At 36.6% G+C, this 72,089-nt stretch overlaps 2 protein-coding genes and 2 pseudogenes across 2 annotated transcripts; all 4 read left to right on the forward strand.

The window, feature by feature from the left end:
- The window catches only part of LOC105862748 (taste receptor type 2 member 50-like), a 3,631-nt pseudogene extending 2,510 nt beyond the window's left edge, over positions 1–1,121 (forward strand).
- A 5,142-nt stretch (positions 1,122–6,263) lies between these two features.
- Positions 6,264–8,600, forward strand: LOC105862755 (taste receptor type 2 member 14). The gene has a single exon (XM_012749255.2). It carries the CDS (start codon positions 7,435–7,437, stop codon positions 8,392–8,394), a length of 960 nt encoding a protein of 319 aa, XP_012604709.2. The 5' UTR covers positions 6,264–7,434; the 3' UTR covers positions 8,395–8,600.
- A 5,507-nt stretch (positions 8,601–14,107) lies between these two features.
- On the forward strand, positions 14,108–18,233 carry LOC105862747 (taste receptor type 2 member 50-like; annotated as a pseudogene).
- Positions 18,234–25,460: 7,227 nt separating this feature from the next.
- Positions 25,461–26,372, forward strand: LOC105862746 (taste receptor type 2 member 13). Its single transcript, XM_012749247.3, has one exon. It carries the CDS (start codon positions 25,461–25,463, stop codon positions 26,370–26,372), a length of 912 nt encoding a protein of 303 aa, XP_012604701.3.
- Positions 26,373–72,089: the final 45,717 nt, after the last annotated feature.

Here is a 72,089-nt window from a genome sequence, read left to right on the forward strand (position 1 = left end):
TGCACACAATAAAATTCAAGAGTAAAAAAATACTTAGAGTAAATTTTGTTATGTGTACCATAAAAAGTATTGAGGAATATTAGATTTAATACAAGTATGTGAATAGTTTAGAAAAAGATAATTCCTGCAATAGGAATAAAGAACAGATCGGGCCTGTTTTCAATGCTGTTATAAGTTCCATGTGCAGTTATAAAAATCATTTGCTCCAGTTTTTGCATTAAAGAACACATTTTTTTGAAGTTGAGATCTAACGTCAAATATTTCGGTTTTTTTCTAAACCACCTCTGAATTTCTGAATTGCCAATCATCTTCTTTATCTTCCATCCATGAAATTCTTTTTAAACTTCAGATAAGGCAATTCAAATCTTCCCTATCTTAAAAAATGCTCAATATTATAAAACTAATATAGAAATTATAAAACATAATTCAATGAACCTTTCTGCAAATGTTAAATGGCATCTATGAAACCTATAAATTAATTATAGAAAATGTCTAAAAGATCTGTTTTATCATATTACTAATATTTATTATATTAATTCTTGGTATTACAAAATATTAACAATATCACCTAAACTTTAAGATAAATCAGATCTATATCTGATTTATTTTTTGTTTATCACGTATCTCCCCCAGTGCAATGTAAGTACCATAAAAGTAGAAATCAGTCTGTCTTATTGTTGACTTCTAGGACCTAAAAGCCAGCTCATAGACTAGTTGGTCAAAAGTGATATTTTGACGAACAATTAAATTGGTGGATGAATGAATAAATGAACTATATTAAGGCTGATAAACCAATATAAATGAAATCCATCACAAAATCTGAAGTTGCATGAATTTTCTTTTCTGGTTTCATGTTGCGGTTATAGGCTTATTCAAGTGGAAGCACTTCTCAGAGTAAATATTTGGCTATTTCACAGTTCTAGGGGAAATATCACTATAATATAGCCTCGATGCATCTATATCAGGTGTGTTAAGTGAAGACAAGGTGTAACATCAAAACTAGACTGTAGCTCTTACAAGAGTTTTTGAAAAACATATAAAAGATTTTGATATGTTTGCATTTTTTATATTGTGAATGATGTTTTTATTGTGATATCTTCTAGCTGGCTATTGTGTACAAATGCAGCATTTGGTTTTTTAAAAAATTGACTTATGAACTATCTTCTGTTAATAAAATACTATTAATAAATAAAAATATTAATAAGTATAATAAAATAATTAATAAAAATTAATAAAATAATATTTTCAGCATTCTTTCTAAATGAACTTTTTCATTGCTATATTATAAACTCATAGAAAAGTGAATAAATAATAACTGCACAACTGAATAGCCTCAAGCTTTGAAAACCAGAGCCAATATCTGAGAGCAAAGTGATGACAGTTACTTGGGAAGGCAAGTACAGGGCAGCAATGGGCGAGACATGGAAATTAAGGCAAGAGAAGATGGGAAACAACGTGATGTGATGGATGGCTCTCCTGGTGGCCACTTCACAATGAGGTAACAGCATGGTGACCGTGGTATGTGTGTACTTGCTCCCTGGGGCTTTTCCAGAAGGGCTGCAAGGGGGAACCACATCTAGCATTAGTCCATGGAAGAGAAGAGCAAGGATGTATCTTATTGGCTCTCTTCTGTCTTCTATTTCCCATTGGCCAGGGTTTACCTGAAGTAGAACTAACAACTTTGCTTTTCTGCCTCACATCATCCAGCTCCTCAGTGGCCATTTAGCAAGTCAGGTCTCATGCCCACAGTGTGGCATTCCATTCGGTCCAAAATGGAAAGGTGATCTGGACCAGGCAAGGTGCTGACCAGCAGACTAGGAAATGGTCAATGGAAGTGGTCCAATACAGTCCACTCCATGTGCCACTCAGGTATACTCGTGCCACTCCAACAGTGGCTGGATTTATAAGTATATAACTTGTGCAGTTGCACAGGGCCTTGTGCTTAGAGGGGCTCTATGCTTGCTTTAATCCTCTGTACTTGCTGCTTTGTTTGTCAAACCGAGGGTACTCTCTGCTGAAGAAGGGATGGTCTTGCACTAAATCACTAGGGGTTTGCTTTCTTCCTCTCCTATGGGCTTGTCAGAGACATGAACAGCACCCTGTAATGCCCACTATCCATGCCTCCAGCAGCTTCGAATCTGCTGAATCATCTGGCACAGTGGGCAGAGCAGCTTGGACCACACCCTGTATCTGCTATAGAGCCCTCGCTTGTTCTGGGTTCCACCTGAAACCAGTAACTTTTAGGGAAACTCTCTAAATGAGTCAGAGCAATGTCCTCAAACATGGTACATGTTAGTTCCAAAATCCAAAGAGGCCCAACAAATACAGTGCCTCTTTTTTTAGTGGTAGGAAATATAAGATAGGGCACCATGCCATTTACTTTAAAAAGGATGCTTCAACATGTAGACCAGACCACTGGACCCCTAAAAATGTCACCAATGTTATAGGTCCTGAATCTTCTCAGGTTTATTTCTCTTCTTCTGATATTTTACTGTTGTTTAATGTTATAGTGTTTTATGATATTTAAGGACCTTGCTCCTTCCTATTTATGGGTACCAATTAATGTAACATTATTATATTACATTGAATTAGCATGTTGTTAATTAGCATGTTGTTAATTATTATATTGAATTAGCATGTTGTTCAATATTGATTATATTGAATTAGCATGTTGTTTTGCAAACTGTCAATTAAACTGAGCATAAGTGACAGCCCTGCCATAAAACAGTATAGGAATGCTATTATTCTTAGCACACAAGAAGCATATTGTTTTGATTTTCCCTCATGATGGGTGTAGATTAAAAAGAATTCCCCAAATCAAAAGCCACATACAAAGTGCCACAGGCTATGTTCTTCTCAGAAATGATACCACATCCTGGAGATGCAAGTCCCATTTAAGTTTATGGCAATCTGCGTTCATCCTATAATCCATCTGGTTTTGGCAGAGGCCAGATAGGCTAACTTAATAAGGCTATACAAAGGATTACCATACACTCCCCATATATTTCAAGTTTTTTATGGTGGCAGTAATCAGTCCTATTCCTTGGAGAATGTAGTTATTACTTTTTATTCATTGTCTTGACAGGAGGGGAAAGTTTCAGAGGTTTCCTCTTATTCTTGCTTACAGAAATGTCCCTTACTCTACTGGTCAGGCAGTAATGTGAGAGTTCTGCCAAACCTGTCCATTTCAATTATATATTCAAGAAGAGATAAATAACTACAAATGCATTTGGTCTGCTGTCCCGACCTGCGGGACCTTCTGTTACTCGCGGGGTCAAGGGGGATCTTGCCTGAAAGAGATGAGCGAGAGAAAGAAACGAGACCAAGCAAATGGTTGTCAAGGTCTACTTTTCTTGGATTTTTAGTAGGTTTTATAAGCATACAGAAACAAGGAAGTAGAAACAAAAAAATAGAGTGGCGACGATGAGGCTTGGGTCTGGGTTAATCAGCCCCAATCAGCGTCTTATCGGTATCCTGTTTTTGACTGGTTACTCATTTCCAACCTGGCAGATGGTCGGGAACAATTGCAGTCAGCACTCCCTGGAGCATCCCGTGGTCAGCACGTCATGGACTGCATTCTTCTCAGAGCTATAGCTGGAATTTTCCAGGGCAAAGTCCGTGCGTAGGACGAGTCATAGGGGACTTGAGGGTCTTTGAGGGTCCTTGCCTCTAACAGTCTGCCCTGGGATAGACGTGAGACCAAGCTCTAGGTAACATCTGATATTCAATATTTTTGAATATCACTCCATCCAATGCACTGCAGTGTGTTTTGGGGTACCTAGTTATTAGTGCTAGTTGAGGTCCCACACCTCAAAGTCCCAGAGAAAATGAATGCATGCCCTTTCCTCTGGACACTGTTATCTGGTAAATGGCTACAGGTTTTGGAGAAAGCACAATATGAATACACCCTGAATACTCTTGTGAATTATCAAGGGGACTTAAACTTCCCATCAGTCTCTGAACTCTCCTTGTCTGAATTGGCTCAGTCCTAAGAACTGGCTGAGGGACTTTGATTTACCACTTCATAGACTGACTTCAGGAGTTAACTTTTCAGCTCTTATTTTCTGCTTGGTTTATAGTGTTGATCAAACTATGAAGCCCCTTCAGCTATTGGATTATGAACTCACTCCAGTGAGGATGTTGCCTCATTGAATCTGATCTTTGCAAGATCCCCAGTAAGTCTGTGTTGCTAATGGTCAGCATTCATCTCGCCTGAGCCATCAGCAGTATTGAGCAAAGTTTATTTGCTTTCCAGGATGCGGCCCTCTCCTGGTTTTTATCCTTATTCCCTGGGCACCAGTTCTCAGTCTCCCTTGCTACTTTTTCCTCTTCTTCCTAAACTGAAAATATCAGACTGAGGTCTCAGTTCTTCAGTTTCTAACCAGTTATGCTTATTTTGTTGGTGATCTCATACAGTCTCCTTACTGATAATGTAGCCAAACAATTTGACTAAGATAAATAAGGCTTAGTATTCATAGATTTAGTCATACTTATGTATACTATTTATTTATTCACATATATCACATTACTATTTTTCCTTTAAATGTCAAAATTACATTCAAAAATAATACTGCCAAAAAACTAGGGAGAAGAAGGGAGCTTCAATAATATCTCACATTGAAGTTCTGCTAAATCAGAGTCGACCCAGTATCTAATTTAGTTTGATTTAAAATAGCAATGTAAGTATTGATAAATTGATGGGCAGCAGATTATCATTATAGATATAATGATCCAAGTAGAGAAATGCTTAGATAGAATTATCATTGATTAATCCATTATTGATTAGTTGCATTTGGTATAGTAGTATATAAAACTTTTCACAAATGCCAAAAATTAAAATGAAATAAAATAACCTGTCCCACATACTCCTAAACATAATTTTGACACTGAAATGGATAAAGGTGCTGCTCATTCAGAAACGAATTTCTGGATATAATGTGTGGATTTATTCTTGTTGCCATTGTCAACTTGTCTGAAAACGGTTGTCACTCCCTAAGAACTGTAGTTTAAATGAAAACCTGGTGCTTTCAACCTAAACTGCAAATGTGCAGTGGATGGAGGAGGCTCAGGGCCAGCCCCTTTATCTTCTTTCCTGAGATCATCTTTGTTACCTGGACATACCCAAACCAGGGAGACCTTCTTGCCTCTCCATTGATTTCATATTTGTGCTTTTATTCTTAGGACTTTTTTCCTTAAAATTTGCCCATACTAGCCAATTTTGCCTTTTCAGTATGTCTCTTCTTTAAATGTAGGGTATTTGTGAGAATTTTCAAGATATTTTGGTTTTATTTTCTTTGCTCAATGTCACTTCTGGGGACTGAGAGTGAGGGTTAGCTCTTCACACTGGAATACCCCACATCTTTCTCTGTCAACTTTGAAGTTTATGATACATGTTTTTTTTTTTTTTGCTTTCTTTGGTAGCTGTTGCTGAATTTGTTTCATCAGCCCCTTGCTTACTTTTTTAGCTGTGAAAGAAGAATAATCATGTCATGATACTTGGTCCCTTATCTTGTGACAACCTGAAATTAAGTGACTGAAGCAAAGATCTCAATCAATAGAGGTTTGTTAAGCCAAAGTTTGATGATTCACCTGGGAAAAGCAAAAGCCACAGATGCATCTGTGACTGTTTTTTTTTGAAGAGGAATTTGGGAACTCATTACTTAATGAGAGAGAGTGTACGAAAAGGAAAAGGAGGACAGGGGTGGGCAGTGGGCAGCAAATGGTTACATTCTTGTGAGACTTTAGTTAATGCCCAGGAAATCTACATTTTACATTAGATAAGGTGAGTGTCTGAAAAAAAAGGGAGTGAAGGAAGAATCAACATGTAGATATCTCAAGAATGATAGACTTTTCTACTCCTGGAAAGAAAGACTTTTCTATCCTTTTCTACTCCTGGAAAGATAAACTTACAATCAACATTATTAGTATGAAATTTAACAGACTTTAGTTTTAGAAGCTGGCCTTGTGCTGTAGAACTAAAGTTACAATTTGCCATGTCCTTGTTTAAGGAAGGCCAGTAAGAAATTTCCTTATAAATGATCTGTGAGGGAAGTCCTTGTAGATGCCTGATGCATTTTACTTTTACTTGGGGATCTGGCTCATGAATAATGTTAATAACACCTATTCATTTGGAACTGGGTGTTGTGTGATTCAGCCTCCAGGGTTGACCTTTCCTTTTGCATAAGGAGTTGTTGAGGGGCAGGGGGTGGTCCTGAGATTTTTATTTTCCATTACACTTGGCCTGGCAGTATGTTTTCCTTCATCTACATTGGTGCCTGTTGTGGAGGTCTTGGAGATGTGTTGCTGGGAGGGTGGGTGGATGTGGATAAAATCAGAAGGTATTTGGTACTGATTGAGGAATATGCCCTACTAGGTAGGGAGATGCACAGAATGCCGGGAATTCTTGCTTTTTGGATGAACTCAATCAAACCAAGTGACCGACTGCTATATGGGACAACAGAAAGATTCCTATCTCTTTTCAAATGCATAGAAAAAATATTCCCAAAGTCTACTGAATATTTACATTTAATACTATGTATAATAAATTCAGAAGCCTTTTTTAAAACAATGTCTTAGCTATCACAGTACTAAGCATGAACAAGATGTGTAATAAATGTTGAAGAAGTAAAAAGCCTGAATTACTGGAAAGAGAAGGGGATTTGGATCCAAATAAATAAATAAATGTGTGTGTATGTATGCACTTGTAAAAAGTAAAACGATAAATAAATATTATGCGTGGTACCCAACATTCTAGGAATGATGACTTCTATGAGATTAGTAAAGTGTTACTTTGTAGAATGTCCAATACACTATTATTAACTATTTTAACCATACTGGGTAACAGATCTCAAACAAAACAAGACTTATTCCTGTCTGAGGCTTTAGACCCTTTAACCATCATCTTCCCATTTTCCCCACCCTTAACTTTAAAGTGTTTACAAAACCTTAGTGCTTAGGAAGCCACGTATAACAATTTAGATTCTTGTTGCCTGCTATACAGGTTCGAATTTTGTAATAGTACTTGCCCTAACTCAAGTTGACAGACTCAAATATGTAGATCAGGCAAAAAAAAAAAAAAAAGAAAAAGAAAAAGAAAGCAAAACAAGGAAAATAAATCTTTATTTGCATGTTAGCAAATGAGAATTCAGCATTTCCTTCATCACCAACTACAAGAGACTTCAGCCTACTGTGTGTAAGGCACGCAGTATCTGGATGAAGCTCAGCTGAGCTGTCTGGGGAACTACAAAGATTTTTATGAAGAAAGCTGTCAATCCAGTCATTACCTAATCTTGAGGGTTGCTGATTTAATATTCTGTACACAGGTTTTTATAAAGGGAATATATTATTCAATTTTCAAGAATCAGATAAACATAATATTTTGAGATGAATGCATTAAGAAATCTTCAGCAGTGATATTAGACATTGGAGCAAACTATGAGTAGGGTCATAAATAGCACATTTATATTCATTTTAATTGTGGAATTCATAATTGGAAATTTAGGAAATGGATTCATAGCACTGGTGAACTGTGTTGACTGGGTGAAGAGAAGAAAGATCTCTTTGGCTGATCAAATCCTCACTGCTTTGGCAATCTCCAGAATTGTTCTGCTCTGCTTAATATTCTTTAATTGGTATGTATCTGTGTTTAATCCAGCTTTATTAATGTATGAAAAAATCTCTAGAACACTTCTTGTCTTCTGGACAGTGGTCAATCATTTTAGCATCTGGCTTGCTACAAGCCTCAGCGTCTTTTATTTTCTCAAGATAGCCAATTTTTCCAACTTGATTTTTTTCTACCTAAAGCGGAGAGTTAAAAAGGTGGTTTCAGTGATACTTCTGGTGACCTTGGTCCTCTTGTTTTTGAATATTGCACTGGTAAACATCCGCCTTAATGCCTGGATTAATGGATATGAAAGAAACAGGACTTGCATTTCCATTTCTAGTAACTTTATACAATTTTCCAGTTTTCTTTTATTCACCAACATCATGTTCATTGCCATACCCTTTACTTTGTCCCTGACAACTTTCATCCTGCTAATCTCTTCCCTGTGGAAACATGTTAAGAAGATGCAGCATGGTGCCAAAGGGTCTGGAGATGTCAGCACCACGGTCCACATAAAAGCCATGCAAGCTGTGATCACTTTTCTTCTACTATATGCCCTTTTCTTTCTGTCTTATTTCATGCCAATTTGGAGCCCTGACTTGCTGGAGAAAAATGCGATCATCACGTTTTGGGTGATGCTTGGAACTGCTTATCCTTCAGTCCACTCTTGTGTCCTGATTCTACACAACAGTAAGCTGAGACAGGCCTCTCTTTCGGTGCTGTGGTGGCTGAGGTGTATGTTCAAAGATGGGGAGCCCTTAGGCCATACACCATTTAGGGAATCCTCTTGAATATTATAGAGGAAAATCAGTTTATAAGAAATTCTTGTATGTTATATAAATTTATACTTTCCTAATATTTTCCTATTGTGTATGCATTATGAATTGCACAAAAGTATGCTTGAAATAACACTGTCCAAACATATTACAACTTAGAAGAATATATACAAAGATGTACATTAACATACATAGAAGGATATAAATATGGACCACTTAAATATAAGAAGCCTTTATAGTAATAATATGTAATATTATAATATTTATGTAATATGTAATAATATGTAATAGTAATAATATCAATTTTGTATCAATTATTAACCTTTTTAAGACTTTTAAATAAGAAACCTATAATGTATAAGATAAAGTATGTATGTGACACATAGTTACTGAAAATACCAAATTCCTAATCTAGAATATGTGCCTAAAATTTTGGATAATAAATGAAGAATACAATATAAACTATTCGAGCTTATGTATACTAAATCCATTGTTTCAAATATAGGAGCCAATTACCAATGTTTTTTAGAACCTCCTCAGAATCATGAGGCTGCTTTATTCTAATTACCATATCTATATTATTAGTTTCACATTCAAGAATTGTTTAAGTATATTTATTATTATTAGGAATATGCAATTTACATTTAGAAATACATTCTATTTTCTAATTAGTTTTTATATATGTATCACAACACATTTCAATTTTAGTAAATCTTGGTTGATGATAATTTTAATTGTATATAACTCTGGGAGATAGCTGTTTTTCTTATATTCGATTTCACCACATACCCCTATTTTATTTATGGGTGAAAAACAACAAGGTTTTCATAGGGACAGAAATTTAGAGTAACTCATGAGTGATCAACAAATGCACTATTAGCAGGGATTTGATTATATGCATGTGTTATTAATATTGATTTTATGGCAGAAATAAAACTAATAGGTGAAAACTATAAAATAATTTAAAGGTGTGAGATAAAGGGGAGGGAATCATGGTCATGTGCCCTGTGTTTAATATTGTTAAATCTTCAAAATGAGAGAATCCTATATATTTTTAGAAATGAAGAATTCTTCATTCCTAGTCTATGTTCACAAAGAAATCCCTTCAAATGCAGGCTCTGTCTTTGGAATGGATTTTCTTGTTCTCCTAATGTAGTTCATCTATTCATTTATTCATTGAACATATCTATGTTGAACATCTTTTGTATGTATTTTTTAAAGATATTTTAAGAAGACACATATGCTATAAAGTAAAAAGTGGGCATATATCATAGGTAGCCACTAAAAAGGGGAAGATATAATATGTATGAGGCAAATAAATCTGTAATCTGTATACTTCATAACTTTCTAACATTCACATATGAGTAATAACATTTTTCACATGAAGAGACTGAGGTTCTGTGTTACCCAGTAGTGCATGGAGACACAAGCTCAGAGCAGAATAACAGTCCCCAGCAGAGTGAGGCTGTCCCCCAAATTCAGATGACACATCAACAGGAACAGGCTGCTCACAGCCATATCACAATTTGGTGGAAAAAGCACATAAAAGAATACATAATTTTGGTGCTTATATTAAATGTTCTTAATTTTTTTTCTATAATATTTGGTACCCAGTTCAAGTAACTTTGTACAATTTTTCAATCTTCTTTTATTCACCAACACTACAAACAAAAGTGATTGTTTTTGTTTGTTTATTGAATTAGAAGCCAGTTTCTTCACTGAATCATTACATGAGCTTAGTGTTTTCAGCTCATTCTCTTTGTCTTTTGCAGATAGAAAATTATGTCATTTGCATATACCAATTTATGATGATTATTTTACTTCTTCCTTTTAATTATTTATATTTTAATTTTTTGGTACTGGCTTGTATAATGAACTGACTTGAACATTTAAAATGTTAAGTAATTGTGGTGATAACTGATATCTTTGTAGATGGAGTGTTTCCTAGTGTTTCAACAATAGACATACTGACTTTGGCTTTGAGATAAATACTTTTAGAAATCTTCCTCAGAGAGAATCTTGTCTTATTTTTCTGCATGTGGCACTCTAATAAAATCTGTGCTAAAAAGCATCAAATGTATTTTGTTATTTATTAAGGTGATCTCTGAGTAATTAAAATAATGATACTTGTTAATAGCGGTACCTAAAGCAAAGGTATATTTTTCTACTCTATGCATTTTTCACGCTTGATCTTAGCCAAAAGGCGGAGAAGCGATTATGCATTCTTGATTTAATGAAACATCATATACACATTCACATTTAGATATATTGTAACAAAATTGCACCCTCAGAGGCAAACTGGAATTCAGAAAGTAAATGCCAAGTAATAAGAGATAATTCTCTAAAGGAAGAGGAAAATCCAATTTGAATAACAAAAGAAATCTTATCAAAAAATTATGTGCCAGAAGACAACTGATTCATATTTTCAATGTGCTAAGGAATGTAGTATAATTCTGAATTCCTGGCTAAAATTTGTTCTTGGGGTTGAATTAGATAATATTTCTAAATAAATTCAGACTTGTGGGGGGAGGGAGGGAAAGGGCATTTTTTGAAACCTTAAAATTTGTACCCCCATAATGTGCTGAAAAAAAAAAAAAGAAAAAAAGACTGGGGCTATTTACTGCAAATACCTCCTCATTGAAATGGATCTACTTCAGACAGACTATTATGTGCTGAATTACATGCCCCCCAAATCTATATGTATTTTGTTTTAGTTTGGTGGAAAAAGCACATAAAGAATATATAATTTTGGTGCTTATAGTAAATGTTCTTAATTTTACATTTTGTAAGCCCTCACCCCCAATGTGACTATATCTGGAGATAAGTTCTTTAAGGAGGTATTCAAAGGTTAAATGAGGTCATGATGGGCCCTTAATACAACGGGACTAGAAGGCATCGGGAGTCTGTGGGCACAGAGGAAAGACCACGTGAGGACACAGTGAGAAGGTGGTCTGCCTACAAGCCAGCCAGAGAGGAGTCATCAGAAGCCAACCCTGTAGCCCTTCGTTAACTAAAAATATAATGAGGGTTATACTTTGGAAAAAGGACAGCATTATTTCCCATAAAAAGATCTTGTTAACAGCTCTCAGCAGCCTTTCTGGCAAGCCTGGAAACACAGCTCTCAGCCACAAGCCAGGTACACATGCTTCAAGGGAGAGAAAAAAGGAACAAGATTTTTATACTGAGCAGAGTGGCTAAATATACATATTTAACAAGCTACAGGAGGAGTCGTATTTGTGAAAAGAGAAATTATGTGCATGTGTAATTGTGCTTTAAACCTCCCATCCTATCATGGCTAGGAACTCAGTTTCAAGGTGTTTCTGGGATTCCTAGGGCTAAGAGGGGTCCATTTAGTTAACACAGGGCTTAGGATTTTATTTTTAGCTCATATCCTTCATCTTGGATTTCCAGCTCCAGAACTATAAGAAAATAACTTTCTGTTTTTTAAGTCATCCAGTGTGTGTGATGTTTTGTTATGGCAGCCTGAGTAGACTAAGACAAAGCAAAAAATAAATTAAGAGAGAAAGATTGGGATGCAAGAAGTGATGTAGAGCAAATAAAATGTTAAATATGATGACAAAATAAGTAAGCATTGGCTGCATGTAAGTTGCAATAAAATTGATATTTTATAGTTTAAAGCAAGCTGGTGTTATAATTCAATATATAAACTGCATACTCAAAATTGCTAAATTTTATTTTACAAAAATTGCACAGTTATACTTCAATAAAGATGGTTAATAAAACAAAAAATCTGCATAGCACATATTGGAAGGGATTGATAGTGCAAAGAAATATTAAAACATGTCAAGAAGTTTGCCTGGATTGAAAGAAGACAGTGATTTAATTTAAACATGATTTTAAAAAGAAACATGTTATATATATCAACAAATGTGTGCTATGCAATAAAAAAGTAGAAAAAGTAAGTAAATACCTAAATAGATGGCTTGGAAAAAAGCAATAGCAACAATTCCATCAATTGAAGACAAAGCAGACAAAGACAATTAGGAAGGAAAAAGCATGATGAAAACCACAAGTAGGACATTAGAAATGAGTTCAGAGTTATCCAAAATTGCTACATGAATTAAGTTAATCATTAAAGGGCAGAAACTCAAATTTTAGATTAGTAAATATATATGTATATATAACATTAATATAAAATTTTATGTATTTTACATGTTTTATACATTTATAAATTTTATATATTTTAATTTTGTGTATTATATCTTATATACAAGAGTCACATCTAAAAGAAATAAATAAAAAATGGTAGAAAATATGTGGATAAAGATGTAAGAATACAAATGGTCAAAGGACTGCTAGGGGCTTTCCAACATTCATTCTTCCCTTCCTCATTCATGCCAGGCCCCCAGTCTTATCATGTGCATTTTGGCATCCAAACTTTGGATCCTTTTGTTAGATGAGAGATAGATAAACTTCCACCTAATTAAATCACTAGTATGTTTGTACTCATTTCTTTAGCTTTGTAATATGGAGCTAAACCTTGAACTAATATATCAACCAAACAAAAGCTGATGGAGCAATATCAATATCAAATGAAATGTTTTTTAAGGTGAAATATCAGTAAAGACAGATATTTAAGTTAATAAAACAACAATAAATAAGACACAATAATTGGGGCCATGAATGCTTTTAAAAATATAGTACCAAAATAAATAAATCACAATTTTAAAACTGGACAAAATGTTGAATCAATGTACAATAAAAATTCAAGTATTTCACAAGCTGACAGATCAAGCAAAATTAGTAATTATGAAAAGGATGTGAATAGCAACTAATAAGTTTCATTTAGTAGATAAATATAGACTGCTTCACTAATCGAGAACACACAATTATTTGAGTGAAACATTTAACTTTTTCAAACACAGACCATGTAATAAGCCAAAAAATTCTCACTAAATGTCAAAGAATGGCTATTACACAAAATATATTCTCAGATTACCATAATATAATACTTTAATGAAATAAGATTAATAATATGCCACAAATTGGGAAAGTAAATTACTCTCTAATTCAGTCATAGCTATAAAATCTTTTTTTAAAAAGCCACAAATTTAAAACTGAATAATAACAAAAGTGCTACCTAAATTGAAGTTTGAAAATTTCAGCCAAAGCTGAAAAATTCATATCTATCAATGTATTTATTTTAAAAAAAGTTAAAAGATGAATGGGCCAATATTTAACTCAAGAAGATAGAAATGAATGACAAAGTCATCTTAAAAAAGTAGAATGAAGTTAGAAACAAAATAATGGTAATAATAATGTTAGTATTAACTTAGTTTATTATATACAGACAGCTATACATCAGTTTTCTACATCTATTATCATGATTAGGCCTGAAAACAATCATACTATATTTAATACATAAGGAAACTGAAGAATAAAAGAAGTTAAGTACCTTGCACAAGGTTACACAGCTAGGAAATGGGAAGAATTGAAATGTTAGCATAAGTAATTTGGTTTCCAAGCTTTTATTTTTAACTATTTTATAATTTGCCTATAATAAGGAAGAAATTGATGACATAGAAAACTAAAATAAAGTACAGATAAGGGCAGACTAAAGGATTCTTTGTAAAAAAATCAATAAACAGACAAAAGCAGATATATTAATAGACAATATTATAAACATAATACTAGTACATAGTAAAAATAAATATATAAATACACTTTTTAAATAAATCAGACATCTTTTATATCTTGGCTTGGTAGCATGGGCACTTTCTCAGGTACCAGGCTCCTGAGATGGATGGTGGTCAGCAGTACCCAGTGGTTAGTAGCTTTTCCCAGCATGTCTCTTGGATAGTTTTACAGCAAAATACCACTGGCAAGAATTTCCTTAGTGAATGGCTTTTCCAACACCTTAGAGGTAGCTTTCTGGCAAGGTCTAGACAGTGAATTTCTAGTAATTTCTGGTGGCTCAGCTCAGTGAGCCATGGCTACATTGTCTTCACCAAGGTCTTGTTCTTAGCTCTGGATGGTCTCTCTCTCTCTCTCTCTAGGTTCTTTTTTGAGTGCCATATCTATCTTAGCCCTGTGGATAATGGCTGTTTTTAATATTTGCTGTTTTTATTTTCTGTAGCATCATCTTTACTTCTTTCTAATCAATCCCCTATCACTCCAGTTCTCTAATATAGTTAATAATTATTTATGCTAAACTTTTCCTGATCAAATTTCTATGTGGTCTTCTCCTGAGTGAACCCTATTGATAGATGTTAAAATATTATTTGATCAAATTTTTCACTAGACCAAATATATGTGGAAGGATATTATAATAACCCACAAAAAGATGTATACTAAAATGCAGGAACATTATGCTTAAAGGTATAGTGAAGAATATTTTATATTAGTGCCATGATTAAGAAAAGCTTTCAAAAAGATCATGAAGATGCATATTATGAAAAAACTATGCACAGACTTCAATTTTTTTGCACCAAAATAAACTTGTACTAATTTGTTACAACATATCTGAACAGGATGTAGTTTGAGGTAGTAAGAAGGATAAGACAGCAGTTTGAAAAGAGCCCCCATTAAAGCAATGTGAATTTCTGCTAAAATTGAAACAAGAAAACCCAGGAAATTTATGGTAAAGTTTCAGTGGAAGAATGCTGAAATCACTGATGTTTTATGAAAAGTTTATGAGGACAATGCCCCAAAGATATCAGGAGTTTACAATTGTAAACTCATTTGAAGAAAGGATGAGAAAATGTTGAAGATGAAGCCTGTAGCAGAAGATCATCCACATCAATTTTTGAGAGAAAAAAATCAATCTTGTTCATATCCTTATTGAAGACCTGTGATTAATAGCACAAAAATAGCCAGCATCATAGGCATCTCAATTAGTTCAGCTTACACAATTATAACTGAAAAATTAAAGTTAAGCAAACTTTCTACTCAACAAGTGTCAAGACTTTTGTGCCCAGATCAGCTGTAGACAAAAGCAGAGTTTTCAGTGGAAATTTTAAACAAGTGTGATTAACATCAAAGAACTGTAACAGGAGATAAAACATGGCTTCATCAGTATGATCCTGAAGACAAAGCACAACCAAAGCAATGGCTACCAAGAGATAGAAGTGGACCAGTCAAGAGCAAAGGTCATGGTGACAATGTTTTTGGATGCTAAAGGTATTTTGCTGTTGACTTTTGAAGGGCCAAAGAACAATAATAGCTGCTATTATGCGAATGTTTTCAGAAAGTTAGCCAAAGCTTTGTCAGAAAAACATCCAGGAATACTTCACCAGAGAGTCCTTTTCCATCACAGCAATATTCCTACTCATTCCTCTCATCAAACAAGGAGAATTTTGTGAGAGCTGCGATGGAAAATTATTAGGCATCTACATTACAGTCCTGATGTGGCTCCTTTAGACTTCTTTTTGATTCTAAATCTTAAATAATCTTTATAGGGGTCATTTTTTTTCAGTTAATAATGTGAAAAATATTGCATTGACTTGTTTAAATTCCCAGGACACTCAATTCTTTAGAAATGTGCTAAATGCATGATATCATCACTTATAAAACTGTCTTGATCTTCATGGAGCCTATGTTGAAAAATAAAGTTTACATTTTTAAAATTTTTATCTTTTAATTCCATATTTCAATGAACTTTTTGAAGTCCTTTCATATTAGAGGTGGTAGCCAATGCAATAAGAAAATATAAAGAGATAACTTATGAGAATTTGAATGAAGGTGACGAAGATTTGTTTTTCCTACAGACAATGTGTTTTCCTATGGATTATCCAAAGTAATACACAAAGAAATAATTAGTAGTCTTATCAAATAGAATAAGTAAATTTAGAAATATTACCAAATAAGATATTAATGTATCCATTTACCAGTAATAACTAATTAAAATATGACATTTAAAACTAAACTTTTCACAGTAGCAACAAAACTTGATTGAAGGCACCTGGAAATAAGTCTCATACATCATACTCTATTGAAGTGTTTATTAAATTGTAGTGAAGAATATAAAAGAAGATCTGAATGAATATATCCATATTCTATGTTCTTGGGTAGATAGAATAGCAATTGCATCCAAATACTTGTGTCCAATTCCAATCAAAAGTGCAATGAAATATTTATATCTATAAAGTTACTGAATTTTTTAATTAAATAAATGATAGTTAAATATTAAATAGACTCAGCAGAGAAATAATTGTAAAATATCTAAGCATTAGAGACATGCTTAATAAATATTAATAATGGACTAAAAATCTGGGTGTGAAAGAAAAGAATTGAAGTCTAAATGAGCCCTCTGAGACTCATGTTGTTTATTTTGGAAATTACGAGAAAATAATTTATGTCTTATACCTCCTTAGAATTTCCTGTAAACTACATAAAATGTATGGGTGGTCACATAAAATGTATGTGTGTGTTGGTGTGTGTCTATGAGCTTGTAAACAATAAAGATAAATATAAGGAGTAGTTATCAGCTTTCAATGTGAGGGAGTGTTAGTTTTCATGGGGGTTCCCAGGGAAACTGTGAAATTTTTGATTGGAAACATTTGAAAACCTATAGGTAAGTTCCTTTTAAGTGTTTCTACATGGATCTAATGCTTTTGTTAAAATAAACCCTTAATGGCAATGAGCCATTAAGGTCATCTCCAGATGACTAATCTCTATCTACCAATTTAGCCATTTCCTACACATTCTATGTATTAAGTTTAAAAATTTTAATGGCTAACATCTAAACTTCATGAACCCAAATTATGTAGAGGTTAGACAGGGCAAAAAACTGCAAAACAATGAAAGAGAATATGCCTTTATTTGCATGCTAACAAATGAGAATTTAGCTTTCACTCCAACATCGCTATGAAAGATTCCAGTCTATGGAAAGGACATAAAGTATATGAATAGGAATTATTTTGAGCTGTTTTGGGAATAAGAATGTTTTCCATAAAGATAGCATTGAATGTAGCTAATAGTATACTCTGGTGCTTTCCTGCTTGAGATAGAATTTAAAAGAAAACAAAAACTTTACTGCACAATGAAAACCAGGTGCCAGTAGAACTTAAGGTCATTATATTAAGGAATCACAACCAGTGATAACAGGTTTGTCTTTTTTTTTGCTTCCAGACACAATAAGTTTACTACTGAGCAACAATTCCACTGAGGTAATGCAAAATTCGTTCTTGGACATTTCCCAGTGGCTTCATAGCACTGGTGAACTTCATTACTGGGTCAAGAGACAAAAGATCTTCTGAGCTAATCAAATTCTCATTGCTCTGGTGGTCTCCATATTTGGTTTTCTCTTAGTAATATTATTAAATTGGTATTCAACTGTGTTTAACCAGCATTAGATAGTCTAGAAGTAAGAATTATTACTTATATCACTTGGGTAGTAACCAACTATTTAAGCATCTATCTTGCAATTAGCCTTAGTGTACTTTATTTGCTCAAGATTGCCAATTTCTCCAACATTATTTTACTTTACCTAAAAAGGAGAGTTAATAGTGTAGTTGTCACGATGCTGTTGTGGACTTTGGTCTTTTTGGCTTGTCATCTTGCTGTGGTAAATATGGATGAGAGTATGCAGAAAAAAGAATATGAAGGAAACGTGACTTAGAAGATCAAATTGAGGAGCACTGTACACCTTTCAAATAGGACTGTATTTACCCTAGAAAATTTTATTTGCTTTACAATGTCCGTGATAGGTTTCTGCTGTTAATCTGTTCCCTACGCGAACATCTCAAGAAGATGCAGATTTATGGCAAAGGATTGCAAGGTCCCAGCACCAAGGTCCACATAAAAGCCGTGCAAACTATCATCTCCTTCTCCAGCTATTTGCCATTTCCATTCTGACTCTCATCATATCAACTTGGGAACCTAACGGACTGTAGAACAAGTCAGTCCTCATGCTTCACTTGGGTGTTAGAATCATCTATCCTTCAAGCCACTCATTCATCCTGATTTTAGGAAACGAAGTTAAAATGAGTCTGTCATTTCTGTGGCCATGAGGTTCTCAATGAAATACAGGAAATTAGGAGGACATGTGTGTGGGCCTGCTTTGGGAGGGGCAACCTTGAAGAGGTTGGAAAGGCCTTCCAGGCCTTTTCCCCATTGTTCTGACTGTTAGCACCCGGCTCCCTTTTATCCTGCTAATCTCTTTATCAAAAGGTCTGTCTTTGCATGCTAGGAGGCCTCTCCTGAAAATGTTCTTTCTTTCTATTCCACACAGCCAGATGGTGAATTTTCCAAGTTTTTACACTCTTCTTCCCTTTTAATTATAAATTTGGCTTTTAGGTATTTCCTTTGCTATAATAAATAACTGGGCAAAAGCTGTTAAAAGTAACCAAGTCATTTCTTGATCACTTTGCTGCTTAGAAATTTCTTCCACCAGACTCTCCACGTCATCACTCCTAAGTTTGGCCTTCCACAAAGCCCCAGGGCATGGACACATAGAAACTTTTTCCCCTCATAAAAGAACCTTACATACCTTAATGTTTATGATTTATTGATATGGAATGATAAGGTTTTTATAGGCTTTATAGCATATCTGTGGGTGTTTGTGTACACACACTCATATGAACATGCATTTAAGCTTTGTTTAGATGGAATAAAATATATTAAAATGGCCCGAAACACTGGAATAAATATTCATGGTATTTATTTTTGTCTTTTAGCCTATCAATATGGTTTCTGAGTATGAATATAGTACCTCTGTGAGAATTAAAAATTAATTGCTACATAAGCATTTATGACTAATGGTATAAGGGGTCTTATTTTGAATCCAAAGTGCTGATTTTGAGTTCATTCCTGCTAGCAAATGATTTGAAATCTAACAAATGATGATTCTGATAGTGACGGTGATGCTGTCTTAATTGCCATCTCTTAATTGAGAAATCTGTCAGTTTCATTCTTCAATCTCCTGCTAGTCTCCTAATTGAGGACTGAAATGTGTTCATAAGTTGCATTTAAGGGTGAACCAAACAGTGAAAACAGTGAAAGAAAAACTGTCCATATTTGTATCTGAGAACACTGGACTTCATTTTTGGGTACTATTTTGAATATGGAAAATTATCACCTGTGGCTCTTATATAAGAAAGACAATATGTGTTAGTATGCAAATTGCTAGCTAAATCATTTGAATAATGATAGTTATGATTTCATAAAGACCAATTTGGCCCTGCCGTGCAGTAGAACTGATTTCTTAATGGCATTAGAAGAAATAGTAACAGAGAAGTACTAAAACAATAAAAATTATTAATTCCTTAATTATAATATCAGTCCTGGAATTAAAAATGAGAAATTATGATAAAAATCTTGGATTTACTATCTGAAGAGAAGCCTAGTACAGAGGAGGATGTTTTCATGGTAGTACTGACTGTGGGATTCACCACTGCCTTGGCTGAGGAAAGAACAGGGCATCTACTTCCATCACCTCAGTCATTATCCCCAGTTTATCTCCCAAATGCGTTTCTGGATGGTGACACTAATCCATTGCTATGGGAGTTCTTTTAAGGTCTTTATAGAACTGGTAAAATGGTAAATGATAGTTTACTCAGATATCTGACTGGTGCCTTCACACATTTGTTAGGTTTGTCACATGCCTCGGTTTTTCTCTTTCTTGGTGATGGCTCTTTTCTCCCACGAACACTTCTCACAGCTAACATAAGTGTTATGTAGTTGGCACTTATCTTTCTAGGATCCTGTAGCCATGGCAGGTTTCTTTTAGGGCCAGATATAGTTGAAGATGTCCTGAGAGGGAAGAACAAAGTAACTGTTATATAAATAAAAGATGTACCTTTAGAACTAGGAAAAAAAGTGTCATCTTCAAAAGAGTCTCATATCTTCTGTGGTCTCCTTATTATCTTCATAATATATTAAACCATATCTCTAGAATGGGGTTTTAGCTCAACATGTATTAAAAGGTAAACTGAGGCACGCTAAATTTTTATTTTAAAAAGTTTATTTGAGCAAATGATGATTCATAAATTGGGCAGTTCCAAACAAGAAGTGGTTCAGGAGCTTAGCCGAGGGAATGCAAAGGGGAGGATTTATAGGAGATACACAGAAATAAAGCAAGTACAGTTATACAGATGCCTTATTTTGTCTACCCTGTTGGAAAGACAACTTTGTTGGCTGCCTCTGATTGGCTGAGCTTAAGTTCTGGTTTTCTTTAAAATAGGTATTTATAAGAAACAGCTTAAGTTAAGTTTTGCTTATGCTTGTAAATAAAGCAAAGTTAAGGTCACTTATGAAGCCTAACTGGCTTTGTCTGCTCAGGAATTCTTCAAGCCTGGTCTCCCTTTTAATTTACTTTGACACATGCATCTTAGTTTTGGCTAGCAGTTCTTTCAGAAGTATAACCTTTCAAAAACTCAGTTTTTTATTTATTGTATTCCAGTCAACTTTACATGCCAGGGAATGACTCGTAGTTCTTTCCTAGTCATCCTTGTATTTGCTATATTTCATTGCTTTTTCACCCTGCACCTTTCTCAGCTTTCTCACCTAATATCAGTTGATTTGAGCATTCTGAGGCTATATCAGGAAAATCAGATATTTAACCTCTGTGCCTTGAGTCACTTCACCAAACTGAAAGGATAATAACTGTTAGTTTGGCCTTTATCTGTATATGAAATACAATCAGAAGTTTTAACAACCATACCCTTGAGATAATCTTAGCCTGAAGTTTAGTTATATCCAGGCTTTAAAACTCAATCACTATTTGGTGTTGAGAAACAACACCAAATCACGCAAGATCCCAAGTATCTAGACTCTGGTAATTCTTGTTCCTGCTTGCAAAGTATTGTAAAAGTTGTCAGAATCAAAATGGAGTCGCTTGTGCTAAAATCCTGACATGCAGCCTGGGAAGGCCATGAAGGAGGGGTTCTCCTGCACTTATGACCGATCACAAGAGCTAACACAGAAAACTACAAAAACCACAACATTGCACAAAGGCCACCTGCAGCCTTTATAACAAAAATACTTCTGCAAGGACATCTGCCCAGCAACTGCTTGTCCAACCTTGGGCTGACACCACCCTTGTTAGTGATTCTTGTAGTCAAGAGTAATCATCTCAAAACAATTATGTAATCCCCCTCACTTTTTCTTTAAAAACTCTTTCTTTATCTCTCTGGATACACACATAGTTTACTATGGCACATGTATTCCCATTGCAGTGTTAGTCACAAATAAATGTCACTTTTTTTTAGAGAGTCTCCCTCTCTATTTGCTATTTAGTTTGACGGTAAGCAATTATTTTCAGACACCAATTAAAAATATGTTGTCAAATGCACTATTAATATTATTCAATTGTAATTTTCTTTTCCTAAAGTTACAAAATCATCAGCTGTATGATCTACCTTCCAGGTGATCATAGGTGGCAGTTTGCCAAGTGTTTTGATACTTTGTAACTTGCTTTTTAGTAACCGATAATGTTTTTGTAGCCACTCATTGCCAATGAAGCAAATATCAGGCCAATGTCACATATATTAGGTATTTTATTTTATCAGCACCCCATTTCAAGAGGACAGATATCTTAGGCTATGCTTAGTGAACAAGACTGCCAAATCTCAGGGACTTCACGTAGGAAAAGTTTTTGTTGTTTGTTTCTAGTTTCTGTTACATGTCTAGTACTCACAGTAGTCACATAGGAATTCAGGCTGACAGACACTTTCTTGACCTTGTCTATGTGAATGAAAACTTAGATATTTAAAAATAGTCCACAGTTGAAGAAACATCACAATAAAATTAGAAAATATTTAAATTTAAGTATAATGAAATAGAATAAAACCTTATAAGAAATTGTTACAGATTCTTAGAGAAATACCTTTAGAAGAAATATGTTAGAAAAAGAGAAAGAATGAAAATTGATGTTCTAAGTGTCCATTTCAGAAAATTTACCAAAAAAAAGCAAACATACTCAAAGGAAGTAAAAATAAGTAAACAGTATATATAAGATAAGAAATTAATGAATGGTAATACATTTGATAAGATCAATCAAGGCAGATTTGGTTATTTGAATAGACTGACAAAATTGATAAGCTTCTAGTGAGATAAATTGTGGAAAAAAGCAAATAACAATATGAAGAATTGAAAGGAGATATTCTGTGGATATTAAGTATATAATAGAATAACCAAAGGTACATAAAAATTTTATTTGCTGAAATTGACAAATATCTATAAAGCTATATCAAAAACAAGATAAGGAGAAATAGGCAAAAGCACAGTTCTAGATCAAGATCATAGAAATGTGTGCTTATGTGCTTAAGAATAAGTTACATGTTAAAGAATGTTCATAGCATCATGATCATAATAGTTTCCAAACTCAATACAATCCAAATATGTGTTTCCATTAGAATAGATAAATCATGAATACTTATTCAATTAATAATATTCAGCAATAAAATGAATAATCTATCTCTATATGCAATGTAATTAATTTTAAAAATATAATATTGGTCAAAATTAGTTGAATGCAAAAAGAATATGCACAGTGTTATTACATTCATATGCATTTCAAAACCAGGCAAAACTAAGCTAATGTTTAGGGATGCATATTCAAATATAAAAAAAAAAATAAAGTAAAACAAGACAATGATTTCAATTGCAGGGTAGGTATTACTTCCGGAACAAACAGAGAGGTTATGATTAGAAAAGTGCAAAGTGTTTTAGATTTTACAAAGTTCCCTTTCTTGACACGGGAGGTGTTTACATTAGTGTGAACTTAATAATAAAGCATTTAGACTTCATAAAATGTTCTATACATTTGTTACATATAACCATAATATGGAATAAAAAGAAAGAAAAACAGAAAAAGAACATTTGTCAACAAACATTATGAGTCTAGCAAAATCTTAGCACCAAACACTGATAGGATATCTGAAATGAATGAGAGTAAGGGAAGGAAAACATTAAAACCATATTTCATATGATTCCACAATCCAAGGAAAATAGTTTACATAGTCACACCTTTTATAGTCTTCTCTCTTTACCTGTTGTCCCCTTTTCCTTTCCAGTTCAGACTTCTGAAAAAGTCTTTCTGTGATTTTTCCCTGGCATCTATCCTCTTTCTCCCATAGAAGTGGGAGATCACTTTTTTTAAATCTAATTTGTCTTTTTAATATTTTCTCTTATGGAAACATACCACCGACATGCAGCTTAAAATCACAACTCTGCTACCCATTCTCTACCTCTCTCTCATATATTATGTTACAAATTCTAAAGGACTATGGTATTCTTTTTAATATGCAAGTATTGTCCTATAAGTCAGATTACCTATGTATGCAAATTGTAGCTATTAACAAGTTGTGGCCAACATTCTCAAAGTCTTTTTTCTGAACAGATAGGAACACTATCCTTAATTTACTCTTAAAGTGAAAAGGTATAGAGGCTTTCATCAGGCCTGTGTCAAGAGTACAAATGGAAGCCCACATGGCACATATCTAAATATTTAATGGTTGTAAATAACTAAAGCTAACAAACTATTAAAGGAAATATGTCCTATTCTACCTTGATAAATATATCACAGCAGCAGAATAAAAAATATCTATGTGGTTATTTTATAACTAAAATTTGCAAATCAATGATGACACAATTAAATTATTTTGTGAGTATCTGTTCTATAGACAACCCAGCAAAGTTTGCATTAGTAATAAAATACACACGTTTGTAATTCATAAACTATATATTTCTTAAATAAAAACAGCTTTTTTCTTTATCCAACAAAATAGCTATTTATTAGGCTATAATCAAGGTTAAAAGAGTATTTTATTTACATTAACATTGAATTAGACAATTTTTCTTGAGTCTTCACTGTTTTAGAATTTTGCTAATTCGCTCTCCTTTGTATTGAGCGGGTGAGGTGGGATGAGGAGCAGTTGCTGCTTCACAAAGAATACAGTAGTTCCACCTTATCCACTTCTGCCTTCTGTGGTTTCAGTTACCTGAGGTCAACCACGGTTTGAAAATAGGTGAGTATGATACAGTAAGACATTGAAAGAGAGAGAGACCACATTCACATAACTTTTATTACTGTATGTGTTATATTAATAATTGCTCCATTTTATTATTAGTTATTAATAATCTTTTACTGAGCCTAATTTGTAAATTAAACTTTGTCACAGGATTGCATGTGTAGCAAGAACATCGTGTACCCAGAGCTGGGGGCTATCTGCAGTCTGAGGCCCCACGGGGCTGTGGAGTCCAGCCCCAGGAACAAGGCGGGACTGTCCCCGGGGAAGGGAGGGCTGCCGCCGTCTGTTTCTTTGCTCGCCTGTCAGGTTTGAAATCCATGACATCAGGTAGAACTGCTTTCTTTGGTAGCTGTTGCTGATCTTTTAAAATTGATTTTTTGTGCACTTTGAAGTTTGGAGAGGAAATATGGAGGGGAGGTGGACACAGGCTGCAGCATCCGGTGCCCACGGGGGAGACGCGGCGCTGCGGCGCCGGGCAGAGGCCGGGCAGGAGAGAGGCGAGCTTTGCAGACGCTTCCCTCCGCTCACAGGTGGACTGGAAACTGAGGACTCTTTTGAAATGACATAGATCTGTCTTTGCGCGTTTTATTAGTCCTCAAGGTGGACTGGAAACTGAGGACTCTTTTGAAATGATATAGATCTGTCTTTGCGTGTTTTATAAGTCCTCAGTGGCAATGCTTCATTCAGCTTCATATTTATGAATCATATTTTTACAAACTTTGTAACTCAGAACTCAAGCTGGTGGAACCAATTTTTTTGCAGGAGAGACGAGGGAAAAAGCACAAAACAACGAAAGAGAATATATCCTTATTTGCATGGTTGCAAATGTGAGCTCAGCTTTGCTTCATAATCATCTATGGACTATTTATTTCTGCCTGTGGTGAGGACATACATATCTTAACTAGGGCTCAGCAAAGAAATTAAAGAAAAATAAAGACTTCACAGGAACAGCTATATGCAGCATACTGATTAACAAACCTTGGAGATTTCGAACTTGACATTGGGCCAACAATTAAAGAAGGAGCAGAAGGAGCAGAAGGAGGAGAAGGTTGAAGAAGACTGTCACTGTACATTCAAGGATATACATAGCATTTTACAACAGCAAATAACCAGCAGCAGTGTCAGATTTTGAGCTTTCTCTGCTCTGATATGGAAATTACACTGCAGCACATCTTCAATCTCATAATAATCGCAGAGTTCATGCTTGGGAATTTGAGCAATGGATTCATAGTACTGATAAACTGCATTGACTGGGTCAACAAAAGAAAGTTGTCCTTAGTCGATAAAATCCTCATTATCTTGGCAATCTCCAGAATTGGTCTGATCTGGGAAATGTTAATAAATTGGTTTGCAACTCTGTATCGTCCAGCCTTAGTTGTGGCTGCAACAGAATTAAGACTGGTTATTTTTACCTGGGTAGTTTCCAATCACTTCAGTCTCTGGCTTGCTACAATCCTCAGCGTCTTTTATTTGCTCAAAATAGCCACCTTCTCCAGCCCCACTTTTCTCTATCTGCAGTGGAGAGTAAAAAATGTGATTCTGATGATACTGCTAGGAAGCTTAATTTTCTTGATTTTAAATCTGATACAAATGAACATGCATATTAAGGACTGGGTAGATAAATATGAAAGGAACACAACTTGGAATTTCAACACGAGTGACTTTGTAACATTTACACTGCTGGTTAGATTCACTATGACTGTGTTCACTCTAATACCATTTACTGTGGCCCTGATCGCTTTTCTGCTGTTAATTTTCTCCCTGTGGAAACATCTCCAGAAGATGCAGCTCTCTTTCAAAGGACACAGAGAACCCAGGACCAGGGCCCACATAAATGCCTTGAAAACTGTGATCTTGTTCCTCCTACTCTATGCTACTTCCTTTCTGTCATTTCTCATATCATGGCTTTCTGTGACGAATCAGGCCAAACTGGTCCACATGCTCTGTCAGACTATTGGAATCGTCTATCCTTCAATCCACTCCTTTGTCCTGATTCTGGGAAACTCTAAGTTAAGGCAGGCCTGTCTTGGGGTGGCAGCTAAGGTGTGGGCTATAAGATGAAAAACTCGTAATACCATAAGTCATTCCAACCATAGACTATTGTATGTACATTCTAGATAAAAACAGCAGTCTATGAGAAGTTTAAAGATATTTTATATTTCTCCCAGTTTCTTCCATTGTGAAGATAATTGTAAAATTTTCAAGTGAATACCTATAATAGCTTCTTACCTAAGAATATTACATATTTATGATGTGTATTTTTGTATTATCAAGAATTTGAAACTTATTTGGAGAAATCATTAATAAATTCCATTGTAATCTAAAAATGTGTACCACGATACCTTCAGATATTAATTATGCAACCCCCAACCTTTTGGCTAACAATGGCCCTTCAATTCTAAATAACTTACTGAGTATGGGTGTTTTAGGTACTTCTATTTAATTGGTGAATTGAAGACAACTAGCTATTTGGAACAGAGTATGCAGAAAATTTGGACTTGCAACTATTACTAGTACTGATGGAATGGGAAATTCAGATTAATAAGTGTAATATGAATAACTGCCACATAAAACAATGACCTTCTTTTTCAGTAATTATATTATACATTTGTATACCTGCATATTTGACTTGATGCTTTTGAAATAAACATTATTGAAGTATACAATATATACTATACTATATATATATTGAACTATACATTATTGAAGTATATATAACAAAATGCAACATTTTTAGTGCACTTTTCAGTTAGAGTTTGGCAATGTGTGACTTCTTGTGTGACTACAACATCAGTGTCCTTTGCAGTCCAATCTGCCAGGGAACTACTTATCTACTTTTGGTAACTATTAATGTAACAGAGTTCTTTGGTTTCTAGAATTTCATAAATATATAGTCATAGAGTATGTACTGTTATAGATAGGTAAGGCTTCTTTAACTCAGCATGCTTTTGAGGTTCATCTATTTTGTTGTAAAGATCAGATGTTTGTTCCTGAGTAGTATTCTTGAATAGTATTCCTAAACAGAGCTGGATATACATCTTTTTAAAAAAATTCTTTTACCTGTTAATCATTTGAATGGTTCTTAATTATTGATTATTATAAATAAAATTGACATCAACATTCATATCTGTGTCTTTTTCTGAATATATGATTCCATTATTCTTGAGTAAATACCTAGGAGTATGTCAAATCATATGGTAAATATATGCTTAACTTTTTAAAAAATGGCCAAATGTTCTCCAAAGTGGTTGTATCATTTTATATTTTAGCCAGCAATGTGTGAGGATTTGGGTTTCTCCACATCCTGGCTAATAGTTAGTGCTCTGTTCTGTTTTTTTTTTTTTTTTTTATTTTTGTCATTCTAGTCTAGTGTGTAATGGCTTCTCATTGTGGTTTTAATTCATATTTTTCTGATGACTAATGATATTGAGAGTTTTTTATGGGTGTTTGGTCATTCACTGAACTTATTTTATGAAGTGCGATTTTAAACATTTTGCCCATTATTTAATTTGGTTCATTGTTTTATCTTTTTATCATTGAGTTGTAAAAGTTCTTTATACAGTCTAGACATAGTTTCTTTATCAGACATGTTTGTTTTGTAAATATTCTCTCCCAGCTATTGGCTTGTCATTTCATTTTCTTTATGGCACCTTTCAAAGGGAATACATTTAAAAATTTTTTAATAAAGTCTAATAATCATTTTCTTTTAAGCTGGTGCTTTTTGTGTTCTGTTTAAGAAGTCCTACATACTGCAATATTATGAAGATTATCTCTTACAGTTTCTTTTAGAAGTTTTATGTTTTCAGGTTTTGTTTAAGTATATGACCCATTTCAAATTAAATTATATCTGCAGTATATGGTTAGAACTGGAATTCATTTTTAAAATACAGAAATCATTTATTTCAGTACCATTTGTTAAAAAAAGATTATCTTCTCCCATTGTGTCAACTTGGCATTTTGTTGAAAACCAGTTGATCATATGTATGGGGGTCTCTTTCTGGCCTGTGTTTTCTGTTCTATCCTTAAGTCAATAAAATACTTTCTTAATACCTACAGTTCAATACTACATCTTAAAATGTAATAGTAAGTCCTCCAACATTGTTCTTTTTCAAAATTGTTTCAGTTTTTCTAGCTCCTTTGCTCTTGCATATACATTTTAGATTTAGTTTATCAATTTCTTCAATAGAGCTTTATGAAATACTGATTGAAATGGTACTGAATATATAGATTCATGTTTGGAATAATTGACACCTTAACAACATTGCATTTTCCAGTACATGAGCATGGTAAACCTTTTAATTGGTTTTAGTCCATTGTTGTTTTCAATGCATAATTTTTGGACATAGTTTATTAAATTTATCCCTAAGTTTTTTATTTCTGTGGCTATTGAAAATAGCAGGTATTTTTGTATTCCAACTTCTTTTTTTTATTTCAACATAATATGGGGGTACAAATGTTAAGGTTACATACATTGCTCTTGCCTTCTAATTGTTTGTTGCTAATATATAGAAATACAATGAACTTTTGTGTAATATTAACTTTATGTACTGTGAACTTGTTAAATTCACTTTTTAGTTCTAGTAACATGTTTTGTAGATTATTTGAGGTTTTCTATGTATGTGATAATGCTTTGTGTAGATAAAAGAGTTTTGTTTTCCCCTTTGCCATCTTTATAGCTTTTATTTCATTTTTTTGCATTATTCCACTGGCTGGACCCTCCAAGACAATGTTGAATGTAAGTGATGAGTCCCCCATCTTAGGTAAAGCATCTAGTTTTTCACCATCAGCATGATGTTGTCTGTAGGTTTTTCATAAATGTCCTTTATCAGTGTGAGGAAGCTTCCTTGTACTCCTAGTTTGCTGAAAGCTTTTATTTTGAATGGGTGCTGAGTTTTGTCAGATGATTTTTATGCATCTATTGGAATGATAATATAATTTTCTCACCTCATTCTGTGAATATTATGATTATACTAATTCCATTTTCAATATCCACCAGCATTACATTGCTAGGATAAACTCTATTTGGCCCTCATTCCTGAGGAGTATTGGTCCATACTTTTAATTTCCTATAATGTTTTCATCTGATTTTGCTCTCAGGATATTTCTACTTTCATAAAATAAATTTGAGGGGGAGTTCCCCTTTTCTTCTCTTTTCTGAAAGATTGGTGTAAGATTGGTATTTTCCTCTTAAATATTTGATAGAATTCATCATTTAGGTCATTCCTTGCTTCGTGGGAAGGTTTTTAATGAAGAATTTGCAATTTTTAAAAAATAGTTATAAAGTTATTAAGATTTTTATGTTTCTTTTTGCTCCTGATTCAGTAATATTTATCTTTCAAGGATTTTGTCCATTTTATCTAAGCTGTCTAATTCATTGAAATAACCTTGTAAATAATATTCCCCAATGTCTTAGTCCATTTTGTGTTGCCATAGAGGAATACCTGAGGCTGGGTCATTTGTAAGAAAAGAGGGTTATTTTGCTCATAGTTCTGCAGGCTGTACAAGAAGCACAGCACCGGCATCTGTTCAGTTCCTGCTAAGGACATCTGTGCTGAGTCAAAATATGGCAGAGGAAGTCAAAGGGGGAGTGGCCATGTGTGAAGAGGGACCAAACCAAAGGGATACCCTGGCTTTGTAACAACCTACTCTCTTGGGAATAAATTCATTCCTCCTCCCATCTCAGAACCAATTCAGTCTTAGGAGAGCAAAAACTCACTACCTCAAGAACAGCAGCAAGCCACTCATGAGGGGATCCCCCTCATGACCCAGACACCTCCCGCTAGGCCCCACTTTCCAACACTGCCACACTGTGTTGGGGATTAAATTTAAAAATAAGATTTGGTGGGGAAAAACAAACCACATCCGGACCGTAGCATTCTGACCCTGGCCCCCCAAATCTCATGTTTTTCTCACTTTGCAAAATACAATTATCCCTTCCCAGTAGCCCCAAAAGTGTTAACTTATTCCAGAATTGATTCAAAAGCCCAAAGTCTCTTCTGAGACTCAAGGAAAGTTCCTTATAGCTATGAGCCTGTGAAACAAAAAACAAGTTATTTACTTCCAAGATACAATGGTTGTACAGGCACTGGATAAACATTCTCATTTCAAAAAGGAGAAATCAGCCCAAAAAAGGGGCAACAGGTACCATGCAAGTCTGAAACTCAACAAGGCAGACATTAAAATTTAAAACTCCAAAATAATATCTTTTCACTTTATGTGCTGCCTCCTGGGCACACTGGTGCGAAGGTGGGTTTGCAAGGCCTTGGAGGCTTTGCTGGGCACAGCCCACGTGGCTGCTCTCATACCTGTCCCACTCTCTGCACCAACTGCACTGGTTTCCTTGTTCTTCCTCAGACACGCTAGGCAGCTCCAATGTCAGCACACTCACGCTGCTATTCCCTCTGTTTGGAAGGCACTCTATCCAGACAAAACGTGGGTCATTCCTTTACCTATTTTACGTCTTTCCTCAAACAGCACCTTCTCAGAGAGGCCTTCCCTCATCACCTTATTTAAAATTCCAAACTCTCTCCTCACACACTTTCGATTTTCCTTCTCTACTTACATTTGCAGCTTCTTAGACACTACATTTATGTCAGTACACTGTATTTCTACTTATTTGTTTAGAGTCCATCTTCTCCTACTAGAATGTAAGCTTCTTAAAGGCATTTAAAGAAATAGTTTTGTTCATTGCTGTATCCCACTTCCTAGAGAGCTGACACAAAGAAGATATGCAATAAGTATTTGTTGCCTGAGTAAATAAAACGATCCTTTTCCAGCATATTATTATTTTTCTGGATTTTTCTCCATATATTTCAGTTTTAGTTGTGTTTACATTTTTCATTTGCCTATTACAATTAATCTTTGTTTGGGTCATGGACTTTTCTTTATGAATTCCCTAGGATGTATCTATCTCTTGGTGGGTTATCCAACTCATTTACTTCTTTAACTCTGTTAGGCCCACATTATGTCTCTCATTGCTTTTTGAGTATCACTGAATTTTAGACTAACTACTTTGGGCGGGAAAGGCAGAAGTTGCATTACACAAAGAACGTGACTAATTGAGCTTCCCTGGTTTGCCATCATCAGAATTAAGATTAAATAAGTTCAGCTCAATGTATGGGAAAGTTTTGAAAAATGGACCCAAGTCTCACTTAAACTCTGTGAGGAAAACAAACATGCCATGCATATCTCTACTGGGAGTAGAAGAGAGACAGCAGGAGATGAAAATTTGAAATAACAAAATATTATTACCATTCATGTGACAAATAATTCTATTCTGATAATCTATTGTTGCATAATAAAATCATTCCAAAACTTCATGGTGTAAAACAACAACCATTTTTTATGCTTGTAGATTCTATAGGTCAGAACTTTGGAAAGGACATAGCAGAGATGGCTTCTTTTTGTTCCACACTATCTGGGGCTTTAGCCAGAAAGATTTGAATAAGTGAGGGGAATTCACAGGACTGCGGGCTGAACCTATCTACAGCAGAGCTAAGAAATAGATCGTTCAGCAATGATGGCAATGCTCACTGTACAGTAGCTGATAGCTACACGTGGCTACTGAACACCTGTAATGTGGCTGGTGACATTGAGAAACTATACTTTTAATCTTATTTAATTTTAATTAATCTTAATTTTAAAAGTTGTATGTGACATGTGGCTAGTAGCTATCATATTGGACAGTGCAAATATAAAGTCTTCTTGGCTTGTAGATTTGATACTTGGGGTAAAAATACTTTAAAGCTGGGCTCAGAAGGAACTGTTGACCAGAGGACCTACCTGTGGCGTCTCCATGAGGTTTGGGCATTGTGGCCTGAAAATAGTTGGACTACTTACATGTGGTTTAGGGCTCCAAGAGTAAATGTTCCAGTGATTAAGAACAAAACTGCATGGCTTCAGAACTCCTATAGCATCCTCTCTGCCATTTTTAGTGAGTTACTTTAGTCAGAAACCATCCTAGATTCAAGGAGAGGGTACACAAATTCCAGATGTCAATAGAATGAATGCCGAAGAATTTGTGGCATGTTTTAGAACTTCCATAGACTCTAAAAGATTTTGATATTATATCAGAGAGCAGAGTTTCTCTGTTTTCTTAAACTTTAAGTATTTGAGAAATAATCTTCTTCGATGAGGTTGGTAATGAAGAAATATGCTGATCATAAACTCTAGATATATGTTGCATTTCTAGATTGAGGCTTACAGTTCCTTGCTCCAGAATGATGAATGAATCAAATGGATACATCATCCAAATGAATATACTTTAAGGAAAGGATGACATTGTAAAACTACAAAATAAAACCTATCTCAATTTTGCATGTTAACAAATGGAGACTCAAATTCTTATCCAATGCAAAGCTTTACATGTAAAATATAACCAAATGCCAATAGCAGCAGGGAATATATTATTTGTGTTAAAATTCACTAGCTGATATCCTTGAGAAAAATAGGTGTAGATTTTGCAATTTAATTGGGACCTAATTTTGGAGCCCACCTTGGGGATTTCCAGACTCCACCAGTGGCCATCAACAAAATGGAGAAAAGATGCTCATTGGACATCACAGCTTTGGATACATAAATCTATAACAGTGCAGCTAGAATCAGTCAATGCTGTATTGAAGGAAGAGACTCCCTATGAACAGACATGTCAAACACACTGGAGATCTTGTTCATGATCATTTCTGTCGTAGAATTCATAATGGGGATTTTTGGAAATGGATTCATTGTGTTGGTAAACAGCATTGACTGGATCAGGAATGGGAAAGTCTCCCTTATTGATTTTATTCTCATTGGCTTGGCCACCTCCCGGATATGTTTTCTGTGGGTAACAATTTTAGCTATATCTTTAAATGTAGCCTATGAGAAAATACTTTACTCTGAGAATCTAGTGAGAAGCTTTGACATCCTCTGGACAGGATCCAACTACTTTTGCACAGCCTGTGCCACCTGCCTGAGTGTCTTCTATTTCTTCATGATAGCCAACTTCTCCGATCCCATGTTCCTCTGGATAAAACGGAGAATTCGCAAGGTGCTTCTCTTAGTTATACTAGCTGCAATGCTCTTTTTCTGTGTAAGTCTCGCTGTGAAGGAAATAATAACTAATAAACTGGTCCAAGAATGGGCAAAAATGGAAAGAAACTTGACATTTAACTCTATGGAGACTTTACATGATTTCTTAACTTCTCAGATTCTCCTTCAAATGGTGTACATCGCCCCCTTTGTGGTGTCGCTGGCCTCCTTCCTCCTCTTACTCCTCTTCTTATGGAGCCACATCAGATATATGAAGCTACAGGGCATGTATTCTAGGAATTCTAGCTCAGAGGCCCACGCCAGAGCTATGAAAGTTATCATTTCATTTCTAATTGTCATTTGTATACATTATTTCAGCAGCATCTTGCTAGTGCTGACCTATTCTATTCTAGACAACGTTGTGGCAAAAGGTTTTTCTAACATACTGATATTTGTCCATCCGTCTGGTCATCCGTTTCTTTTGATTGTATGGGACAGCAAACTGAAGCAGGCTTCCCTTTGTGTCCTGAGGAGGCTGCAGCGTGTCAGAGAGGAGATAATCTCTCAGCCTTAAAAACACGCCTGACTTGAGTGATGATGTTCTGAAGAAGAAAAAAAAAGGAAGAAGAAAAGGGACTCCGCATCTGGCCCTTTCACATACCTTTTCTCTCATTGTGCTTTATGATGTATTCAGCATTATGGAGAATACTTGCTGGTTTAAATTAAAAGGAAAGATTGCTACTTTGTGCTACATAGAGAGATTATGTATTTAATGGTAAAATTATACCAATAACGCATTTTATATTAGGCACTATGAAAGATATCATAGACTTCTCCATTTTTTAATTTTATGAATATGTTGCATAAACATAATAATAGAATAGAAATGCATGAAGGGCTGCAATATACACTTACTTGTACCTACTGTATATTGAAAAGATTAATATGTAGAAACATGTACAAGTTTAGTTCCTATCCTAAAAATGCTGACTATTTAAAACTAGGAAGGAAAACCCAGATGAAAATAGTCAATAGAATCTACAGTATAGAAAAATTAATTTGAGGATATAAAAATAGTATCAAATTGAAAGGCACGTATCATTGAGTTATTTCCAAATACAAGCCCTGTTCTACAAATATTTTCAGTAAAAAGCGCTAAGCAACTTTCATCATCAAAAAGTGTAACAACCAGCAGACTTAGACTCTAAAATCTGAATCTTTGGAGGAAAAAATTAAATTTTACTCTATTGATTAGCTGTATAAGAAAGGCAAGAGTATGTATCAGAAAATCAGTAGGATTCTAAGAAATCATAGTAACAAATACATTTGAGGAAAGTAACTGCATAAAGAAACAAAGAAAATTAAATGTGTCAAAGGAAAAGCAAATCAGGAACAACAACTCAGATTACAAAATTAAATTTAATAAGACTGACTCTTCTTAAAAAATACAACTAGGAAGCATGTAAAAAAAATTAGGTCACAGAAAAAGTAAACAATGGTAAATTTAAGAGAAACAATAAATTTTTTAAATGAAATAATGAGCAGAATTTGGATAATAATTATATTTTCTCTGAGAAAGGAAAGAAGATATTGCAAGGATATAGTATTATTCTCAGCAATGAAGTCAAAAGACAAATTTTCAACATTGCAGAAAGCAATTAAAAAGTCATATAGTAATCAGTAGAATGAAAGATAAAGCCTAGAAAAATTACCTGGATATTTCAGGCCTAAAAGAGAGATTTAAAATGGGTGAGTATAAATAAAATATCTAGAGACTAGACCATAAGATTCCCATGTGTAAAGGACATAATCCCTCAGGACAGTGGTTCTCAACACAGGGCGATTTTGCCCCCTAGGGGATATTTAATAATGTTTGGAGACAATTTTGGTTGTCAAATTGGGGAGATACTACTGACATCTAGCATAGGGTTACCAGATTTAGCAAATAAAAATACCGGAGGCCCAGTTAAATCTGAATTTCAGATAAAAAACAAGAAAGAATAATTTTTTCTATAAGTATGTCTTGTAATTAGAATAATATAAGTACACCAAAATATAAGTATGCTATTGAGGACCAATTTTAGACCTAAAGACCTTGAAAATTGGATAGACAATGACAACTATTTGTTGCTTATCTGAAGTTCAATCTGAACTGACACCCTGTGTTTTATCTGGTATCTAAACATCCTACAATGCACAGGACAGCCCTCGGCAACAAAGAGCTCGCTGCACAAAATGTCAATGGTGCCAAGATTGAAAAACCCTGCTTTAGGAAGATATCAGAGTAAGAAGCATAGAGTCAGTAATGGTGGTTACCACTGAAAAAATAGAACAAATTTTTGATATAAGACCTCACACGGACCAGCTGCCTTCCTCATCTCTGAATTGTACAACCTGCCAGCCTAAGGCTTTTTTAAAATTTAGAGTAAAAGAAATCCTTAAAGCTGTATTTCTTCTGTTCATTGGGTCCTCTGAATTTCTAAGTCCCCGTAATCTTGTAGGTAGCTTGTTCTTGGCAGTCTCCTCTTAGGAATAGAGACCTTGTTTGAAAGCTCAGGCATGTGCTATTGTCTCTCTGAAGCTCTCAGCATGAGTTTCCGAGTATTTTATGTCATTCCATAATGATTTTATATTTTGCTTCTCTTCTTCTCTTCTATCATGATATGGGATATTCTCATAATTTATTCTGGCATTTTTGCTAAATGATAAACATGGATTTAAACCAGAAAAATAATATAACCCTTATAAAATAAGATTACTGACTTTCTTTGCAATCCTTTATAAAGTGTGTTCCATGATGCCACAGTTCTCCTGTCTCACTCACTTCTTTGGACTCATCTCTTAATCTAAATTCAAAAGAGATTTTAATGCAAGAAAAAGAAGCAGTTTTGAAAGCTACTTCTGATACATTTAGTTCCTTCCAGAAAGAAATGCTACATATGTTTTTTTCTTGTCTCCTTTTAATCATCAGTAAAATTTGTGTCGGCTGGGTTGGATGATTTGCACGAATGTGCTTTGACAGTTAAATCCTGTGTGTTAACACAGACTGATGGCAGCATTGTCTTTCAGATCCATAAATCATAACCATGAAGGTACTTTTAGAAAATGAAAAGAAAAAAAATGAGAAAATATAGTAAGAATTTAATGCTGGGATGAAAACCTCTGCATCCTTGCTATAAAATGGTTAAAGCTTTGCAGCAATCTTAACAATAGATTTTGGAGGAAGTCGATTTAGAAACCAGATAATTGCATAGCCAAGAAGAAGGAAAGTTAACCAAAAATACTATTCCCTACCTGTAATTAGTAGCCCTGGTGAAAACCAGACTTCTGAAGGAGAAAACCAGAATATTGAAAGAGAAAAGAAGTTTTTCTAGTTACCATACTTCCTTGATCGCCTGGGAAGAGTTTATGCTTAACCTCAAAGTGACTCACTTATGACCACTGACTGCCCAAAGGATTATATAGGTAATAATGGGCAGTGGCCAGGTGACCTTGGAACCAGGGGCTATTCTAATGAAGAGCTGTGACAGTTTATGGAGAAGTCAGCAGAAGCTTGACAAATTCCTGCTAGGTATGGATCCTCAGAATAAATCATCTCTAATTCTAAATACTAAATGGGAAGATTAGGTTGATGACTGGTCCCCATTGTCTCTACAGGCAGCTAAATTTTGTGAGAAGTCTCTTCCAAACTTACAACAGCTAACTAATGTGTAAAGGCAGAGTTACACAGAATTGTCCCGAAAGAGGTAACTGCAACATCCCCTCTCCAAATAGCAAATCCAATACTCCTTCCATAGCAGAAATATGATGGGTGCAGGCAACTCTAGATTGACAATATGGATGATCAGACAGGCACATACAGGTAATTTCTTGTCATTGCCACAGACCATAAGAGATGCTATATTATAGAAGACATAACAATATTTGCACCTTTGTAAACTTGATCTTGGCAGTGGGTGTCAGAAAAAATTATTTCTACATTTCTTGCACTACTGCATGGTCTAGGTCTTGTCTTCTGAGTAAAGAGCATGTTTGATCAGCAAACAGCAGAGCCTGGACTAGTGTCAGGTGAGCAAGCACCTAGGGTGCAAAGTTTGAGAAGCCACTTGGTTTCAGAGCCCTGCAGGTGGGTGAGGACCTTCTTAAATTTCAGGCTGTAGATGCCCGGCTCACCTCACTCAAGACAAGGCCATGGCGAGAAGCTTTGGAATTTAGAAATAATGTAATGCCCCTTGGCCAGAGGGAAGATTTGTTTAAAGATAGAGCTGCTCCCCAGAGATATTTGCTTACATTCCAGTGCAAGGATAGATAAGGTCTATTTTTCTTCCCAGAAAAGTAGACAGACAGATCACTCACAGGGATCAGAATTTATAGTATCAAAGTTTCCAGATTTGAGGATTCCTCTCCTGTAGTGTACCCGACTGAATGCACATGTGAGTCTGGCTCTAAACTTACCTCTGTGAGGGGACTGAAGCATGGGGAGCCAGTGCTGTGATGTTCCTTTTGGTTATTGCTACTCTGCTGTGCCTCTAAAACAGTCTCAGGCCTTGTGCAAGTGCAACAAGTGGCAGGCTAAATTCTTAGCTTCCAACAACTTTGGTAACAAGGATGGGACATTGCCCAAAGACATGGCCTTTTGTAGAGAAAGTCAAGCATCCTGAAGGAAGATTAATAGGACTTGAGGAAAGTCCATAGGAATTGGTAGCTGGCATGTTGCTCAAAATGTATGGTCAATTGATCAAATAAATATCCCTCCATTATGTTGCTCATTATGTATAAGATTGGGAAGTGATAGAAAACTGAGTATTGGGAGATAGAATTGAAACAGGCTTCCCAAACGGCACTTCAGTTTTTGCTCTCTACTCCAGATAGAAGGATTAAAGATTCCCCAAAGCTGTTACAGGCCTTTGGGTAGACCTAAACATCAGCTGTTTATTTGGCTGAGCCATGAGCAGTGGCTGCACTACTAGGATTTGAAAGTAAATGTGTCTTACTTACTGGCATGGAGATACTTTATCCATATCCCTCGATCATTTCTTCCCCTGAACTCTGATCTCAGTTGCTTTAAGTATTTGGGTTGGGTCTGAGATTTCCCTGACCCAAGGGGGACGAAAGGCCCTACACACCCATGCAAACATGTTGCAAAACTTCAAAGATGGTAAGGACTCAAACTTTTATAGCTGTGGGATAGATAGGCCCAAGTCACCATTCTAGTTGGTCCCACTGGGGGAAAGGGTACTGAGCAACATAGGATGGAGCCACAGTGGCCTGTGAGGGAACAGAAAGGAGGAGATTCTAAGCCCATGGACACCCCAAACACTGGGAAGTGAACTGGAAAGGAGCAGACCCTGGGGTGAGAAGCCAGGAAAAATAAAATAAAATAAAATAAAATAAAATAAAAAAATAAAATAAAATAACCTGCTTGGCTGCTGTCATTCCGGTCATCTTAGCCTCATTTTCCTGCATTCTCTAAACCTCCAGCCAGAAGGTAGCAGTCACCTGGCTACCATTGTAGCCCCTAACAAGCAGGTGCTGAACTGTGGTGCTCCTGTAGGGAAAAGAGGAAAAAGAAGTGCCTGAGTTCAACTGGTGAGGTTTGAACAAATGCTGCACAAAAGGAAAAATGTTCAAAAGACTTTGTGAATAGGGTTTACTTAAATAAATTTTTATTATGGAATAATATTAGATTTACAGAAAATTCAAAGAATTCCCATAAACACTCTACCCAATTCCCCCAATATTATTGTCTTGCATTACTGTAATTTGTCAAAACTAATAAATTAACACTGATAACAATATTATTAGCTGAATGCTTGACTTTATTCAGATCTCCCCAGGTAGGGTTCTTTATCTGGGGAATGGGTATTCAATGCACAATATTTTGTTGTTTTTATATCTGTATATATGGAATGATAAATTCTGATAATTTTATTTCATAAGTGCCAGAGAGAATCATTCAGGGAAAAGCTCCAAATAGAACAATGTGTCGATGGGACAAAGTTTCCAGCTATTTGAACCAGGTCATAATTTAGCAAGTACCTCTACCCTCTAACGTCCACACCTTCTCTCACTGAACGTTTTGTATATTGCAAACAGAGAAAATTTCTGTGTGCAGGATAAAATAGAAAATAACTTAATATATTTAAACAAAAATTCAGGGAAAAAATCGACCAATTCTCAGTGAATGAAACAATCAGGAGAGAAAAACCCTGGAATGGCTTGGGTATTGAAACGATCAAAGATTTTACAGAAGCTGCTACAGACATTCTATATGAGGTAAATGCAAATAGTCTCAAAATGAATGGAAAGAAAAAACTTCTCAGCAGAAAAATAGGAACTATATATAATAAAAAAATAAAACAGACATTTTAGAACTGAAAAATATTATGTCCAAAGTTTAAAAAAACTTACTGGGCTTGATCAATAGCAGAAAGGAAACGATGGGGAAGGAGTCAGTCAGTGTTCTCGAAGTTGGAGCAATAGAAATGGTGTGCTCTGAAGAACACAAGGTAAAATAATTGAAAAAATTATACAGGGTATCAGGGCATGATAGACCATAACAAGTGATCTGTTATTCATGCCATCTGAGTTTCAGAAGGAAAGGAAAAAGAGAGTGGTGTTGAAAGAGTACTCAAAGAAATAATGGCTAAAAATCCCCCAAACTTGACAAAAGACAAATCTACAGATTCAAAAAGCTGAGCAAATTCCAACCAGAATGTACTCATGGAAATCCATGCCTTGAACAGCATAGTCAAATTTCTGACAATTACAGTCTTGAAAGCAACGAGAAAGAAATGACATCCTATTATAGGGGGAAAGCAGTGTGAATAACAGTGGTTTTATCACCAGAAACCATAAAAGCCAGAAGGAATTAACATAAATATTAAAAATACTGAAAGGAAAGAATTGTCAATCAGAGGTTTATGTCCAGTGAAAATATCCTTCAATACGGAAAGGAAATCAAGACATTTTTAAATAAAAGAAATCTAAGAGAATTCACTTCCAATCAACCTACCTTAAAACAATAGCTAAATGAAGTTCTCCAAACAGAAAGGAAATGATAGAAGAGGGATCTTTGGAACATCGAGAAGGAAGAAAGAACAACAGAAAGGGGAAAAATGTGAGTAAACACAATACATCTTCTTTTTCCATTTCAGTTTTCTAAATATGTTTGACAAATGAAGCAAAAATTATAAAACTATCTGCTGTGTTGCTAAATGCATCTGGAGAAATATTTAAGATGATTATGTTATAAACACGAGAGGATAAAAGGCAGGGAAGTAAGGTTTCTGCACTTCATGGGAAGTGGTAAAATGCTGATACCGTCAGGCTTTGTTAAGTTATGTGTATGTGATACCTAGAGCAACACTAACTCAGCCACACAAAGAAAAATACTCAAAAACTTCACAGAGCCACTAAAAATGGAACTATAAAACATTTTCAAGTAACTCAAGGAGGCAAGGAAAAATAAAACAAAGAAACGAAAGCAGTATAAATATAAAACAAAAAATAAAATGGCTCTAGGATATCAATAATTACATTAAATGTAAATGGTTATTGAAAGAAAAATTTCTGCCATTTTAGTTTGTGATTTATACTATTGCACATGTATAATATATACTTCAAGGTACAAACATGTGCATTATACCTAGTTGTACATAAACTCATACATACCATTTTGCAAATACCTAGTGCAAACGCTAAAAAAGCTAAGTAACTCCCTCTACTCTGTACTGATTCAAACCGTGTCTAGAAAAATAAGATGTTTATACTGTTTAATATGAAAAATAATGGCATCCCAAAGGTGCACACATCCTAGACCCCAGAATCAGTGACTGTGTTAAGTTACGTGGCAAAGGAGAATTAAAGATGCTAACCAATTGACTTTAAAATAGAGAGATTATGCTGGATTATCCAAGTGGGCCCAATGCAATTACAAGGCCATTGCTGTAGAAGAAGGTGGCAGAAGAGTCAGTGACAGGGTGATGTGAGGTGACGTGGTGTGAGACTCAACTGTCCACTGCTGGCTGTGAACTTGAAGAGGGCCAAGGAATGTGGGCAAGAAAATGGGATTCTTCTCTGGAGCCTCCAGAACGGAACTGAGCCCTGGCACATGGATTTTACCCAGTGTGACTCATTTCAGACTTCTGAGCTACAAAACTGTAAGATAATAAATTCATATTCTTTGAAGCCACTGAGATTGTGGCAATGTGTTATAACCATAATAGGAAAACTAATAAAGTTTCCAAGGGTTCATTTAATATTTTCCTGTGGCCCCTGTCAAGTGTTAAGGTCTGTTTATAAAGTCTCATAAAACTATTATGGATATTAGCACAAGGGAATTAAGCAATCTGTTCGCTCATAAAATAGAAAACACTCTCAAAATTCAATTCAAATGAATGTTTACTGTGCTCACATTAGATGGGGCACAGCTAAGAAATGTCCCTCCCCCGTCTGTGTCCAATTCACTCCACCCAGCCAGGATCAATACCTTGCTGTTTCCCTCAGCCGGGTATATCCGTGTTTTACTAGTTTTCTACAATTATGTAATCTCCTATGGTATAGTGGTAGGCTTGTTCAAAAGCTCAGAATCATGTCTTAGAAAATGGGGGATACCAGAGTGATAGTCACAGCTAATGAAAAATGTGTTTCATCTTCTAAATTAAAAAAGCAACAAAACCCCCTAAAACTGGAGTTACCAAGAGAAAAAGAAAAACTAATCTTTTGATCAGCCCCATCTTTTCTCATTTACCACTGTGAGTTTAGACATGTGACTTTATTTCTTTAGATATAATTCTTTACCCTCCCTCCTTATCCTTGTGCCTGAAATAAGATATTTAAATGCTGTCCAGCTATCCATTTTACTGCATGAAGAAACCACTTAGGAGCTTCCAAAAGAGCCAAGAGTAAGATGAGGTATTAAAACTGGTACCCCCTGATTCAGATCTCCTAAGCTTCAGAGTTTTCAACTGAGTTGTATGTTCCATGCATCAGAAAGCCTAATGGTTTTTCTTTAGGCGCTCTTAGATAAGAGTCCATGAACCGGATTGGAATCCTCCTCCTAGAAAGACTGGAAGGAAGGAATTTTGGAAAATCAAAGGCCTTATTAATCCTATGCCTATTTGGTTACTGAAAATGTAGTCAACTGGGCTTTGAAGTTAAATATCAGGGAGGAAAGAGATTGTTTATAACCTACATATTAGATTTTATAGCTGATGTTAGCATCTGGGAAGTTTTAACTTTGGAATCCTTTTCCAGTGGATTAAACCAGTATTGAAAGTGGTATAAAATATCTAGTAAGATGTCAAGGGCAAGAGAAAATGAACTTACAACCATGCACTAAGAGACGCTCATTGCTGCCTGCGGAGATGCTAGGCGGGTCGGCAATTAAGTAAAAAAATGATGTTCCTTCACTTCCAGTAATTATCACTCACCATGTGTCTGGCATTCTGTTAACAGCCTCCAGAAGTGTGGGTAAATAGAGGATTCCACCAAGTGTGTGGCACCAGACCTTCCTTTTCCAAATTGCCAAGGCACTCTGCCAGTACTGAAATCTCACCAGTGGATTTGAAATACAAAAACAATCCACAAGAAGTATTTGGTTAAAGGTCTGGTCTCCACTCACACTCACAAGTCCCTAAGAGTATCAGTTGAACCCGACTCTGTTCACGGGCTAGTACCATACTCTCTCTTCTCCCAAGAGTAGATCCAGCTAAACAAACATGGCACCAAGTAAGAAGGGTAAAAATGGGGACAGAGTACCAGAGGCCCAGTTCTTGAGTCTGTTCTGGAATCCCTTCCAAGAAAAATCACTGAAAGGCCAGACATAAATTAAAAAAATATGAAAATCTACAGCCTTACCTGGTGTTCTAGTCATGGGGTTTTCAGAATAAACAGTAGTGATATCCACTAGAAATAAGGGAACACATTTCTTCATTTAAAAGATAAAACTTCCAGGAAAATGATTCTTCCTAATAAAAACCAAAGAACTTTGGCTTGTTGATAATTGCCACAAACCATCTCTTGACAGGCAGGGGTGGACACAGGAGGGGTCCAGTCCTCTAGCAGAAATGACAAGATGGGTCTGGGCCAGGAGACTGCCTCTTGCTCTTGAGTCAAAAATGAAAATTTTCCTGACACTCCATGGTTTGGAAAGGAAGACACAGCTAACTGTGATCATTCGCTACATGCTGTGTAGCTGGAACACTACAAATACTGAGGGTGAGCACCATTCTGCAGGGGAGGTATAGCCTGCAAAGGAGACTGCAGACAGAGCAGGAATTTAAACTCAAATGACCAGCCCAATTTTAATAGGCCCTCAGCCTCCACCAAAATACAATTTCTAGATTTTTCCAACTACTACCTGCAATTCCCCAATACAATCAGAGCAGTGCTGTGATATAGTTAACTATTACTTGTAGACATAATCAAATTACTTAGAAATTTGCTGTTGTAAGGTCTAAGGCTTTATTTCAGCCAAAATTGCAGATATCTCTAAAACTCTTGGGGTTTATGGGGGTAGAAGGCATTCAAATCTTAGGACTCCTTGACTAAGTGAGAGATAGAAAATGAGAAAAACATATAGAGGCATGAGAAAGGGAATAGGCAGAGATAGGACCACTGCTTAGTTCACGGAGCTTTTGAATCCCTTTTCCTGGTGTTCAGTTTAAACAAGGTCTTAGAAGGGGCCTGTGCAGATGAAGGATCCCAAAGCTCAAACCTCATTAGCCTCATAGATTATTCAAATCTGAGCAAATGCAACACGTCAACCTAGTCTGGGTCCTAATTTAAGTAAGCCTGCATTTGTTCTGTAAAAATGGAAAAAGACGTGCTTCAGATAATCAGGAAAACTTGAGTATAGGCTAGAAAGAGCTCAAAAATAAAGTTTGTGAAAATTTAAGATAAATCCAAACTCTTTATATATTGTATTATGAACCTGAGATTCTGTCTATGTCTATTAACTAAAACTAACGAAAGTTTTTACTATAATATTGAGGCTTGTTTTAGTAGGATGGTTAACCTATAGACTTGAAACTGTACATTTATTATAGCAAACTATGTTTGTTAGTCTGTTAGAGTATAAAAAAGTATTTATTCACTTAAAGCTGTTCTAAGGTTGCAAAAATAGGTTGATTTTATTCACTAACCTTATGAAAAAATAATCATGTCATTCTGAACTAATGGTCACATTATATTTAATGAAGCCAGTAAAGAAAAGACTGTGTGGATTCTTCTGTTAAAATTAGGGACTCAGATAATAGCAGTTTTCCTTGTAAAGTAACTTGAATACATTTAAAAAGAAAGTAATGGGCCATTCATAGAAGGTGTTTTAAGCTATATGAAGCAAGTTATCCTTTTAACGTGAGGGTGGTGGGATGCGTGGTGCATTGATCACATGTAATTATTTCTGTTCTTTCCCAATGCCCCAACAAAATTCCAAAAAAAAAAAAAATGTAAAAAGGGAATTAATACCCAAAGAACAAGGAGAATGAGAGAGGAGATAACAGCCAACAGCAAATGTGAACAAAATCACGAACTTGGAATAATGAGCTGAAAATGACCAGAGTTTGTGATTTAGGAAAAGCCAAAACCAGACACAGAAGAGAGGACCACAGTGCCATCGATTTACTCCAGAACACTGGAGATATGAAATCAACAAACTATATTAGTAGTTGATGTTATTACCAACGGAGGGACAAAGACCCTGTTCTAAAGAAAAGCTACATGTTCACCTTGAAGAAGAGTGAGTCATTAATTACATGAACAAAATCCTTCATTAAGAATATCTGCTTACTTGCTTTTTATAAATCTTCATAAAAGTAGGAGGGAGACATGTGTTGCCTTGTATCACATATAAAAGAAGTTGTGATTGTATCTCTCTATGAAGTGAGAGGAAGTGCCACTGAAAGTTTCAGAACAGCCCCTGACATTGCTAACAGTGGTGAGCCGAGGCTACAGTCACTTGGCCTCGGGGCTGGGGAGCCTCCTCCTACAGCCCCCACCACTGGGGAATAACCGGCTCTGGGCCAGGACAGGCAGATGCTCTTGGGCAGGAGACTGATAGCCTTGCAAAGGATATACAAATTTATTCTTTGATACTTAACTCTCCAATCAGCCTAGATTCATTGTGATTAGAAGAATCAAAGTTTAGCCAACTAAAAAGGGCACCCACAAATTGAGCCAATGCTAATATGCCTGCCCAGAAAGATCCACATCAACGTGCACAAAGAAGCACATGCATGATCTGCATTGTAAGAGATTTTGAAATTACAAAAAAAAGGGGGCGGGAATTAATCTCTATGAGTATCTTTATATGAAGATGAAGGAGGAAACATGATGCTAGGAGCCTATGTAAGTGTGCTCATGATTTAAAACAAACTTATTTACTCAAGAAAATTTTGTTTTTTTACCCCACTTCACCTATTAAAAATCTCCTGTAAAGTTTAACTTTAACAATCTCCTAGTAAAAGTACTTGTGTTTGTTCCCTGGCGCTCATTGTCTCTCACTTTTCTAGTAAATAAGTGAATAAATAAATGGCAAGAAAGCAGTGGAGTGCAGTATGCAACAACTTGCGCTCAGAGAACTAAATGACTTCTATACCACTCGTCACCTTTGTAACAACTTTGGCATGTACCTTAGTCAGCTAATATATAAAATGAGATAATAATAATCATACCTCTCTAATAAGATGACTATGATGATTAAGTGACATATAGTAAATGCTTACGAAATGTTTCCTATTCAGTCTTGGCTAGGTTAGGTAGAATGAAATAAATACACTAATATAATTATGAAATCGATATTTATGAACAGTCAACATCCAATTAAATTATATGGACCAGCATAAAAATAGTGTAGCCAGAACTTTTAGGAAAATCTCAGCAACGTTTCATCCTCAGAGACAGTAGTGTTTATTTGGTCACTGTATCATCGGAATGCTTAATTGATTCGGTGGACATAGCAATTCTTCCAATTCACACGAACTCCTTCAAGGCCACAGGGACCCGATGCAATTCACTCAAAAAAATGCTATGATCTAACTTCTATTTTTAAAGTTGGCTCTGGCTATTGTGAGAATTGTATGGGATGTGGTGGGGGCAAAAATGTTGCCAAGATCACTGGAGGCTGTTAAAGTCCTCCAGGAGAGAGAATTGTGACTAGACTCAGGGCCTTCTAGCAGAAAATATGCAAGTAGTCACATTTGGGACATATTTTAAATATGGAGACAGTAGGGTTTATTAATGGGCGGGGCCTGGGAGGAGTGAGAATTTTTGAACAACTGGGTGAAACAACTGTCATTAAATGAGAAAAGATTGGGAAATGCTATAGGCTGAACTGCGTTTCCCACAAATTGATATATGAAAGTCCTAACCCTACTGCAGATTATGACTGCATTTTGGAGACAAGGCCTTTTAAAAAGTAATTAAGTTAAAATGAGACTGTCAGGGTGGCCGTAATCTGATCGGCCTACTGTCCTTATGAAAAGAGGACACTTGGCTCATGGAGAGACTGGAGGGGGCGTGTGCACAGAGGACACCCCATGTGAGGACAGGGCAAGAAAGTCGCCTTCTGAAGCCAAGGAGAGAGGCCTCAGGACACCAAAATTGCCCACACTTTGACCCTGGACTTAGAGCGCCCACAACTGTGAGAAAATAGATGTCTATTGTTTAAGTCACACAGTTTGTGGTGTTTTGTTAGGGCACCCCTAACAAACCAGTATGAGGAAGAGCAGCTATTCAGACGTGGGAATCAGGAATCCTGTTTGAGACCAATTAAGTTTAACATCCACATCAGTGGGCAGTGGATGGCTTGAGGGCTCTGACACACCTAAAGGAGCCTCAGCTCCTGCCGCAGTCCTGCTTCTCACTCTCACCCCACCTGCCGCACTCACAGTGTCTCTTTCAGCTCTTCCATACCCTCTGTTTTGGTTGTGTCTGGTGAGTTCAGAGCTGATATTTATTCTTTATTAGATACGCTAATCTCTTTCACTCATAGAGGATGTTGGAGAAGGTCAAGGAAATGGCCTGCACTGAGTGATATTTGGAAGTGTCACCTGTTTTCTTGCCATACTCACCAAGCCAAGGAGAAGCCTGCCTTGCACCAGAAATTCCAGTTCTCCAGCCATGCACACTGTGAGGCAGCCCTGCCTGGCTCTGACTCTGACCGCTGCTCCTTTTGTCTGATCTTCCTTTCCTAACTGAAGGTCTACAAGAGGGCACTTAGGTAGGATCGCTCCTCTCCAGTTCCCATTTAAAATAGTGTCTGGAGGAAACAGAGACAGTAATCTTGATAACACAGTGGCATCTGCTAGGCGCAAGCAACTACTGTCTATCTACCATAAAACCTATTAGAGTATTACCGTTCTGCTTCCTATATAGCCAGAAAATTGACAACTGGTAGTATATTCCCCCTTCAAACACATCCATAATTATGCCAGGGAAAATAACAGTCTGTCTGAGGACCTTGCAAGGGCAAGGTTGTCTGGAGCAAACCCCATTGTATGAGCAAGCCTTGCTGTCATGTTACCTGCAACCCTTGGGAAAGGCCAGAGGAGACCCTCACGTGCACAGCGTGGATTCCACTGATCCACACTGGTCAACGGGCCTGTCTTTAGGATTTCCCATCACCAGCCCTCCCTACCGTATCTCCAATCGAGATATCTTTGAATTACCACTAGACCTGCAAAAAACTGAACAATTACATGAGATCTACACAGGGTTTGAAATGATTAGTGGCAGCTGGTGATACTGACTCGCCTAGATTTTCCATGAAAATGATGAGCAGTCAATTACCAGTTATAAGAGAAGAATCAGCATCCCAAAGTGAGTTACCAAAGCAGGTACCATAAAAGGACTTTCTGGAAATACAATACCTTGTCAAATTTTAAAAACAAAAATAGAACAAAACTAGTGAAGAATAGAATAGACGCCAACTTAGAGATATTTTATTACTTTGCCAGCAAAGGAGAAGGATGGAGACCCCTGTCTGAAGTGCCATCGACCTACTAATAAGCAGAAATACAGAGTTTTTAAAGGGTGGGTTCTCAGCTTCAGGCAACTGCTGTTCAACTACAATTGATGACTCTGATCTTGTGACCTCCACTACCCAGGACCTCCCTTTACCGGTCTGGGCTGAGCACAAATAACAAAAGACTTACCCTGCCCCTCCTAACCACTGGCCTGAGTCAGAGATGCAGGTTTTAGCTCTCAAAAGGGAGTGGAGGATGTGTTAAAGAGACAGAAATTATTTTTGCTGTTTTTCCAGGCCATTCCCTCTGCTACATACTCCCCTCTCTCAATTCTTCCATTCCATATCTATGGGAGCAGGGGTGACATAGTCATCAAGCTACTTCCTGCTTAAATAGGGGCGACATTTTACATGGAAGGTTTTTATTTATGTTTGTCATTACAAAGCTTTGGCAGTTTATTTACAACAACAGATTACCAGGCAGAAAAAGATCATAAGCAGCAACTACAACAGTGAGGATTGACAAGGTGAAATGGACTGTCATCTCGCACACAGTGTCCGATACAGGGCTGGGCTAGAAAGAGACACAGGATCTCTGAGTGCAGAGCTTTTGGTTGCACTCCGTAGGTGATCTGAGGTACCAGATTCTGTAAATTCGGAAATTATACACAGCACTGAACCAGGTTTAGGATGGCAAATACAAATCTACAGAGGAGGTGATAACCCAGGGAAATCTTCACTAAGCATTTGTCTCTTCATCCTATAGATAGAACAAATAATCAAAGAAAGGTTAGCAAAAAAATATTGAAATTTTCATTTTCCCCCTTCCTTAAACAGTTACTTTAGATCACCTGAAGGCTGGCCCCTCTACTGGGGGTTTGGTTCTCTTCTTCCATGAGACACCTCTATACTCTGACCCAAGGTTTCATTTCTGACAATTTCAATGAGCTGTGAGCTGTTAGAGGCACTTCATAGGGTCTATTCCACTTCTTTGTTTCCAACTGGGGTGCAGACCTGAAAGAGGCAAACTCAAACACAATTATTAGCACCTGACCTATTCATCTGGCCTATTGCCAACTTAGAAGAGTAAATAAAGGAATTCTCCTAAAATGTATGGGATAAAAATTCAGATACATGTAGAAAAAAAGAACACATAGAAGATTGAGTCAGAACATAAAATATCAACAAATAAGTACCAGAAGGAGAGTGGGGGAGGAATGAGTTTCAGAATATTGCAGAAAACATTCTCTGAATTGAAGAACAACCTGAGAAAACAGCGCAGAAACTTACTGAAAAATAGAAGAGTAATGTAATGTATTACAGGCTTTGATGGGGCTATCAGACTGTCTTATTTGAATGTTTAATTGTGGACACTTAATCATCAGTGGTGGTGATTAAAAATATGTCTAGAAGAAATAAGTATTCATCAGTAATTGAATACCAATCTCTATCATACAACAAATTTCCATACACTCACAGCTATATAGGTAAAATTTTGTTGATCATTCCATTGTGCCTAGCATCGTGATAAATGCTTTATATTAATTAGCTCTGTTAATCCTTACAATAGCCCTTTGATAATTTTCTGCATTATGTACACTTTTCAGATGGAGGAACAAAATTTTAATATAATTGCTGACTTTCTCAAAGCCATACATTTTATAAGTATCACCAGAGTAAGGGAATACAATTGAGAGGGGTGGGAAAACAGAGAAATGGGAAGGAAGACAATGTTCTTACTTAAAAGAATGACTTAAAATTGCTATATGTTCAAGTAAATTAGAAAGCAGGCTTCTTCTATATGTGTTTCTAATTTTAGTAAAATAATCTACACAGTCCTTTATTATGGCTCATTAAATATAGCATGGCCATAAGTTCATTATCAGATGGTTGTGTTTCACAAGGTGAGTATATAAACTCAACCTAATTTTGCAACCCTAGAATTGATTTTCAGTAAACAAATCATTTTCTATTCTAATAGTCTAACAAATATATTTTCTTATAACAAATATCTTTAGTTCCAATTCTCTCATAACTACTAAACTAAAGCTATTGGTATGATAGGAAGATCTTTTATCCCTTTGGGTAAATAGCACTAGACAGAAATTCAACTTTGTGATAATATACAGAAAGAGTTTGGAGTTACCATAAATTTTCATTAACGTTCTCTATTTTATAGCTAAACTCAGTCAACATCCAAGTTTTCATGATTGTCTCAAACACATATTTTTACACTTTTGTAGAATAAATACAGGCATGCACTCTTATTTAAATTATAATCCAAATAAGGCTTAGGTGCCTCATTTGGTCACATTTAAATTTTATGTAAGCTAATGAAACTTATGTTTTGGGATTTCTCATCCATGCAGGCCCTTTCTAGGACCTTTTTTAGACTGAATAGAAGAAAAAGGTATTTAAGAGCTTCATAAACTAAACAGTGACCCTACATCTGTCCAGTCCCTCTCGCATGTCTCCATCTTTTTTATTTTTCAGTTGGATGCTTACCCATGGAGTCATAAGATTTCAATGATTTCCACCTACACAAACAAACTGCAATAGTTTGAGGGATGGCTGGAATTTATTTATTTATTTTAAGCAGCTTTGGTCACTACCAAGAGCAAATTTCTAAATAATCTGATTTTTTCATCTATGAATAATAACTAACTATACTATATTCCAGGACTGATTAAGGTGCTTTGAAGGATTGTATTGTAGTTGGAGGAATCTAGAAATTATATTGGAATGGAAGCTAAAAGGTCTATTAAAATAGTGTTGGTTGTTTGTGGTTTTAAATTCTCACTCTTCCACTAGTTGTCTCCTTTGCAGGGTACACTTTCGCTGAAGAATGGTGTTCTCCCTCTGTATTTGTAGTGTCCCAGTTTCCCAGCATGAGTAAACAAAGTTATCTATGCCCATCCTTCCTTTACATGGTGCCCTATGGCCAAATTGAGTTCCCCACTGCTCCCTGACACATCTAAAAATATGTGCCCTGCGTGATTAGCCTGTCCTTTAAAGACTTTTGTTTGCCTGGTAAGACAACTCTTGTGAACTCTTTTGTGATGATCTGTCAATCTACTGCCTCTTCCACTAACTTATCTCACTGCTGGGTCAACTACCCAAACTCTTTTCATCAATGACTAGGTGAATTATAGGATGGAGATTTCATCTGGGGAACACTGGGCCAATATTTTCTGGTAGGGATCCCAGATGGGGATGGGTACTTCTTTAGGTATACTCTACTACCTTGGTGGAGAGAGGGTGCCAACTGAGTGACATGTACTAAAATTACAGCTAAAGGCCCAATATATTCATTCTTCTTCATAACCCAACTATGTCACATTTCAGCAGGAAATAGACAGATGAATTGACATCCTTATTCCTCAAGATTGAGAAATGAACTAAAAAGGGGGGGAAGTTGTATATGGTCCCCATTGAATAAATATCAGTGATCTCTGTATAATCCTCTCCCTTAACTAAATGCTTGACCTTCTAAGTTATTTCCCAGTAATAGTGGATTATCTGCAAGATAAAGGAGCTGAGATTCTGAAGGCTCCTGGGCAGACTTCCTGACAAGATTCACCATCCCCCACATCCAGCTCACAAAGCACATAGCCCCTTGTTGGTTACACTATGCCCTGACACAAGACACCTGGCTGTTCCTTTAAAAGTCTGTGACCTCCATGAGCTGGACAGTTGATTTGAAGTAGCTTCTTCTGTTCTTCCTGCAAGATGTTTGTCATATTAAAAATTCATTTCTTCCTTTGCAATCTTCACTGTCTCAATACATGGACCTAGGTGTGATGAGCAACTGGACCTACACTGAAAATCCCTCGTGGTTTTGACAAAACAAGTTTCTAGCTGCAGGAGGGAAGCAGGAGAGTTAGGAGAAACTAAAGAGAGAATGTGAGGTCCTTAGATGCATTGTTAAAGTCTTGCAAAATGTAGGGTGTGGTCATTGATATGAAATTACTAAGAGGTCAAATGAGATGCAGGACTGAGAATTTACTCCTGATTTGGGTGGAATGGGTCATAGATGACCTTGACAGAAGTGGAATGACAAATACAAAGGCCTCTATAGAGTGTGTGGAAGAGAAAATGGGAGGGCAGGAGGGGAAGGCAATAATGATAGACAAAGTTTACAAGAGCTTTGCAATAAAGGTGGCAGATGAATAGTGTTGTAGATGGAGAGGTGTAAGGGTGCAGGGAGAGCTTGGTAAAAATGGGAGATAATACCACAAGTTAGCACTTATTGTTCCCATAAAGAAGCACAAATTCAAGATATAGGGGAGAAAAGGAACATAATTGCAGAAACAAAATCCTTGATTAGCTGATGTGGTATGGAATTTGGTGTGACAATAACGGATGGGAGCAGAGAGGCAATGGCCACTGATATCGCAAGTAATAGTGAGAGGTTATTGGAGACTGTTTCTGGTTAATTTCTTCCCTTTCACAAAGGGTTATTTGATGTTAGACTTTTCTTAGGTTCTTGAATCAAAGTTGGTAATTTCTGTTCTCTTACAATCATGCCTATTTTTCTGAAATTGTTATAACAAGAATGAAATTTACTGTTAGTCTTGGCCTTTTAAAATGCATCATGCTGGATTCTTTACAAAACCTCTCAGGTTTTGTTGAAAAATGGTGAGGGACTGAGGGAGGGAAAAAATTGAGCAATGAAAAAAATGGAGAGAAAAGACTATAGTGAGTCTCGAGAGAACCACATTCTAGTTCTCCCTAGAACAATAATTCTAGGCATAGAACAACATTCATTTGTATATAGAAACTAAGATCAATTACTCTGGAAATTTAAGGATTCTTTAACCTCTGCACTTTATTCTCAATTGTTATAATTTTTTTTGTCCTAAAATTTCAAGAATATCAGTAAAAGATCTGAAAATAATTTTTACAAAAATATTGGATTGGGCCTTGAGAATCCAGAATTGGGGAGGACCAACGCAAGACTTCCATATGGCATGACTTGATTAGGATAAAAGAGGAGAAAAGCTTGCCGGGAGCATCAGTAACAAGGGTTCCTGAATTTTCTTAGATTGTGTTCATGGCCCTCAAACTCCAAACTCACAAACACCCAGAAAGGAAGACGACAACCAGAAATTGCATGCTGATTATTTTATTGATCTATTGAAGTGATTAGTTATAACCACACTATTCCAAAGTCATGGCTTCTTGAAACACTGTCATCTTCTTATTCACTCTCTGAAACACACAAACAAACATACAAGGAAGTTTATAGACAACATATAAATAACATGGCAGGAAGTGTCTAATCCCTTGCTAGAATTATGGAAGTGAGATGAGAGCCTGCCTTCTTACCCTCTCTCTTCTCTGCCATCCCTCTTTACTTCTTAATTTCTTTTGGTGCACTCTTTCTGTGCACTAAGCACATAATGTGCTGTAAGGTGCTGTTTACAAGATGGGGAGACAAATTGATTCTTAAGTTGCTTATGTTTTGGTTGCTGTTGAAAATGTTCAGTGTTGTATTTAACAATATGCTCCCTGCCACATAGCCTATCCCAGCCAGAAACTAACACCAACCTACATGTCAATTGACAGGGGATGTTGAAGAAATTATGAAGAAATTAAAACAGAATACTATGCATGCATAGAAACCAAAAGAAAAACAAGCAGTACAAGACCACTGAAAAGATGTCTTTATATCTATGAACCTATGATGAAGTTTTCCAAGAGGTACATTATTAAAAATGAGCAGCATACAAATATGCATATAAAGTAAGACATCATTTCTGGGATTAATTATATATACCATATGTACATGATTATTTCCAAAGACAATGTTCAAAGAAATTAGTGGTGGTGGCTTTTGAAGATGGGTATTGATAGACAGAATATGACATGCCTTTGAGACTTAACTTCTTTCTGTGAAGGTAGGTGTGTGTGTGTGTTTTTTAACTTAAGCTTTAATTAAATAAAAACTGTTTAAAATACTATACAATACACAGCAGTAACAAGTGACGTATCAGTTAGCTGAGATCCTGAACCTGAGAGGCCTGTGGTGAGACGGGACAGAGCATAGTGTTGAAGTAGAAACCTGAGATGGCAAGTCAGTGAGTCTGAGCACAGGACGCAGAACATCAAAGGCACAACATGCCTCTACTGTCTTATTACAGCTCACTGTAAGATAAGTAGGTTATTAAGAAAAAGAAAATTGGAGGAGAGCATTTCTCAGAATCAGAATTACCTTAAGGAGCTCATTAAAAATGCAGAGACTTTCAACCCTATCCCACAATGTCTGCATAGAAATGTTTAGAAATGGGTCCAGGACTGCGAAATCTCAACATGATAATAGTCATTTCATTTGTTCAATAAAGTCTGAGAAGCATATCAGTGAGGAACTTTGACTCAGAATAAAGTTGAAACATACCTGTCTGTGAATTGTAGATTACTGGGGTCCTTGGCCTTGGGAGGGTCCCTGTGGTCGGCCTCCTTGGGGTCGTCCCTGCTGTTGGCCACCTTGCGGACGTCCCTGTTGTTGGCCCCCTTGGGGAGGTCCCTGTGGTTGGCCACCCTGAGAAGGTTCCTGTGGTCGGCCGCCTTGGGGAGGTCCCTGTGGTCGGCCACCTTGGGGACGTCCCTGTGGTCGGCCCCCTTGGGGAGGCCCGTGTGGTCGGCCACCTTGGGGACGTCCCTGTGGTCGGCCGCCTTGGGGAGGTCCCTGTTGATTGCCTCCTTGTCCGTGTGGTCCTTGTTGTTTTCCAGGACGTTGTGGGGGACCTTGTTGCTCTTGGCCTTCCTGCTGCTCTAGGACAACCTCTTGGTTTTCATTCTGAGAATATTGTTCCTGGGGTTCCTCAACTTGGCTCTCTTCAGCGTTTCCTCCATCTTTATGGGTAGGGCACAAAAGTAGATGAGCTCAGTTTGGGAAGGCACTCCTCCCTCTTACCTCTCTCACCTTTTCACACAGAGCTTTTCTCTCAGCTTCCACCCTCTCTCCTGCCCACTGCCTCCTTATGCAACTCCCCTCTTCATCCCTACCCCAGTGATAAAGAAAGTCTAACTTTGTGGACCTAGGACATGCTTGTGCCCTTCAAAGTGATAAGCAATGCAATCTTTTACATCTCATAATCCCCAGAAAGTGTGTTCATGGACAGAAGGAAAGCAAAATATTATAAATATCAGCTATGTCACCAGTTACATATTGCCCACTATAATAATTTGCTAACCATCACCCCAATCTATGCTCTGAGCCCAGTGTGGAAACCAGTATTGGCTCCTCAGGGTCCACTTCCTGAGTGGTGAAACACTAACAGAAAGAGGAAGACAAAGTGAAGGCTCCACACGGGATTGACTGGGTGAATGTGCCACATTTTCAGCTGCTGCAGGTACAAAGGTGAGTAAAGAAACACAGAGAAAAAAGACCCTGACACCATTTCCTTGCATGGCTCCCTGAAGCCATGGAACTGTGGGAGGAACACAGGGGAGGAAGGAAGAGGCTGAGGCTCTCAGAAGGATGGAGGAGTCAAAATGAGGACACTTCCCCTGCATCTGCCCCCTCTCAACAGTCAGCCCTGACCTGGGCATCAGGCAACCAACACCTGTTGTCATCTCAGCCAGGGAATCGGTCACTTATGGTGGTGGCCCTGCTCATGGTCCCCAGAGCCAAGACTGGGTGAGGTTTGCCTGAGTCTATAAGAGCACTGACAGTAATCAATTCCTAGTGAAGACATGATGATGAGACAACCTTGGAGAGCTGGAAAATCCTAAGGAAACTAGGAATTGAAAGTGGATTGAGGATTATTTGAATTGACCTGATGATACCAGAGGAGACTGTTCAGACTGGACATCTAGGTAAACAAGCACGGGATGTGATTAAAGTCACATCACAAGTCGATCAGGGACTTCTGTCCACACTGCAGGCATTCCCTAAATTAACTCCCCTCCCCTGTGTGTGGTGCTGCTGGAAAGGGAGGAAGTCATAAGGAGGAGGCAGGGTTGTCACTGGGCCTAGTGCCAACCACCAACTCAAAACAGAAAAAAACCCTTTTGTCATCCCTGGGATGCCTCAAAAACTACTGCTACATTAGAGTTAGGATTTTAGGTATTTTAATCTCATATTTTAGTATTCTAATGCTGTCTTTTTTCTCTAAATATTTTGATTATATTAACATGCTTCCTCAAGAGGAAAAACCAGGAGTAAACACTGGGACACACAAACACCTCACAAAATGTTGAAATATTATATGTGAGTTGGAGATCACTGACAATATTAGGCCCTGATATTAGTGTATCTCTATGTAGAGAGAGACAAATTTTTTATCTGAATGTCCATCTCTGAACTAGCTTAGATGTATGTTCAACTCCTTCATCAATCCTGCACCCAATGTACAGCAAGGCCACCGTCCCCACTCTCGACTTGGATCACTATGGCAACTTTACAACAGGCCTTCCCTGGAAGAGTCTTTTCGTCCTCCACTCCATCCTTCACAGCACAGTCACAGAGATCTTTCCAGAAATGCAAATCTTACCTTGTCATCCCTCTGGTCAAAATGCTTTCTGGATTCCAATCTACTTTGAATGAGGCCATGGCAGGAATGAAGACATGACCAGTCTTTCTTTGGCATAAGAACTCTGCAGCCCCGTCTCTCTTCCCATCCTCCTGCCCTGTCACCTTCCTCCCCTAAGCAGTGTGGTCTCCTAAGCCCCAAGCACAGAGACAGTACCTTCTCTGCCCTTTGTTTACCTTCATTCACATTCTGAGCTGAGGTCAGGGCCAGGAAGGCCACGGAAAGCACGATCAGCAGCATCTTGCAGGAGTCTCAGGATTTGCTCCCAACTCTGTGCTGGGAGAATTGGGGCAGCTCCCTTTATGAAGACGACCAGAACAATGGCACCTTTGAGCTCCCTCCTGGTGGACCTCACCACCTGATGGAATAGGTCTTGCTTTGTTGACAACAGGTCAACTGCATCCCTTATTACTTTTTGGGACTTTAGCCATGCAGGATGGGTCACTAGGATGTTGTTAGTGTGTTATTTTTAAAAGGGACAAATTGTGACTTGGGAAAAGTTCTTGAAAAAACTGTATCCAAACACTCCACACAGATATTTGAATTGAATCATTTGGTAATTGGTGTGTTTGATGAGACTGTTTCTCTGTCTTTCCCATGTTGTTCCTGTGTGGGTGTGTGGACGCAGACGTGTATGTGTGTTTCCAAGGTGACGTTATAGCCCAAAGTGAAGATTGTCAAAATCTCTGACAATTGTTATGTACCAAACTCCCTTAGTCATGTTGTGTGTATACATAGGCAAATGATATTCTCTTAAATTTTGGATAATATAGAGATCATTTCTGTGATATTTTGGAGATGTGTGAGGACAACACACACTAGGGCACACATGGATGACTGATGGTTGACCCTCAGCCTGTTCAGGCCCACAAAGATTGTCCAGGATTCTCTGCATCTGGCTGTAATCAGAAAGGCCGTGGTGTTGTAGAACACAGGTGACTTTATCCATTCTATGCCTATTAGTACTGGCGAGGGGGTTATTAGAGGAAAAGCAGCCATAGAAACCACCATGGGATTTCTAGAGCTGCACAAAATGAACACACAGCTCCTTGAATGAGCCATACTATTTCATGTTTTAAGTCTTCTTCCATTTGCTAGAATTTTGTATATTTTTTCTTTTGGTCCCTATTTTTCCTAGGAAATATTTTTAAATCCCTCCACTGGTAATTAAGTGGCCACATTTATATACTTACATAAGGTAGTGTGATACATTCAACAAAGCTTCCAATGCATTGCCTTGATCTTCTGTTATTTAAACAGTTTCTTTGTTATGTGTTTTTAGATTATTTGTTCTTCAACACAAAGTATTTTTTCTGGGATACTATGACACTCATTCCTCTCCACTCTTCTCCTGAAAATTATTTGTTGACCTTTTTTGTTCTAAATATATCCTCCCTGTGTTTAGTTTTCATCTTTTATCTGGCTTCTTTTTTCATACATTCTCACAGTATTTCTTTATTTAGTCTTTTAAATAAAGATCTTGTCACTACCTTTGTTTCATTTTTGGTTTTTAAAGTTTGATCTCAAGATCCTGTGTTTCCACAAGTTTTTTTAGAGTGCCTGTCTGAGTTACTCTTTTCGGCTACTGATTCTTCTATTTTATCAGGAAGTTCCCTCATCATGTTTTTACGATTTTCATGGAAAATCTAGGGTGTCAGTGTCACTGGCTATCCCTTATCGTTCCAGACGTTGTGTAGCTCATGTGTTACTAGTCAGTTTGGGCCGTCCTAGTGGTAACGTGAGGACAGCCTGGTTGGAAGTTCAGCAGGCAGAGCCATGTGACCGGAGATCATGAAGACAGGACCCTTGACTCGTCCCAATGAGGGATCCTGTGCTATGAATGTGAGTGTCTCCTCTGCTCCTTCCCAAGGCTTGTAGGTAGCATGAGGGAACTTCAAAAAGCCCCTGGAAAGCAGAATTAAAGATAAAAGCAAACATATAAACTTTATTCCTCAACATGAACTTCGTCAAGTTCAAGACACTTGAACTGAAAGCTATTTAGTTCACTCCTAAAAATCGAAGTGAACTGAGAATTAATCATGTTAATGCAGTCCTGTTTACATTATTAACTGAAGAAAAGTGGATTCCCTTTAATGATCTTTTAAGATTAAGAAAGAAAAATAAGTCCTAAGGAGCCGAGTTATTATTGTAAGTTGGATGCTTAATGATTTCTCTTTGAAACAATCACAAAATTGCCCTTGTCGGATGAGAGGCATGAGCAAGACCATTGTCACTGTGGGAAAGAACTCTCTGCTCAAACTTCCATGGGCTTTTCTTCACCTAATGCCTTGGATAACTCTATCAAAACACTCTCAGAATAAGCAGGTACTACCATTCTTTGGCCCTCCAAAAATCTAACAATTGAAATGCTCAGAGCCTCCGGAAAACTGTTGCCATGACCTTTGCTTTGACCAGTCTGCCTTTGTTTTGACGGGGCCACATCCTCCCTCGGTAGCCATGGCTGTCATTGTGCTTTGTCTCCAGGACCACACTGGTAATGCCGCTCTTCACCTCGTTACTGTTCTTGGAAGAAAACCTTCAGGATCTGCATCCCGCCGTTAGTTTAAAATTTCCATGGAAAGATCTGTTCCTGTCTGCAGCTGTACTGGGCTTAACAGTTTTCACACTTGTCGAGTGGACTGTTTACTCAATTTTAATGTTTCAGGTAGAATTTTGCAAGATAAACTGATAGAGATAGCTGTGGCATTGGCTATTCTTTCCACTGTCAGTCTCCGGTCCGCTTTAGCGGGTGCAAAACCAAAGTTAATTTTTCCCCCGTAAGTGAATGTGGACAGTCTGCCACTACAGGCTTCATTTCCTCTATCATCTCATCCCTTCTTAAGATGGGTTATCCATTTCCAGACTGCTGATATCTTTGGGTGTAGGGTCCAGATACACTGTGTTACGTATCACTGATTTTACCATTTTCCACCCAGGCTTCGCCATCAATTTGATGTTTGTTTGTGCTTCAATTTTAGTAGAATGCATGTGGTTCTGATAGAGCCTCTTTGCTGAGTTATCCTTCTTAGTACCTGAAGCTGGATCCTGTGTACATATAACAAGTTACTACGTGTTTATTTTCATGCAAAATATTTTTTAAATTAATGCATAGGTTTTTTTCTTAATATGCATTTTACACAAACACTTTGAAGACCCCCTCCCACTACCGGAAGGGTTCTGAATACAAAGGGGTTGTCTACAGACAGGCACCACTGCCCAATGACCAGGCAGATTGTAGTTTCTCCCCTGGTATAAATACTGATTTTTTCTGAAGGGGAAATATATGACCACTTGACAATTCTTCTCTGGCTGTGGAAGTGAATCCGTTGTGGCTAGAATTAATGTGCTATAGAAGGAAGAAAGAGGTTGCTTGGGTTTAGCAGGTGCCCTGAAGTTTTTACCCTCTCTATGATTTCTCCAGGTGTCACTTCATAGAGAAACTGGAGAAGCGCAGTCCTGTGTAGGTGGGTGATGAGATACAAAATGAAGCCTTGAGATGGGAAATGAAGGTCAGAGAGAAGGAGCAGAGGGAGTGCCAGGGAGACACGGGTCATTCTGTTGATGGCTGCAGAAGTGGCATTTCTTTTGGAAGGAAGCTTCTCATTGGCATGGTGAGTACAGGAAGACAGCAGGTGATGCATCAAATATCACTCAGCTCAGACCATGTCCCCGACCTTCTTCAATTTCCACAATGAGTGAAAGAGATTAGAGTCTCAGGAAAGAATAAATACCAGCTATGAACTCACCAGACCCACAACCAAAACAGGAAGAGCTGAGAGACAGTGAGGTAGGTGGGATGAGAGAAAGGAGCAAGAGTACAGCAGGAGCTGAGGCTCCTTTAGGTGAGTCGGAGCCCTCAAGCCATCCACTGTGTGTTAATGTGGATGTTAAACATAATGTCTCCCAATAGAGTCTTTGCAAAAGAAGATAAACAAATGGCCAAGCAAACCCATCACAAAATACTCAACATCACTACTTATCAGTAAAATGCAAATTTAAGCTAGAATGGGATACTCCTATCAAAATGGCCATTATTAAGTTATCAAAAAACAATAAATGTTGGCGTGGATGCATTGAAAAACAAATGCTTATAAGCTGTTGGTGGGACTGTACATTAGTACAATCTCTTCAGAAAATAGTATGGGATTTCTCAAAGAACTAAAAGTAGACCTACCATGCTATCCAGTAGTCTCACTACTAGATATCTACCCAAAGGAAAATAAATCGTTATATCAAAAAAACACCTGTATCTGAATGTTTATTGCAGCCCAATTAACAATTGCATAGATATGGAATTAACTGAAGTGCCCATCAATTAATGAGTAGATAAAGAAAATATGCTATATATATATATAACATGGAGTATTATTCACCCCTAAATAGGAATAAAATAATGTCATTTGAAGCAACTCGTGTGTAATTGAAGAGCATTACCCTAAGTGAAGTATCCCAGGAAAGGAAAAACAAACACCATATGTTCTTATTAATAAGTGGAAGTGAAATGATGGGTACACATTGTCATATGGTGCAAAGGACACTGGGAAGTAAGAAAGGGGATGATATGAAAGGGGTGATGGATAAAATCTACCAATCGGACACACTGTAGACCACTGTGGAGATGGGCACAGTAAACTTCCTGACTTCAGCATGATTCAGTTCATCCAAGTAGCACAAACACTTGTACCCCGTTAATATTTTGAACTTAAAAAAAAAAAAGAATTCCTGATTTTCACTTCCTAAAACCTACTGTCTCCCAGGTTAGTTGCCTGTAGTTGACTAACAAAACATCACAGATTAGGTGGCTAAAAGATCAGAAATTTAGTCTGTTCTAGTTCTGGAGGTCCAAGTCCAAGATCAAGGTGTCAGCAGGTTAAGATTTCCTGAGCCCTCTCTTCTTGGCCTCTAGGTGTCCACCTTCTCTCTCTGTCCTCACATGGGGCTCCCTGTGAATCCCCAGGCATGTTAATCCCTGGTGTCCCTCTGTGTGTCCTTATGTCCACTTATTATTAAAACACACATCAGATGGGAGTGTATCCACCCTAACAGCCTCATTTTTAATTTAGTCACTTATTTGCCCTGTTTCCAACCTCAGTATGTTCTGAGGAACTGGGAGTAGGGATTCAACATCTGAATTTGAGGGGACACAATTCAGTCCATAGCACCTCCCAATCCTTTCTCAGTCAAAGACAGTGTCTTCATCCAGTTGTTCAAAAATATAGAAGTCCCTTTTGACTTCTCACTCCCTCCAGGCCCTGCCCGTTAGCAAAACCACTTGAATCCACGTCAGAATACATCCCACATACGACCACTTGCATAATCTCTACCACAAGGCTCAGGTTGAGGGCATGATTCTCTCCCCTGGAGGACTGAACCAGCCTCTGACTCTTCTTGGTAACATTCTTGACCCATCACTTCCTGTATCACTTCTAACAACTGCCAGAATGATCTTTCGAAAATAGCAATTAAATCATATCACTTTCTTGCTTAAAATCCTCCAAGGTTTCCCCACTGCACTTGTAGTGAGAGGTAAATTTCATACTGCAGATCTTTCACCAACCCATGTCCATCTCTTTCTGGAACACTGGGAAGCTCTCTGAATGGGACAGAAAGTAGAATGTCCATTAACTTTACCAAGCACTAGTTTGCCTAGAATAGTAAAGGGTGGTTTATCAGGAAAGTTGAACATTGACAGGGTGTGAAATTTCTACAGAGAGATTGAGTGAATTGCACTGGGTCCCTGAGGTCCAGGAGAAGTTCATGAGAATTAGAAGAATTATTGTGAACTTGCATTAATTAAGCATTGTGATGACATAGTTAGTAAATAAATATAATTGTCTCTAAGAATTATACTTTGTTTAGATTTTCCCAAATATTCTGACTACACTCCTATGATGCTAGTCTATATATTGAGTTTGATGTGGTGTCTTCATAAACAAATATTCCACTATTAATTATTATAGTGTATTTGTGTTGTACAAACCTATCCAGGCAATGACTAATTATATTAGAAAATATTTATTATGCATTTACCATACATCATTTAATCTACAGAACCATCTCATTAGGTATGTATGCTTTTTATTCCTATCTCTATTTTATACATGAGATGACAGAGGCATATGCTGAGGCTCTTATAAAGTAGTGAGCTGTGTGGAAGGCAGTCATTCTCTACAGCCTGAGCTCCAGTCTACTGTGCTATATTGCTTCCTTGTTATTTATATATTCATTCATTTCAGAGAAGATAGGAAGAATTGAAGTCCAGAGAAAAAAATTCATGAATTTGAATTAGGAAATGGTTAAGGGAAACCTTTTCCTAAAATCTCAGGAGGTGAGAAAAAACTCCATTCCTCAGTAAATAAGTTTGTTTGTAAATCATAATGACATTTACACAGCCTTCCTTTATCCTGTTTTTGTCCCCACATTTGTTTTTAAATACAGAGATTAATTCTTTATTAATTTCCCCAGTTTTTCTTTGATTACAAAAACCCTGGTAATGAAGATCATACATGTGCTTCTTTACACATGTTTTATTTTTCTTGGGGAGGTGATGGATAAATTTATGGATGCCAATTTTTTTCTATAAATTTAAGAAGTACAAGTGCAATTTTGTTATGTGGATATATTACATAGGGGTGAAGTCTAAAAATAATTTTTCCTCACCACCTCTTTCCCCTGCCCCTGTTTCAAGCCCCGAATATCTATCATTCCACATTCCACGTGCCTGTGTACATATTATTTAATTTCCACGTATAAGTGTAAACATGATGTATTTGACTTTCTGTTTTTCACTTATTTCACTTACAATAATGTTCTCCAGGTCCGTAGAAGTTGCTACAAAAGATATGATTTGTTTATTTTTTTATATCTGAATCATGTTTCATTGTGTATATATACAACATGTTTTTTATTCAATCATCTGTTAATAGACACACAGGTTGATTCCATATATTTGCTATTGTGAATAATGCTGCAATAAACAGACAGTGCAAATTTTTTGGGTATAATAATTTATTTTCCTTTGGGTAGATACCCAGATGTAGTTTTGCCAGATCGAATGGTAGGTCTACTTTTACTTCTTTGAGAATCTCCATACTGTTTCCCTAAAGGCGATACTAATTTGCAGTCCCACCAACAGTGTATAAGTATTGTCTTTTCTCTGCATCTTCCTGGATATCTGTTATTTTTCTACTTTAGTAATATCTATCTTTAATGGCATAGGATGATATCCTATTGTGATTTTACTGTGCATTTCTTTGATGATTAGTGATGTAGAACTTTTTTCATATGCCTGTCAGCCATTTTAATGTCTTCTTATGAAAAATGTCTGTTCTTGCTCTTTGCCAACATTTTTAATGGGGCCATTTGGTTTTCTGTTATGGCTGTAGTTGTTGAGTTGTTTGAGTTCCTTATCAATTCTCTGTATTAGTCCCCTGTTGGATGAATATTTTGCAAATATTTTCTCTCACTCTGCAAGTTCTCTGTTTAATTTGATGATTATTTTTCTTACTATATAGAAGCTTTTTAGTTTGAGTCCCATTTGCCTATTTTTGTTTTTGTTGCTTATGCTTTTTAGTTCTTATTCATGAATTCTTTGCCAGAGGTAATGTCCAAAAATGTTTTTCCCAGGTTTTCTTGTAGTATTTTTATAACTTGAGATCTTACATTTAAGTTCTTAATGCATCCTGAGTTGATTTTTGTGTATGGTGAGAGACAGGGTTCAGATTATTATTCTGCACATAGCAATCCTATATTCCCAGCACCACTTTTGAAAAGGGTGTCTTTTTCCAGTGTTCTTGTCAACGTTGTCAATGATCAGTGGGTCATAGATAAATGGCTTTATTTCTGGATTCTGGATTCTGTTCTATTGATTTATGTGTCTGTTTTTATTCCATCACCATGCTGTTTTGGTTACTATAGCCTGCAAAATAATTTGAAGCCAGGTATTGTGATGACTCTGGCATTGTTGTTTTTGTCCAGGAGTGCTTTGGCTATTCAGGTCCTTTTTTGTTCCATATGAATTTTAGGATTGTTTTTTCTAATTTTGTAAGAAATGACTTTGATATTTTAGAGAGATTGCATTGAAGATCTGTACATTGCGTTGGGCAGTATGGTCACTTTAATGATATTATATCTTCTGATCCATGAGCACGGGATATTTTTCCCTTTGTGTCAGCTACAGTTTTGAATTGGTTCTCAGCGTGATTGTTATTGATGTATAGAAGTGCTATGGATTTTGCATGTTAATTTTGTATCCTTAAACTTTGCTGAATTCATTTATCAAATCTAACAGTTTTTTGGTCATGTCTTTGAAGTTTTCTAGGAATAAAATAATATTACTAAATATAGATAAATTGACTTCCTCTTTTTAATTTGGATGCCCTTTATTTTTTTATCTTTCCTAGTTGCTCTAGCTAGGACATCCAGTATTATATTAAAAGGAGCAGTGATTCTTTTATCACAAGAAATCTAAAATTTTATAAAGCCAAGAGGGAGACTGTTGAGAGAATTGTGCATGAAAGAATAAATATATATACACTTTCACAGCTTTCAGTCTTCTTCTGAAAGCATCTTGCACGTCTAAGAGCTGCTGTTACTTTCTCAGTGGGTGGGAATGTAGAAAGACGCTTTGGTCACCAGCACTATGCTCAAGTGTCTGTATTGTCAGTGTATCACTGTTGTAGCATGTCAGGGGGGGTTGTGAAACTTTCAGTTACTCTTTCTCTTAGTTCACAGTGAAATATAATACAATTTCCTTCTTATGGAACACAAAGTCACATATAGTTTCTTCATATTATTTAAAGTCATGAAAAATATAGGCAAGAAGATATCCTTAAAATAGGGATTTCGTTCATGTCATTATAGACTGGTTCACTTTTCTATAAGAACAATATATAGCATTTCCATTAGAACAAGGATTTTGTTTTTTTCTACTTAAGAATAATGGTAGTATCATATGTTGTCACTCTATTTTGTTGATTTCAAGGTATACATGTTTATGTATTTAGTATATCGGATGTTGAAATGTGTGGCAGATGATATTTGCCAAAGGTGTCTACAGCAATATCTTTCTTATAGTATTTCCTTCTTATAATGAGAACTTGATAACCTTTCTGCAAGGGATGAGGTCTGTTTCCTCCCCTTTGAACCTGAGTGGACCTTTGTAACTGCCTTGACCAACAGAGTAAATTAGAAGGGATGTTTTGTGACTTCAGAGTCTAGATTATAAAAATGCCATGTAATTCCAACATGTGGTCTTTGGAACCTGGTCACATGCAGTGAGGAAGCTCATCTTGTAAGGCAGATATCTAAAATTATTTTATAAAAAAAAGATTCACATTGACTTGTCCTCAGACAACATTGAATGGTGAAATTTTCTTTAGTGATTGTATTGCTACCTTTATCATACAATAAGTATCCTACTTACATGGTTATGTACATTGTACCTAGCTTGGTGATAAATTCTTTACTTGCATTAGCCCCTTCATTCATAACAATAGTCTTTGGAAAATTCCTGTATTATGTCCACTATTCAGATCAAGGGTCAATATGATTAATATTGGCTTAATAAGGCTTAATATGATTTTAGTGAGTTTATCAAATCCAAACACATTATAAATATCAGCCTACTTGTCTTAATTTATTCCTGGATAGTTTGGTTTTTTTTTAATGCTCTGTAAATGGGATTGCTTTCTTGATTTCATTTTCTGCTGGTTCATAGCTCATGTATAGAAGTGTCACTTATTTTTTATGTTGATATTTTATCCTGCCACATTACCGAATTTGTTTATTAGTTCTAAGAGTTTTGTAGTGATGTTTAGTTTCCTCTAATCTAAGATCATGTTGTCTTTGAAGAGGGACAATTTGACTTCCTCTTTTCATGGTTGGATATGTTTTGTTTCTTTCTCTTGCCTCCTTGGTCTACCGTTACTACTAGTTGAATGTTGAATAAGAATGGAGACTTTTTCCAGTTATAAGAGATATGGCTTTCAGGTTTTCTGCATTCACTTTGATGGTAGCTGTGGGTTTGTAATATTTGGCCTTTATTATATTGAGGTGTGTTCCTACCCTGCCCAGTTTGTAAAGAGTTTTTTTTATGAAGGAATGTTCAATTTTATCAAATGCCTTCTCTACATCTATTGAGATGAATGTATGATTTTTGTCCTCCATTCTGCAGATATGATATATCATGTAATAAACACAAAAAAATAAAATAAGATTTGCATATGTAGAACCATCATTGAGTCTCTGAATTATGGTGTATTATCATTCTGTGGTGTGTTTGATTTGAATTGCTAGTATTTTATTTAGGATTTTTGTGTGTCTGCTCATTACATAACATATATGCAAGTAATCCCAGTCTAATAGGGTCAATTTTTTGAGAATTTGATTGAGGTATAAAAACATTATCCTGTATATGTCCCTTTGCCCTCCTCTGTTTATATTTGTCTTTAATATTTCTCTACATGCACTTAGCACTACCTCAGATAGTGTTATTACATTTACTTCAGTTGTCAAACACATTCAGAAAATCAACATGAAAGATAAGATGTATTGCATTCACTGATAGTTTTTTATTTGTTATTTTCTTTCTGTTCAGAGAACTTCCTTTAGCAATTCTTTCAAGATAGGTAGACTGGTGACAAAATCTTAATTCTCCTTCATCCAATCTCTTTACATTCCTTTTATTCCTGAAAGATTAATTCACCAGATATAGAAATGAAAGAAACCAATACTAGGCAATAAAAACAAAATAGGAGGTATCAATTTACCAGATTTCAAACTATATTTCAAGGCTATAGTAGTTAAAACAGCATGATACTGGCACAAGAACAGGGACATTGACCAGTGGAACAGAACAGAGAACCCAGATATAAGACGATTCTCATATAGCCAACTAATCTTCCACAAAGCAGACAAAAAGATACACTGGGGAAAAGAATCCTTATTCAATAAATGGTGCTGGGAAAACTGGATAACCACATGCAGGAGACTGAAACAGGACACACACTTTCACCTCTCACAAAAATCAACTCATGCTAGGTAACAGACTTGAACATTAGGTGTGAAACTATTAGAATCCTAGAGGAAAACATCAGAAATACTCTTCTGGACACTGGCCTAGGCAAAGAATTTTTGAAGAAGACCCTAAAGACAATCACAGCAGCAACAAAAATTAATAAATGGGACATGATCAAACTAAAAAGCTTCTGCACAGCCAAAGAAATAGTCATGAAAGTAAACAGCCAACCTACAGAATGGGAGAAAATTTTCACATTGTACACATCTGAAAAGGGGCTGATAACTAGAATTTATTTAGAACTCGGGAAAATCAGCAAGAAAAAAATCAAACAACCCTATCAAAAAGTGGGCAAAGGACATGAACAGAAATTTTTCAAAGGAAGACAGAATAAAGGCCAACAATATTATAATATTTAGTTCTAAAATTTCTGATTGAGGTTTTTACGTATTTTGAGTTTTTACTGACACGAAGTTAAAAATTTATTTCAAACATGCTGGCATTCCACCCAAAATTATTTTTATAATGACTGCTTAAACAACTTTGTCTGAAAATTCTACCTTCTGTGTCATTTTTGAGCTGCCATCTACTCATTGTCTTCTTCATTCAAATTGAGATTTTCCTGGCTTTTTGTAACATAAGTGATATTTGTCTGAATCAGGGCATGGCAGGTATTATGAAGACCTAAATGTTAGTAATACCTGGTTTGTCTTCCACCACTGCAGCAGGTGAAGGAGGTGAGCAGACACTGCATTACTGGCAGGGAAGGGTATAAGTACATGTTTCCTCTCACCCTCTGTTGACACCCAAGGAGGGCAGAGTTTTGCATTATTTTTGTCTGGGAGATGGATTGTGACACCCACTAGGATTCTGTGAATTGACCCTGTTTCAGAGGTGTAGGAGTGCCTTGTGTTTATTTCCCTTGTGACCTCCACTGATATAACACCAGAGGGGAAAGTTGGGCTGCTTCTTCATTCTGGGTTGGGGGAGAAGTATAGCCCCATCCCCAATTTGGTCTCTATTGAATGTGAAGGATTCATTATTGCAAATAGGAAATGAAAGTTTCAGTTTCTACTCCTCTGATACTACTTTGGAGGAAGATTGGGGCACCTTGTCTTAGCCTGGCAGATGTGAAGTCTGAGCTCCCCACTTTGCCACAGTGATTTCTATGGTGTTTGGCTTTAATAGAGTGATTGTTTTCTAAATATTTTCTGTCCTTCTTGGCTGTCTGTTTTCTGGTCTCTGGCCTTGAAACAATAGACTTTGTTGGGTATTTTTTTACCTGTGTCTGTTAACATTTCTGTGTTGGTGGCTTATTTAGCAACAAACCTACTATGTATGATGAAAAAAAACAAAAACAACTGAGAGAACTCACCACAATGTGTTTTCCTGAGTCCCTAGTATATCTACTTTGTGTTTGTCAGGTTTCAGAGTTCTTTCATGGTTTTTTCATATATAATATCCAAATAATTCAGTTGTACTTCATAAGAAGAAAGAGGCAAGGTACCTATATTCCATTTTTCTGGAAGCAGATATGGGTTTACTTAGACATGAAGAAGTGGCAGACTAATTTCTGTCTAGATTCATCCCCAAATAAAAGAAACAAGAAACACAAATGCCAATATTGTTTTTGATGAACCTTATAGGGCTATTATAACCCACAATATATAACAACTGAAAACAGGCAGAAGAACCATCCTTGGCATAGCAGAAAGGAGGAAGGTATCTGTGAAGTACCTGTGAGGATCTGTTGGGAAGGAAGCAACGCCACATAAATGGGTGTTGATTGGTCTCATGGCACCCTGGCCATGCTCACAGACTGCAGACACCAGGACCTCTGAACATGATGGGGGAGGGGAAGGGGACTGATGGTGGTGAGACAGGTGGTGGGAAAGCTATGGGCCCACATCCTCCTTTGTTCCTGCAAGAGTGCAAATGTTTATTTAGAAAAACTAAAGCAGAGATGTACGGGAACTTGGGGAAACTTTGGGGTCACTGAAGAGAATATGAATGAAATTCTATTCTGAAAGCAGAGCAGTGAAATGAAAGTCTATGACATGAATTGAGGGAGGTCCTACCTCCCTTGGTCAGCTCAAAAGGACCAGCAGTAAGGATTGTGTTTGCAGTCCGTAAGACAGGAGCATTCTTTTGAGGGGTCAGTGGTGTCTCAGAGACAACATCTGGATGTCTTCACAAAATAGCTACCAGAGCATCCAACCTCCTACTGTGATGCACATGAGTCTGCCAAATCCTTGCAATGCACATAGAACTAAACTCTTAAAAATGACAACAAATCGAAGTTTGAACAGACAATTGAAGGAAACCATTCTTAAACAAGACTCAAGGAAACAGAAAAAGGGGAATTCAGAGGAAATAGACACAAGAGAAGAAGTAGAAACCTTTAAGAGATTACAGTTAATATGTTCTCAGAGATAAGAATAGATACTGTGACCATGGTATAGAAGAATGCTATTAGATAAAGCACTGACCACAGAACACCCAAACAAGTTGGCCATTGTAAATTCAGTTCATAAAAAGTACAATAAAACATAAATTTAAATAACTGCCCCATAAAGTGGAACAAAAAGGCAAATAAATGATGCATAGTTTCAAAGAAAATGTAAAATACTCTACTAAGAAGTATTTTAGATAAAGAAAACAGGAAACATTACAACACATTTCCCAAGACTTGGGATGATTCCCCAGGTTGAAAGGACTCAGTTTTAGTCCAGAATCCAAATTTAACATTTGCAGTGCCCAATGAAGAAATACAAATGATGGCCCACATACTCTATCTTTAAATAATAACCCGTTATAGACCAAGTTGGATGCTAAGTTCAGGTCACATTTCCACCCAACACCTACAGCATGTCGCTGGGAGATTGCCCTCTGACCTAGCCTAGGGACTAAAGGAGCATGTGTTTGACTCCATCAACCCTGACCTTGCAAGCTGAGAGGTGGGAGGAGGGGAGGGGGCAAGGCTATCTCTTGGAATATGAGGGTGGAAAATGGGTTGGGGTCAGACTGGCCTGGCCAAGCTCCTGTGGGCACCATCCTGGCAAGCTTTCCCCCCCTCCTGACTCACTTTTGATTTGGAATTTCCAGGAAGTTCTCAGCAGCTCCCTAAACTATAGTGTTGAGCATAGGAGTGGTAGGGGTGCAGTTATGGGGGGAGCCAAACCTGTCTACCTGTATGAACTATTATTTTGTATTTGAGCTAAGTTTAAGCAAAATATGCATTCCCCCCCTCCAGTGGCACATCAGAAAATTCAAATTAATTCTTTTTTCACATTTTCCACCTGCATCCTCAGGCCTGGAGAGTCCTGTTTCAGCCTGTCTCCTATTCTCCCACAATTCCTGATTTTATTTTTTGCTGAACCTTTAAAACATGTTTTAATGGAAATGAAAAGAAGAACCATGCCTTTGGTTTTGGTGTTCCCACAGAGCCCCTTAAAATGTGCGGGGCCCAGGACAGGGGCCCCTTTAGAATACTAAGTGCCCAGTAAAATCAATGGAAAACAAATGAAAATAAACTTATATCTAATTAATTTAGGGATTAGGAAGATCCTGACAATCAATCTTATAAAAGGATTGAGAATTAGAGCAATAGTGGAATGATAGAAGTCAAGAGACAGTAGAACAGTGGTAAAAATGGTGAGTGAAAATAATATTGATCATGCTATACATCCAGGAAAAGGCTGATAACCAGAATCTACAAAGAACTCAAGCAAATCAGCAAGAAAAAAAATATCAAACAACCCCATTAAAAATTTGTGAAAGACATGAACAGAAAGTTTTCAAAAGAAGATAGACTCATGGCCAACAAACACATGAAGAAATGCTCAATATCTTTAATCATTAAGGAAATGCAAATCAAAACTGTAATGAGATACCAACAAGTGCAGTGAGAATGGCCTTTATCCAGAAGTCTCCAAACTGGTGAAGATGTGGAGAGAAAGGTGCACATATACACTGTTGATGGGACTGCAAACTATTATAACCTATATAAAAAGTAGTCTGGAGATAACTCAAAAAACTAACAGTAGAACTACCATTTGAACCAGCAATCCCACTACTAGGTATTTATTCAAAGGAAAACTACATTTTATATAAAAGACACTTGTATGTAAATGTTTATAGCAGCACAGTTCACAATTGCAGAGATGTGGAAACAACCCAAGTATTCATTAATACATGAGTGAGTTAATAAAACGTGGTATATGTATACCATGGAGTACTACTCAGCC

The sequence above is a fragment of the Microcebus murinus genome, chromosome 10 (genome assembly GCF_040939455.1).
Source record: "Microcebus murinus isolate Inina chromosome 10, M.murinus_Inina_mat1.0, whole genome shotgun sequence".
Classification (NCBI taxonomy): Eukaryota; Metazoa; Chordata; class Mammalia; order Primates; family Cheirogaleidae; genus Microcebus; species Microcebus murinus.

What these genes read in the sequence shown, in the direction of transcription:
- LOC105862755 (XM_012749255.2), top strand. Translation starts at nt 7,435, where the DNA reads ATGAGTAGGGTCATAAATAGCACATTTATATTCATTTTAATTGTGGAA.
- LOC105862746 (XM_012749247.3), top strand. Translation starts at nt 25,461, where the DNA reads ATGGAAATTACACTGCAGCACATCTTCAATCTCATAATAATCGCAGAG.